The following is a 52,350-nucleotide window of genomic DNA, read 5'->3' as shown; positions in this document are numbered from 1 at the left end:
CCTGACTTATAAATCGCATATATTCATTGAAGAAATACCTAAATGTTATGCGTCAATATGTGGCAACATAGGAGCTCACTTATTTCCCAAGGACCCGATATGCAGAAATCGGTGGGGAGAAGTTTCGCAAATGACAAAGCCCGATTATACATTTATTGGCTGCATTAGAAAGAAGAAAACTATAATTGCAGTGTAAATATACAGGTGAGCAAACTTTCAATGAAGTAGTATCAACATATATAATTTAGGGCATGGCTAAGCCACACATGATTTACTATATCTCTGATATAGAGCAAGCTCCAATGAGATGTTTGTTTGCAAAAATAGCGGACGCAGTTTGACTTCTGATCCTTGTAGTGGGGTTCCTACGCTCCTAGAAACCCGATGTTGCCGGCTTTTCAAGTGGTGCCGTTACCCCCACCAGCCATTTGAATTTCCCCCTTACAATTCTTATATATTCGCTGTCGAAAAAATCCCATCTTTTGCACAAATCGGACTAATTAAAGTGTAGCTCTTAGCCTAACTGAATTACCTAATTAAAATTAGTATAAAATTAAAGAACGTTTATTTACAAGGATCAGAAGTCAAACTGCAGTCTGCTATTTTTGTAAACGGAACTTCACCGAGAGCCCTGTGAGTGCCAACCCTTGCATTTCATTAAAATTTCACCACTGATAACGGGGTTTGTTTGTTACTATGACGTTCTGTGAGCTGTGACGTCACGCCTATGATGTATAAATCCACTTTAATTTAATGTAAGTTTCCGCTAATTTTAAAATCATTGCAAGCATTCGATGACTGCTAGGGTTGTTAACTTGTTACTCTGGCCAATCCACTTCTCTGTGGTTAAGAACTGTGGCAAAAGTTGACAGGTCGTAAGATAGATTTGGAGACTCTAACCCCAAGTTCTAATATTGTTACCAAGTAAATTGATGCATGTGTATAAACTTTATGATCAATGAGTCAACTAAACAATAACTTCAGTTTTGATCGAAGAGCGGTCCAACAGTTCTGCCACCAGAGGGCAGCTCTAGCGCACATCCTAGACCATAGAGTAACTTGTACATACTACGCCTTAAACAGTTTTTTGACAAGTTTTCATATATAATTTGAAGGGTACACGGAAAGAACATGTCTAGTCACTTTAGTAACATTTTGAGTAATCGCGGTTTTAAAATTTGGAACCATGTCAAAATGTATGGTAAATCCGCGACCAGGTCATTTTTAACAAAAAAAAATTGTGCTACATACAGTGGTAGCAAAAGATATAACTAATACAGTTAAACATACTTTGCTATAACTTTACCCTATAATAACTAACCAGTCGTCACACGGTATAGTTCAGTTTTAAGCGATGTTTAGACTAACAAGAACTTGCGTGCCATTTTTATTACATTGCGGTGTCTGATAAACATTTTGAATGCAGTTTACCTTAGTAGTCAGCGATGTAACGTAAATGGCATGCAAGTTCTTGCTTGTCTAAACCTCGCTTAACTGGACTCGACGCACTGCATGACATATTTGCATTGCGCTTGTTGTTACCAAGCGTCTTTGTACTTAAAGGGGCCCACTGACTATCAGTCCACCGGACGATTTCGGCCTGTCAGTTAGAACAAAAATTTGACAGTTCCGAACAACTGACAGGCCGATATCGTCCGGCGCACTGATAGTTAGTGGGCCCCTTAAATCGTTCACCGTTTTTGCATGCTAACCCCTCCTATTTAGATTTAAGCAAAATTATTGTTTTCCCAGTAAGTGATTGATGTAAATCTTTTGAGAAATAAATGCCTTAAACCATAATAGTTTATTAGGAGCTCTACATTTTGAGATGAAAATCTCATTTTCCGAAAAAAGTGACTAGACATGTTCTTTCCGTGTACCCTTCAGTTGTTTACAGGGACTTACCGCGAAACGCAAAAATTTAAAATTCTCTATCGTTCGAATACTATGCAATTAAGAGGCAGATAACGAAATTTCGATTTTCGTATTTCGCAGTAGACCCTCTGAATATGCTAGTGGCTCCCCCTACGAAGAGTTTTGCGTAATATTTCCTATTGAGTGCTGTAATAACGGTTAAAGAGGTTTAATAATTAATTAAGAGGCTTATTAATTAGTGTTGCAGGGGTGAACATAGGGGTGAGAAGCGCTGGTGCCTAGCGGTAAGAGCGTGCGACTTGTAATCCAAAGGTCGCGGGTTCTAACCCCGGCTTGTATCAATGAGTTTTTCGGAACTTATGTACGAAATATCATTTGTTATTTACCAGTCGCTATCCGGTAAAGGAAAACAACGTGAGATTCGTGAGGTAACCGGACTAATCCCAATAAGGTGTAGTTTACCCTCTGGGTAGGAAGGTCAGATGGCAGTCGCTTTCGTAAAAACTAGTGCCTACGCCAATTCTGGGTATTAGTTGCCACGCGGACCCCAGGCTCTGTCTATCTCTCTCTCTCATCTCTCTCAGACTCAATATGATTGACTTTTAACATATTTTATCCACTCCTAATTTTTATGTAAGTTAGTTGCAAGTTTGTATTCATTATAAGTATAGATACCTATGGATTTCTTATTATCTGACTAGGAGGATATAACCAAACGGAGTAGCCATTAACAGGCGTTCCCCTCTGTCGAAAATAGTCTGCCAATGGTCAAACACAATGTATGGACTGACGTTTATCTGACATGTCTATTTTTACGTTACGTATACATTTGACGTTCCCCTCCCCCGCAAAAACCGGCAGACTTTTTTGTACAGAAAATTACAGACGTGGCGTCTCCGTTTGGTTATATCCTCCTAGTTATCTGATTTAAATGAGTTTTATTTTTAATTAAAAAAAAGAGGTTGAAGGGTATTGTTGTTTTACCTAATTACGATAGTGAACGATACCCAGGTAGCATTTATACGTCATTATTACGTCCGTTACGTCATAAAGACGTCATTATGACGTCATTTTGACGTCGCTGACGTCACTTTGCTTTGCTACCTGGGATGAATCAGCCTGTATTTGAATGTTGTGCGCTGTTTCCCCATCAAACACTGATGTTTCCTTTCCACCTATAAAAAAATTCACAAGTGAGCGTCTACTTGTATTTAGTTTACATAACATCACAATAATAAAGATAAGTACAGCTTAAACTATCGTGAGACATATTTCAAAATATTTATCAGTACGGTTTTTACTCACTATTATTTTTAGTCGCTTTTGGCGACATGTTTCGGATTCTTTGGGAATCCATCCTCAGGCACGAGTGTCCGCGGCGGTTGTTCGTCGTGCACTGACCGAAACATGTCGCCAAAAGCGACTAAAAATAATAGTGAGTAAAAACCGTACTGATAAATATAAGTACAGCTAGTTAAATTAACATTTAACAAAGCTGTGACCCCTGAGATCCCGAGGCCCGTGCACCCATATTTCAGTAGTGACCTCGCGGCCTTGAGGCCCCAAGACGTTTGGGACCTTTGTTAGAGGATATTACCAAACGGAGTAGCCATTAACAGGCATTCCTCGTCAAACCTCTGTCGAAAATAGGCGGCCAATGTGTCATACACAATGTATGGACCGACGTTTATCGGACATGGCTATTTGTACGTTACTTATACATTTGACGTGCCCCTCCCCCGCAAAAATCGGTACCTAGATTACGTACGTTGTAGCAGGGGAAATTCACTTAAAAAAGAATGCCATTATACTCGTAAAATTAAATTAAATTATATAATATAATATAGGACATTCTTACACAGATTGACTAAGTCCCACGGTAAGCCCAAGGAGGCTTGTGTTATGGGTACTCAGACAACGATATATGTATATAATATATAAATACTTAAATACATAAAAAACACCCATGACTCAGGAACAAATATCTGTGCTCATCACACGAATAAATGCCCTTACCGGGATTCGAACCCAGGACCATCGGCTTTACAGGCAGGGTCACTGCCCACTAGGCCAGACCGGTCGGTCTAAAATTAAACATTTTGTCATGATTTTGTACTAATTATATCAAAAAGTGCAAGCAAATATGAATTTCACTTGGCAACATTTTTAAAATATCTGAATTTAATATTAGGGTGATGGGTAATGTTTAATGACTTACCTGGCAACACTAAGCGGGAGTTAAAGAGACGGTGGTTCAGACCCGGCCACTTGGATTGGGGAAGTCAAGGAGACAACACCTTGATGGTAATGGGTGAGCAAAGTTAAAGAGGTACCTCCATTTTATAACACGAGCAATCAAAGAGATATGTCTTATAATAAGGTACTTCTACAGCGGGAAATGTTTGTGCGATGAAAGCCTATCTCTAGAAAAGAGGTAACTTAATAATCTTAAGTTTTTTTCTGTATTCTAGATCTCTCTGAACCCAAAGACGTCAGCTGACGCGCTGCTTTAAACCAATATCAACCTTCGTGCGTTCCGATAAGGTTCACTATGACGCGCCGCGCACGATGAGCGGCTGTCAAAGGACCTCTCTCGTCACGTCAGTCCTCAATAACCCGTGACGTAAAACAATAGACACCGAGTATGGCTAGACGGTGTCACACACGAGTCGGACGACAAGTACATAATACAATATGAATATGACTTTACGAGTACTGTAAAATGGGGTGAGTTCGCGGGGAGAGTTGGGTTATGAATGGAGAGAGAAGGGATGAAAGGGGGGTGAGATGGGATTTTAAGGCTACTGTATAAAAATAATGTATTCCAATTTAAAATGGAGCTATAGCAATACCAAAGATAGATATAACTCCGTAATAGATGGATACAGTCTAAGGATAAAACGTGCCTCGAAAATCAAGAAAATTTGATTCTCGTTCAGAGGGCGCTACTAGTTTTGGCCTACAGTCGTATAGATGGCGTTGACGGTTTCGTTTGTTATTTAACAATTTTAACGCATATCAGTGAAAGAACGTGGGTCAAAATCATAAAAATAATTAATGCAAATAAAAAAAATCATTTATCTATATTTAAATACATTCTATCGTATTTTTATAAATCTTTATTTTTAGTTTTAAAGTGTGTCGACAGATGGCAGTGAATTTACTGGGGTTACAAAATTTACTATGACAGTACCGCTCTAGTATAAGTTACTCTAGTATAAGTATTGACTCATAATAATAAAAAAAACGATCCAACAATCTTCCCAAATCACCGTTGTATGAAAACCCATCTCACCCCAATTACGAGGGACTACGGGGTGAGGTGGGATTTCCTTTTTATCGTCAAAGTTATGAAATGAACTACCCAAAATAAAACGAAAACTAAAATACAAACGCCCGGAACACTTATTATATACACCATTCAGTTTGCATATATATGTAAAAATAAAATGTTATCGAGGTTTGAATGTCAGTTTTGCTCCTACTCACCCCATTTTACGGTAGCTTGTGGATCCGCCCACGTAGAGTATTGCTCAATGTTTTTTTTAATCAAGGACAATAAAAAATTAATTCTAATAATAAACAGCCAGCGACAGAAAATACAATGTCCTTAGCCATTGGACAAACGCTGAAATCCCACGTAGGGATACTTCTCAGGAATGCTCTAAGCTTAATATTTTTTTAATTAGAACGAAAGATAAATTTCCTACTCGTATTCCTTTATACACTCGCTCGGTTTTCTCGCTCGTGAATAAAATTCCTCTCGTCGGAAATCATACACTTTCCGCACTTGTTGCATAATAGTTATTTACGATACAAGTGCGGAAAAGGAAAAGCGGAATTACCTATTCGCACGTGTATCTAACAACGTTTTACAGTACATATGGCCCTTTAAACTTTCGACATATGCACGAAAAGTGCTCTTTTAGGCACTAGTGCGAGAAAGTAGCACCATATATACTGTAAATAACTATTGTATACTGGTTCTAAATACCCTAATGCATATGTATATTATCGTTTGGGTTTTAATTTTTTTTTCCTTAATGCCATAATAAATTCCTTAATAACATATTTAATGAAAGAGCTCATTATGAGAATCTCAAATATATATTTTTTATAATTTTAGGATAAACAGTTTAGAAGTTATTCAAGAAAATAGGCAAAAAATGACCATTCCCCCCCCCCCCCCCCTTTATCTCCGAAACTACTGGGTCTACAATTTAAAAAAAAATACACGAAGTAGATTTTTACCTGTAGATCACAGGAAAACCTACTAGAAATGTGCAGTCAAGCGTGAGTCGGACTTAATTACTTAGTTTTTGATCCTTTGGTCATTAAAGACATTTCACTCACGTTGTACATAAAAGATACATTGTTTAAATTGTGTTCTATACGGAACCCTTGGAACGCGAGTCCGACTCGGTTCGGTCCGGTTTTTTTGGTGCTTAAAGGGAACCAGAGAGATTTTTACTTACACAAAATTATATTTCCATTTGCAAATATTATCTGGTTTCCATGTGAATTTAACATAAAAACTACTATTTTACCTTAGCGCGGCTAAGGCGCTCACAAATATCTGAACAAGCCTCTATTGTCAAGGCGTTAGAGTGCGTGTTTAGATATTTTTGAGCACCTCGGCCGCTCTGATAGTTGGAGACTGTACCTAACCAAAGTCATTAATTAATACAGGTGTCCCAAAAATACGTTTACAAAGATCTAATGGGACAGTTTCCTTCATTGTCATTACTAATTCATAGGTTAAACGTATCAATAATGGGACAAATGATAAGTCTAATAATAGGACAGGAAGTAGTTAGTGAATTACGCGGGCAAAGCCGGGTCGCCATAGTTATATTATGCGAGGTAGGCTGACAACGTACCATTTAAAACGCGGTCTTAGTAAAGTTGGCGCGTGCCGTGTGCTGCGTTTGTCGCTTGCCACTTGACTTGTTTGCTACGCATTCCGTTCAAGTAACTTGCAACATTTTCCATTTAAGTATGAGTAAATTGCAACGCACTTGCACCAGACGGTGTTGCAGGTGCCCATTGCTGACGGTAATAGCTTACCATCAGGCGATTCGTTGATGCTCGTTGCCTCCCATATCATTAGAAAAACTTGCCGTGAGATTTTTGAATCTGATGTTTATTGTGAACCTTGCCAGACTAAGGTTAGGTTCACATGACGTTAATTTTTCCCGTATACCGTATACGGGATTTTATCGCATATCGTAGTGACAGCAAACGTTGTATGGCAACTTTTAAAATCGTTTACACTGCTAGACGGCTTTCCCGCATAGACGCCGTGTGAACAATTTTGAACTATGCCATACAAATTTACGCCATGTGAACCTAGCCTTATTAATTTTTACTCAATTACTCGCACTAAAGAAAGGACGCTTAGCACAATTAATGAGTACACTGACCCGCCTGTTCCTATCTCTATCGTACGCGCGTTATTAGATATCGCTGTGCGAGAACCCAAAGGGTAAAAACGGGACCTCATTACTAAGACTCCTCTGTGATACCGTGTGAACCGTGATAGCTAGACAGTAAAAAATTTCACAGTTGATGTATTCCTGTTGCCGCTATAACAACAAATACTAAAACAGAATAAAACTAATATTTAAGTGGGGCTCTCATACGACAAACGTGATTATTTGCCGTTTTTGCGTAATGGTACGGAACCCCTCATGCGCGAGTCCGACTCGCACTAGGCCGGTTTTTTGTCAATTCATATTATCCTCAATTTCAGGATATTTAAAACTCGTTCGTATCCTGACTTTGAGGAAACCATGGAGTAGTGCCGATATTTAAAATTTATGAAGCCCATTAACACAATTGTATTTATAGATTGTTGGTCTTAGCCATAAAAGACAAGCAAACAAACTTAAAGCTTGTCCAACCAATCGGAAATACTAGTTCTAGTTATTTATGTACTACTTGGTACTACTCAACTAAACTACTAAATCACTTTGCCGGCAAGCGCGCTCGCCCGTTTCAAGCGGCTCCGAGCGAGCGGACAGGGGTGCGGGTTCATTGAACCCGGACCCACCCCTGAATCCAGGCCCGTCGGATTGTGATATAAACGTACGTTATATATAAGACGTACGTACAATATTTGTTTAGTCGCGCTCGCTGGGGAATCAAGGACGTTTTCGCGAATATATAGGGACTGAAACAAAACTATGCTAGTTTAATTTCTTGACATTACTTTGGTCTTTATTTCCAATACTGTTCATTAATAGGGTTGTTTCCACATGTTGAATTTTATAACTAAATCTAGTTAAATAAATAGAAAGTGAGCAATTTATGACAATAAAATGGAAACTTAAAAAATAGATGGGAATAACAAATAAATACAAGACTTCAGCTTTAAAAAAAATGTTACTTCCAAATAGGAAAAAAATAAGTAATGGTACCATTCGATTCCTACATAATTCTATAATATACATAAACGCAATATTTCACCGACAAAATCGCAATTTCCTTGTTTTCCACGGCTTCTAAGCTATAGCGACGTTACATGCTGATGTCACGATGTAATGCCAATTTGTTAGAAGCGCTTCGTCAGTAAAGTGCGGGTACCAGACTTTGACCATCATTTGTGACTTTTGCATTGCTTTAAGACACTGGGTCCCATACAGACATTTGATTCTCAAAACAAACCTGATCAACTGATACCATTAATATAAATTTGTGGAATACCCTATTACTACCTTTACTTTCCGGACATTTAATGTGAGACCGTTTTACAATAAATATACTCATGGACAAATTTAGAGGAACGCAAAAAAAGGTTCGATTACTGCATAGCACCTAAAGTGACCTAAAGCAACCTAAAGCTTTTTTTGCTTTCCTCTAAATTTGTCCATGAGTATAACCGATGGCAGAAAATTCGATGCTATCTAGGCATTATACCTCGTAATTATTCAAAATCAAAGATTTTAACGATTTTGAATTGGAGGTCTGCATCAGGCCAGGGAGGTCAGGTCTAAAAATCTAAAAATAGACAGATAGAATCTCTGAAGCCGAGTCGGCTTAGAGCAGGGGTCACCAATAGGGTAATTGACAACTATAGTCAAATCAGTTTCTTATTCGAACTGTCAAAACGATTTGCTACTATGGAATTTATATGAAACACTAGCGTGTGAGGTCACAATCAAATTACCTAGTCTTTATCGTTTTATACGGGTTTTAAAATGGAAATTGTGGCTAAAAGTAACTTCTGTCCACGTTTCTCTATTAATCTTCTGGTGCTTTATTTCATGCATGGTGCGAAATAATTCATTTTAAATACAGTCAATTACCCTATTAGTTTCTTCGGGGTTCCGGTTTTATAAATGAAATGACCATCACGGTCCGTTTCTACTAAACATATTTTATGCTCCTACGTTTAACTTATTTCGATTTTTGATTATTGTAAACATTTGGTGCGGTGCGTAAAACAGATTTCATACAAATTTTAAAATGCTCCTAACTCTTATAATAATTAAAAATTCGAAAAAAAAAAACTAACTTAGGGGCATACCTGTGGCTGATGTACAACAATTTCTGTCAAAATATTTTCAATAATGTTAATATCCAGAAAAGAAAATGAGGACCACGTTTGGGCGGCGATTTTGCACGGGTCCTCCACTTTCGTCTTAAAGCGTTCACTAAATTTTATTTTATTGAAAGTTTTAATGTGTACTGCTAAGTGACGTTGATGAGTACGCTAATCGTGGTTGGTGTACCTAACTTACATATCTATAATGCAGTCAATGCAAAAGATTACCTGTTAAATATCAAAAGTGCGACCTCGGATATTCCGAGATGGAAACACCACCGTATCGCTTTGAATTTAGCTGTTAGCGGGCACAGTCAACCATTTATTAATCTGTGGCACAGTGAAGCTCAAAAGTGGTCACGTTTTTTTATTACTAGTCTGCCTCTTTCGCACTGGCTGGACATCGTGATAGCGGACATGGAAGAGAACAATCTCACACCTGAAGATGCCGAAGATCGGGCAAAGTGGAGAAGATTGAGTAGGAAAGCGGACCCTGGTTGAAGAAGAGTCTGCCTCTTTCGCACTAATCTGTTGTGTAACTGGATCTTTTATTCTCTCAGTCCAGTAGATAGCAGCCTGCTGCTCTAACAGAACTAAGATAGGACTGTGAGTAGGAGCGTGTACTCTCTCTTCCAGAAATCGTTTTTTCCAGATCGCGATTTTCGCAATTTTTACCATTTCAATTTTTCTCAATCCTTCCCATTCCTTTGTTTCCCGAAAGCATTTCTAACCATTCGCATATTTTCCCATTAATTTTATTTTCCAGTAGCTTATTTTCTTGTTACGTTTTCTAAGCATTCGCATATTTTCCCATTTCTTAAGGGGCCCACTGACTATCAGTCCGCTGGACGATATCCGCCTGTTAGTTAAAACAAAGATTTAACAGTTCCGAACAACTGACTAGCGGATATCGTCCGGCGGACTGATAGTTAGTGGGCCCCTTTACTTTACTCGTGAGTAGGGTTTTACAGTAATAAAGTCCAATTTAATTTTTATTATTCCCATTTATTTATTTAATAATGCATTGTTACAGAGACGCGAGTACTACACAGTTGTCTAGACATTTAGATATTAAACAACCACAAATATTGATTATGATTACCTACTCGCGCCTTTAAAAATAAAGTGCACTAAGTCGAAAAATAACTCGTTCCAATAATATTTTTATATCAGTAGCAATTAAATCTTCTTTTATCTTTGGACTTAATTCTCTTTGGTTTTAAAGGGGCGTTCCATATGTGTATGTTACGGCGGGTGTCACACACCTCCGTGTCAAAAATACCAAACGTGTATCGCGATTTTGGCATTTCATCATTATCAATGAGGATAAAATAACCGTCACGTTCAACAAGCGTTAAGCGTGTGATGTGATTAGTGATAATAGAGATATATTTACCCCGATAAACGAAAAAAACCGTATCGAAATCGCCATGTCACTTTCTGTTTTTACGCCTTTTCTGCACCTGGCAACAACATGGTTCTATATTTTTACTCACAGAGATCTGCTTTCCCGTGCTTACCCTCTATTTCACAACAGAATGCACATATATTGCGACATTTATAGAACCTTTAGCAAGCGTGTGTGGCGCCAATACTATAAGCTATTGCGAACTTTGATAAGGATTCCAACCTTTTGAGAAATGGACGCCATTTAGGGAAAATTACATTATAGCAAAAGGCAGTACTTATTTATACCGATCCTGTGCGGCAGACAGTCACGTTTTGTTCAAGTCAAGCTTTTATAGTAAGTACACTGACTGTCATCTATATTAAATATAGCGGATGAAACAAGGCGTCAAAATTATCTGCCACCCTCGATATATTTTTCAAATGAGATATATCTCGACAGTTCGTGTTCTTTTTATCTGCAGCATCTTAATTGTTCTAAATATATACCTATAATCATATCTATTAGCTTTTTGTTATCAGAGAATGGTATATAATTTTGGCGCATAGTCTGATGACCTACTTTTGATGCTGACTGTCCCTAGAAAAATAATTTAAAAAGTACTTGGCTATAGGTGAAAGTTACATAGCTTATAGTTTTGGCGCGGAAGGTTCTGGCACAAGTATGTGTGTCGAAGCATACGACAATTACCTACTTTACTCCCAAAATGTACTTTAAATTTAACCTATTTTTGCTTATTTCGTTTAGTTAACTAAGTAAGGTATCGTTTCTGTGTGTGTATTTCGCATAATTCCAGTATGCTTCAACACAATTTCTATTGTAACATTTATAATTTATTTCTTCTTAATCTATCACATTATTAGGAGTGAATTCAGGACGTGTGGGGATTTAAGTAAGTAGTACATAAGTGACATTCATTTGATAGATTTAATAAATGGATTTATAATTTCCCAAGGTTGTCCTTAAACAGGCAAGCTGCACGGAGTTAGCGCGAGCAAAACTGAAGTTAAGAAGTTCTATTGCACTCAATTAGCTCCTTTCACAACCGTGAAAAATCATAATCCTTTTTAAACTACACATTTTGACATAAAAAAAAAACAAATCCGATAATAACAATACATTTTAAACAATCTGGAATCTATAATATACTCTATACTATACAATAAGACTAGACTAAGTACATTTATAAAATCTACATAATTACAAAACCAAGTTTCAGAGACTTAAGCGTCTAGACTTTTGGAAACTTTTAGAGAGCGATTGGTGGTCGATTTGTTTTTCTTTGGCTTGGGGTGCGGCTCCAAGGTCTCGTTGGCTATGATGGTGGGCGGCGTCGAGCTGAACGAGCTCTTGGAGCTGGGCGCCGAGGTGCCCGGCGACACGCCGCTGTCGGTGGACACGGAGGCCGGGCTGGGGCTGTCGCTCACCGTGCTGCTCACGGCCAACTCCTGCCCGCTAACGGCCACGATCTGGCCCACGGGCTTGCCACGTACCACGTTGATACTCTGCACGGTCTTCTCCGAGTCCTCCTTCTTGTGGTAGCGGGTCAGCGTCCCGGCGGACCCGGCGGAGGAGGCGCGGAACATCGGCACGAACTGCGACTGTGGGTAGTACTGCATCTCCGGCGGGACTACCCCGCCGGCCCACTGCGTGGTCATCACTGGCGGCAGCGGGTTCCAGACCGGAGTGTGCATGTGCCCCACGTCGACGTGCCCCCGGTGGGGCGCGCTCTGCGGCCGCGGACCGGGGTATCCGTATTGAGCCGCTAATTCCTCCCCTTCGTACATCCGAGGAGTGTTCGGTGGGTACTCCCCGCCGGGATACACAGCATGTGGGCTGCGCTGCATGTAGGAACTGAACATTTGCTGCTGGGCTTGCTTCATGGCAACATACTGCTGCAGATGTATGGCGGTCTGCTGCCGCTGCTGCACGATGTCGGGATGAGCTCCCGTCGCGGCCGCATTCCCGTGTATGTAATAGATCTGGGACTGGGAGTTCACTTGAGTCATCGTCATTTGCCTGTCGCCAGTGCTAACGTCCGGGTCTTGGTATTCTTCGGGAGGCGCGATAAATTTTGTGGGCGACGCCGGAGCGGCCAGCGGGTACGAAACGAGCTGAGCTATATACGGCTGGCTCTTTGAGAGAGAAGAGTGAGCCGGGCTGTGGTTTTGGAATGTTGGGTTGTAAGTTATCTGAGAGTCTTTGCTGCAGCCAGCGACAGGTTCATCTTTTCTGTCACCTTTAGGCTTAGGCATGGGGCCGACTTTAGGGGCGCCTCGCCAGCAGGGGCCGGCGCTCTGGGTGCGTTTCATTGGCGACTTGTTAGGGTCCCATTCAGCGGATGTGGAGGGCCGAGGCTCGTGAGCCTGTCCACTGTTGGTGCGGCGGGTGGGGGGCGACTCCTGGCGGTAGCACTCCTGGCTGGTGCTGGGGCCGCACTGCCGCTCGGAGGCGCGGGAGACAGAGCGCGTCATGCGGCGCCGGGCTGCAGGGGTTGGCGGGCTGGGGGTGCATACGGAGGACTGGGCCGATTCCGAGTAGGAGCACCAATGCTCTATGAGTCTACGTTTACGCTCCTCCTCCTCTTGGATTTCCGTTTCGCTCGACGAGTCATAGTCCTTGCCCTGGGGAAGAAATAGACAATTATGACAAGTTCAGTACCTAATTTAGACATGTTTAAAGGCTAGGTTCTTGTTAAAATTTAAATTTTCGGCCGGGACATAGCACCTGTACTGCGCTGCTTAAGGTGACTGAGGACATCAGACGTGGCATGGAGAATCAAATGGTCACTGTACTTATCCTTGTAGATTTTTCAAACGCATTCAACACTGTTGACCATCAGATTCTCCTTGGCCTTCTTGAGCACCTCAATGTGTCGCCTGGTGCGCGAAATTGGTTCTCGGCTTATCTTTGCGGACGTCAGCAAGCGGTACGAGTTGATCGCGCTTTGTCGGAATGGTGTGACCTAGCCACTGGCGTGCCTCAAGGAGGTATCCTTTCACCACTACTGTTCTCCATATTTATTAATTTTATTACTCCTGACCTTCGCTGCTCGTACCATCTTTACGCCGACGACCTGCAACTCTATGACCATTGTAGCGTTACTGACCTAGCTGCTACTGTTGACAAATTAAATCTAGACCTCTTACATATCCAGCGATGGTCTGAGAAGTTCGGTCTGTTTGTCAATCCGTCTAAGTGTCAGGCCATTGTCATAGGTAGCGAACGCCAGCTCGCGAAAATAGATTCTACACCCCCCGTATATTTTATTGGCACTCCGATTCCTTACAGCCAGAGTGTAAAAGACCTAGGCGTCTATTTAGACAGCACCCTGAGTTGGAAGATACAGGTAGCTGAAATTTGCCGAAAAGTCACTGGATCTCTACATGCCCTTAACAGACTTAAACACTTTTTACCCGTTAAAACAAAAATATTATTAGCACAGACATTAATCCTACCTATAATTGACTACGGTGATGTGTGTTATCCAGACTTAAATGAAGAGCTCTTGAACAAGTTAGATCGTTTACTAAATAACTGCATTCGTTTCATTTTCTGTCTTCGTAAATACGACCATGTCTCCTCTTTCCGCTCTAAACTCGGCTGGTTTCCTATACGTGTTCGTCGAAATATTCGCATGCTTTGCACCCTCTTTTCTGTTATTAATGATCCCCAATCTCCCGAATATCTCAAATCTTTCTTCAACTACTATGGTGTTTCTCGTGTCCGTCAACTTCGCTCTACTGGCAACCTTTCTTTGTCCATACCATCTCACCGAACAGGTATCATGTCCTATTCTTTCTCTATTCAGGCAGCTCGCCTTTGGAATAGTCTCCCTGTTAAAATTAGACAGTGTCCGAATAGATTTGCATTTAAAAAATCCTTACGTGAGTACTTTGCTGGCAGAACGATGAATTCTTAGTGTTTCTGTTTTGAAAGTTTCATCTGATATCTTATGTATTTGTATGTATGTATATTGTATGTATTTATATGAATATTATATATACAGATATATGTATGCATGTCTATGCCTGTCCATTATTTAACTATACTTGTATATATATATGTAATCACTATGTTGCACCGCCTACAAATTATCTGCTTTGCCCGAAGGTTGACTGGTAGAGAATGCCTCATAGCATTAAGTCCGCCTTTTGTACGATTGTATTTTCTTTTGTGCAATAAAGATTAAATAAATAAATAAATTCTTTAGATATTATTATTCAAACTGGTTGTATTAACTAACCTGTTCAATCTTTTCATCTAGCATTTTGAAGAAGTTTTGCTGGCTCGCCGACACCTCACTGCAACAAATAATATTAAAGATTATTTTGCCATCAAGTTCGCGCGTCTTCATTTCTCCTTGGAGTTCTGTGAAAAGCGATATTATTGAAAATCTCAAGGACTTATTGCCTCTAAGACGAAGAAAACGGGTTTCATGTTTCGAAACTTTAAAAGCACTTTAATCAGGCCTCTTTAAGTTGACTTCACGTTCTAGGATCGTTTAACGGCATTCGCTTTAAACGGTAAACACAAGTATTTACGAGAAGGACGTGATTTTATTAAGTGAATAAAGTGAAGGAATTCTTTGATCCTAGAGGCATGTTCTGGAATTATTTATTCTTCACATAACAATTTAAGACCTAGGTTGGAACTGTGATGGCGAGATGGGTGGCCTTAGTAGACGCTCGAAGCGGAGCGTTCGGTGGTACGAGTACGTGCAGCGTGGCGTCGGGCTCACAAGTGATTTGAGCAGCACTAAGGCCGCTCCTAAACTCCTATATACCTATAGTCCGAAAAGAAATTGTAGAAAATAAATGAGGGCACTACTTCCTACGTAGCTGTCCCATTTTTGACGTAAAATGCTTAAAAATGCAACAATTTAGTATGGAAGTTTTATAGTTCTATTTTATTTAATTTCTACTATTTTATGTCGCACTATGCATTTGCAATGTCAATGAGAATATAATAAGATAGAGCGTTACTGTCATAGTAAATTTTGTAACCACTGTAAATTCACTGCCATCTATCGACATACTTTAAAACTAAAATTGAAGATTTAAAAAATACGTTAAAATGTATTTAAATATGGATAAATTATTTTTTTATTTGCATTAATTATTTTTATATGATTTTGACCCATGTTCTTTCACTGGTATGCGTTAAAATTATAAATAACAAACGAAACAGTCAACGCCCTCTATACGAGTGTAGGCCAAAACTAGTGGCGCCATCTGATCGAGAGTCAAATTTTCGTGATTTTCGAGGCACGTTTTTTCCTTAGACTGTATCCATCTATTACGGAGTTATATCTATCTTTGGCAATGTTTAACATGCACGCCGCACGCTCCGCCCCACTGCACGCCCAACTCGAGCGTCCACTCAGGCCTTACACTTAGGGTTTCATGTACATATTTATGGTACCTGAGCTTTCTTTTCTCTGATTAGTAGACCTGGATTTACCAGATGGAAATTGAACTGAAGCCCAGTGACGGAAAGTGCAAACTGGGGGCTGGCCGAGATGATCGATGAATCGTAACTTAAATAAAGTATGGAATTAGTCTCTTGACTTTTCGTAGCATATTCATCCTGATACATTTTTAGGGTTTTAGGGTTTCGTTTCGTTCCGTAACCAATGGGGATAGGAAGGAAGCGGGGTAGAGGAAAACCCAGACGCAGCTTTTTAGATCAAGTGAAAGAAAAAGTAGGGGTCGTGTCGTATCAAAAAGTCAAAGAGCTGGCGCGGGATAGGGAAAGCTGGAAGATACTCTACCGACAAGAGAATAACTCTTAAGTTAATGATGATGAACCAATGGGTAAAAACAGGACCCTATTACTAAGACTCCTCTGTCCGTCTATCTGTCCGTCTGTCTGTCTGTCTGTCCCCAGGCTGTATGTAACCGTGATAGCGAGACAGTCGAAATTTTCACAGACATTGTATTCCTGTTGCCGCTATAACAACAAATACTAAAAACAGAATAAAATAAATATTTAAGTGGGGCGGTTTTTCTGTTCATTTGGCATTTGTCGATGTAGGAATGTCATAATGGCCAGGCCCCCTGAGTTGACAATAAGCGTCAGGTATTTTCGAGCTCAGGGAACGTCTTCTGTACTGTCTTCTTTATCGGATAGCAAGTAAAGGTAGATCTTGCAAGAGCTCTGTGGTTGAATTGAGGACGAAGGAAAGGAAGAGGGCTCTGTGAGAGGAAAGGTATCCATTCTAGTGGTCTCTATTTAGGTTTCGTGTCCTTGTGAGCTTTTCGGGATTCGTTCTTGTTCAGATCCCTATTAATACTATTATACATTATTTATTTATCCATACTAATATTATAAATGCGAAAGTGTGTCTATGTCTCTGTCTATCTGTCTGTCTATTACCTCTCCATGCTTAAACCGCTGAACCGATTTAGACGAAATTCGGTATGGCGATAGTTTGAGGTCTGAGGAAGGATATAGGATATTTTTTATCAATCATCATCATGTTCCACGCGGACGAGGTCGCGGGTAGAAGCTAGCGTTAAATAATGTGAACTTACAAAGCGGGCTGGTGTTCCGTGATGGGCAGGACATGCTGCCTAGTATCTGGCTGGTGGTCTTCCGGTTCCGTGTCCTCGGTGGCTTCCGGGCATCCTTCTTCCTCCTCAGACTCGTTTGTCTCGGCAGCACCTCCTGGAATAACGTGATGAAATTAGTTATGTGTCTCCTAGGGTTTTCTTATTCTGTACTAAGCTCTATAGATAACTAATTCTCCTCCATAGAGACTTGTGTGCAGGGTGGTCAGTTTTCTCTGCAGCTTACTGTACGTCGTGGGATCGTATTCCACCTATTATTTTGTCCAATGTGCATGGCGTCTCACTCTCTTATTAGGCAAAATGTGAGACGCATACACATTGGACCAAGAAATTGGACAATTGAAACCACTCGTACATGAAACTTAGTGAGACGTCCTTGTTATGGTGCCATATCAGCGATTCACTGCCAGCGCGAGCTACGAGCTACGTTTGTTTCCTATAATGCGGTTTTTCCGCTTTTTAGCGAAAAGCGCCTACGAACAGAGAACCCGCCTAGGGGCGCTGGCAGTGAATGTGCTAAGTAGGATCACAGTGGATTGTCACGTTAACTGTAATTGCTAGTAGGTAGTTTGTTAGGGTTGTTGAGTTGCTCAAGAGAGTGTGACAGTGTCTACCTACATAATCCCTAATTATAACCTATAAAAATCTAGGTTAAGGTCAGTTTGTTGGCCTAGGTGACCCTAGGTCAGTATGTACCATGCAATAGGGTATTCCACAATTTTCTATTAATGATATCAGTCGATCAGGTTTGTTTTGAGGATCAAATGTCTGCATGGGACCCATTGTCTTAAAGCAATACAAGTCACAAATGATGGTCAGTCTTGCACCCACACTTTACCGACGAAACGCTTCTAACAAATTGACATTACATCGTGACGTCAGCGTGTAACGTCGCTATTGCTTAGAAGCCGTAGAAAACAAGGAAATTGCGATTTTGTGAAATATTGCGTTTATGTATACTGTTGCTCAAAAAATTCCCGCAAATTGCACATTTGCAGGCGTATTATGGATGGCTTTATCTACGTGATAAAATAACTGTCACTTTTTAACACCGCGGGATAGAAAAGTGAAATATTGTGTTTATGTATATTGTTGCTATACAATATATTTTTTAATAAAATGTATAAAATGGAATCGAATGGTAGGTACCATTATTTTTTTTCCTTTTTGGAAGCAAATTTTTTGTTTGAAACTAAAATTTATTATTCGCATATATTTTTTAAGTTTCCAATTTATTGTGATAAATTGCTCATTTTCTATCTATTTAACTAGATTTAGTTATAAAATTCAACCCTATTATCGGTGAGAGAGATATTTTGAGCATGTTTCGAGAAAAGTATTCACCTATTCTAAACTTGTTGCTGGACATTTAAATAGTAAATAGGACAAAGCGTAGCCGGCCAGGGATATATAGGTAAAGAGTTAACGCATTCATTTCTCTCTTCTCTCCTCTCATTGTGCATATGAGCAAATTGTCGGCGCCCGGCGCTGCGCCGTGATTACGGCAGGGTTGTCTCTGATTTATTATGTTTATTGAATGAAAATCTTATTGTACGATGTAAAAATATGCATTAGTAAAAGTTATTATTAAATAATATTCATTCATTCATAAGGCATTATCTAATACAAGTCAATCTTACGTAAGGTGAAGTAGAGAGATTGTGGGATTAAATTCGCATTAGGACCCTTTAGGAACCCTAAATGCTTGAAATATTGCGAATGTAAATAACTAGGTACTATTTTTATTTAAAAGAAAAAACACGACCGAGTTAAAAATTTCACCTGCTGAATGTTAACCCAAGCATATATTAGTACGACATACCGACCAAATACGCGACAATAGAATTTCAACTTTAGTATTCAGATTTCAGGTTAACAACTGCACAGAACTTATCTTCAAATGAATCATCAAAGAAAATCATTTTTTGGGAAAACCTTGTAAATTGGTGAGGCCTGGAAAAGGATTTAGCCTCCAGCAGGCATATTGTGGATGGCTTAATCCATGTGATAAAATACCGATATTTTTTAACACCGATTTATCACGCTCTCATACATGTAGTCAAGAACGACCATCATATACACCATCACCACCGTACAGAGCTAAGATACTTAATTGCATTTCAGCTAGTCTTTAAGATCGCTATATTTATAGCAAACGCGCGAGTCTGCACGCCAAAAACTTGTGCCATAAAAAAAGTTGACGTGAGAAATCTACATATCACTTACAACTATAAATCGGATTAAACTACTCCGGGCGCAGCACGGTTCCATTTTTGTCGTCTATCGTCTATCACCTTCACTTAACGATAAAAATGGACCGTGGAAGTGCTCAGATGACATGATAATCAGTTTGAAGAGTATCACGTGTTTTCTTTTTCGATTTCTTTCAAAGAAAAGTACAAACAGCGATAAAAATTTGTATCAAGAATTACAGTTTTTGACAAATATGTGAGAATATGTTTCATGTTGAGGTTATTCGATTTTTTTTTCGTTTAAAAACCCATGCCGTGTCATCCCTAATCTCATCTGTTCGTAATTTGCTCTGGGATTTTGAGACTTCGCCTATAGGTGATAGAGCCGAGTAAAGGGAGCGTACAAAGTTCAGTAAAACAATTTAGTTTTCAAGTGCAGTCCAGCCTTGATAAGTGCAGGTTAAGCGGGTCGATTTTTGAGGGCTAGAATATTGAACTATTATTACTAAGTATAATAGAACCGGAACATCAGAACCGAAGCGGAGCGTGAATCGCGCGACCTAAACGCGTAAGCGCCATGAATTTTTCGGCGCTTACGACGTTTTGGTCGCGTGATACAGGTTGTGATTTCGACAATATCACTCTTTGGTATGGCTTCTCTATAGTAATAATAACTCAGTGCTCTTACCTTACCTTTACCTTTGTACCTTTTCGTACATCAACCCGCCTGTTGCTATCTCGATTGCCCGTGTATATATTTTTTTACTGTGGTGGCGGCGCGCACAGGTCTTGTGGGCAAGGATCCCGCGAAGGATACGGGCGAGCTTTGCTCATATGCATAATATCTGCCGCCAGTTTTCCCTTAGTCTTATACGACTCCCACGGGACGAGATGGGGGTCAAATTTAACTTGCAAGATTTGACCCGTACAAACATAGTTACATACTACATACCTACATAAATACATTGCAAGTTAATAAAAAGCTTGAAAAAACAAGGCCTATACGAATTACCCCTAGAATATGTGGTCGTATCAAAAATATCAAAATACAGTTGTATAATACGTAATATAGATAGATTGAGATTAATACGTTGGAAATACGCGCGTTGGAATAGTGCGTGAGAAGTATAAGTACTATGTATAGATCGCGCCGGTGCGTCGATCTCGGTACGATTTCCAGTAATTCCATCAAATTCTGAGTGTCAGGGCGCAAGCGCAGTGCTTACGGCGGGCAGAGACAAGTTTCTGAACAATGGTTGACAATTCGAAAATATTGGTATAAAGTGTTGTTGTAGTAGTCCACCATATCCCTACTAGTAACCGGGCGATGGGGACAAAAATGCACTAGTATATATATATACCAGTATATATATATTGATTAACAGTTTTAAAGCTTTACGTCATAAACAAAAACGTCATTCACACACCAAGGTCACGGGCGCTAGCGAGCTAATGTAAACCTTACTTGAAAGCGTAAAGGTTACTTTGACAGCGTTTACATTTTCAAACTGGAACAAAATTTTCCAAGTGGGAACGGGCAATCGTCCCTTTCTAGCTCTATCCGTTTTTCGGACTAGCGTTGTCACATAGCAGGGTCATTTTTTAGTATGGTATGAATTTTCTCAAATGATTTTTACGCCTCACATCCTAATCTGTTAAACAAAAGCCTTTCTTTTGTTCAGCGGTTAGCAATGCTACCGCTACTGACTGAACGGGAACAAACGCATTTAAAAAGACATTTGACCGTCCTATTTATATGGTTCAAATTGATGTAGCAGCTCTGTAATTCTGAGACCACACACAGGTAACCGATCGTCTTTCATTACCCAAACTCGTTATCACAGAATGAGCTGTTACATTTTGAGCCTTAATACTATCACGATAGTTGCTTTTTAATGACATGGTTGCTTTAAAGCAACAATTGGCACGCGCTCGGCACGCGACTAACGTATTAGGGTCTTGGGCCTAAAAATCGTTGGAGAAAATTCATACTATATGAGGGTTTTGCGTTTTTCCTGTAGACATCATAAAATAAATGGCCTTTAAAGCCTAATTTTCACACTATCCTTATAGGTATGTTAAAACAATTGACTTCTTAAAAGTTGTATGATGTTAGTCTTACAAATATGTGGGCGTTTTCACTTAACTGTATGCCATTAACGATCGGTTAATGGCATACAGTTAAGTGTCAAGCTCAATGTCATGGCTCCTCTAAACGATGGGCCATCATACCATAGTCCGCTAAGATGGGCCAGCGTGTAGAGAGGGTAGTTGTGTCGGATGGCTTATGGCGCGGCGGGATGGCGATGGGATGGCCACGGTGTCGGTTTTTCGTGTGCACATCAAAGGTAGTGGGCCAGCGATGTTGCGTACGCATCTACTCATCTACATTTGTCGGGAACGTGTCAGTTTAAAGTACAAGTTGAATTGAAACTGCCCACGTATCCAAATCGTTAAAATTGCTAACTTCTTTAACAACTATCTTTGACTCCACTTTGATGTGGCATTGTCGAGTCGAGGTGTATTATTAATGTCACCTGCAACTTATAAAATATGCAACAAGAGATCAAGCAGGTAGTACTTATAATAGAGTTGGTCGACTGTCGACGGATCGATACAACGCTTTGATCTTTATGATGTGTTGACAATGGCTTTTATACGTATTTTTTTACCTTCCCGTGATAATGTAAGTCAATTTTTAGTGTTTAAATAGTAGATTGTTAACCAAGGGACGAAAGGCACTCATTTCTGCCGAGGTATTTTGGCGCTCGAATGCAGTGAGAGCGCCAATAGTCCGAGGCAGAAATGATGCCTTTCACCCGAGTTAAACACTCTACTTTTCATTTCGAATACGAGGAAAGTAAAATGCATGTATTTTTTTTAAAACATGACTAAGTATACATTTTTATAGTATTTCTTGAGGGTACTTTCAATTAACAATTCAGACAAAAGTATCGTTATTTATGGAATGGAGAGTCAAATATCAAAATGAAAAATTTATTACAAATCCATTTAAACTCAAATTTCAATTGCGTATCGTAAAAAAATTAAAAAAGTCGTACTTCGAACGTAAAATGCTCTAGTGCAGACACGTATCATTTTCTGCGCACCTTTTAGAACAACAATGACCCTCTTTCAGAGCATGAGAAATGAAAAAATACTTTTACTGTACGTATGGTGCTACTTTCTCGCACTAGTGCGTCAAATAGCATGTGGTCAAGTAGCGTGCATATGGTGAAAGTTTAAAGGGCCATATGTACTGTAAAACGTTGTACGATACACGTGCGAATAGGTAATTCGCAACTCGTGTCGATTTAAAACACTCCCTGCGGTCGTGTTTTAATTTATCGCCACTCGTTTCGAATTTCCTCTTTTCCGCACTTGTATCGTAAATAACTAATTTCTAACACTTATCATAAAACCTCTATGATGCGTTCAAAAATCGCAAATTGCGGCCAGCACTAAAGATAAATTGATTTGCACACACTTTATACAATATATCTCTGATAACCAAGAATCCACAATACATTTATTAAAATACAGTCATTAGTGTCATAAAATCCAAGTACAATTTAAACTTATGCTAAAAAACAAAACCTGAAACCTGATGCTCTCTGAAAATATTATTATTGAGTTATAATGACATTCAAATATCAAATATCATTGAAAAAGAAAGGAATTTAACTCGGCTTCATTTCTAATATAAATCGTGTTTTATTTGAAATGAAATGTCATAAGGGGCCCACTGATTACCAGTCCGCCGGACGATATCGGCCTGTCAGTTCGGAACTGTAAAATTTTTGTTCTAACTGACAGGCTGATATCTTCCGGCGGACTGATAATCAGTGGGCCCCTCAAACAGTGCGATCAAATGCAGCAATAACACGCAATTTCTGAACACATCATATAAATTATAATGCGTTCCATTATGTAGCAGTCACATTATTTTATGCGCTCCGTGGCCCTCAGGATAACACGTAGTCGTCTCATCAGTTAGGACGAATCGGCATGGACAAGACTTATTTGTTATTTTTGTCTTGGTTTCCATTTCCAATACTTATTTGTTATTTTTGTCTTGGTTTCCAATACTTATTTGTTATTTTTGTCTTGGTTTCCAATACTTATTTGTTATTTTTGTCTTGGTTTCCGATACTTATTTGTTATTTTTGTCTTGGTTTCCAATACTTATTTGTTATTTTTGTCTTGGTTTCCAATACTTATTTGTTATTTTTGTCTTGGTTTCCAATACTTATTTGTTATTTTTGTATTGGTTTTCGATACTTATTTGTTATTTTTGTCTTGGTTTCCAATACTTATTTGTTATTTTTGTCTTGGTTTCCAATACTTATTTGTTGTTTTTGTCTTGGTTTCCAATACTTATTTGTTATTTTTGTCTTGGTTTCCAATACTTATTTGTTATTTTTGTCTTGGTTTCCAATACTTATTTGTTATTTTTGTCTTGGTTTCCGATACTTATTTGTTATTTTTGTCTTGGTTTCCAATACTTATTTGTTATTTTTGTCTTGGTTTCCGATACTTATTTGTTATTTTTGTCTTCCAATACTGATAGTAAAAACAGACGCTCAAAGCCTTCCGTTTGACTGAAACAGTTTTAGTTGAGCTTTTTTCACAGATTATGTTGAAATAGATCCCGCATCATGATTATCGTTAAATAATTTAAGAAGAAGAAAAAAAACAGTAAGATAAAGCACACATTGCAGAATATAGATTTGGTTATTTGGTAAACTTCATGCGCTAAGCGCTAAGTAAATAATATATTATTCTCTATATTTATTATTTTTCTTACGTTAGGTTTTTTATAATATGTATATGAAAGTAAAATATAAAAACACAAAACAATACAAAATATATATAAACACATTATAAAAAATCTAACCTAGGGTGCCGCCAGCAGCGGGGCAGGGCCCAAGCTGCCGGTGGTCAGGGCCGCAGAGCGAGGAACCGGCGGACTATCCGCGCCGTGTCCAAGATCACCGCGTTCTGCGTCTGACCCTTGATCCAACCACCTAGCGAGAGTCGCTCAAGGTGTTGGTCGAGACTCTTCGCTATGAGACTATATATAACTATATATATAACTTTCTATTGCATAATTTTTTTTTAGCTACTAGCGACCCGCCCCGGCTTCGCACGGGTTACATAAAACCTTAACAAATTTTACACCTAAACCTTCGTCAAGAATCACTCTATTGATAGGTGAAAACTGAAAACCGCATGATAATTCGTTCAGTAAATAGTTTACGAGTTTATCGCGAACATACATTACACACAAACAGACAGACGCCGCAGTCTTTGTTTTATAAGGTGTAGTGATTATTTATTTGACTAAATAATACTGTATCTAAACTGTATTATAACTAACGAACTGTAGTATAACTGTATTAGTGGCGCAAAGTCTTCGTTTCCGCGGCGGAAATAGTTGCTATTTTTCTTTCTACTTTTGCAATTTGCAGCATTCTGTAGCATTCTGAGTTGAATGGATTGAACGAGGCCGGTATTGGTATTGAATAAAACCGTTTAAAAAGAACGAATGAATGGTTTACTTTGTGGCAAAGATAGATATAACTCCGTAATAGATGGATACAGTCTAAGGAAAAACGTGCCTCGAAAATCCACGAAAATTTGATTCTCGATCAGATGGCGCCACTAGTTTTGGCCTACTCTCGTATAGAGGGCGCTGACGGTTTCTTTTGTTATTTATAATTTTAACGCATATCAGTGAAAGAACATGGGTCAATATCATATAAAAATAATTAATGCAAATAAAAAAAACATTTATCTATATTTAAATACATTTTAACGTATTTTTATAAATCTTCATTTTTAGTTTTAAAGTATGTCGATAGATGGCAGTGAATTTACAGTGGTTACAAAATTTACTATGACAGTACCGCTCTATCTTTGTGGTATACAGTGATCGATTTATTAAAGCTGTGGATATAATAACTTCCATGAGAGTACCTATTAACTATGGGGATTATCTTTAATAAACAGCTATCTGTGACACAAGAAGTAAGTACCTAATTAGAGTTTTGAATGATTCACGGTTATAGACTTACTAGCTTTTGCCCGCGACTTCGTCTGCGCGGACTTAGTAACAGCAGCTAAAGTAAGTATAGCGCCTGGAAAAATTCTCATAGCAATCTAAATTTGAGCATATTATGCACACAAATTAGCAGGCACTTCGTTAATTATCTCAATTCCACCCCGCTTTTTACTTTCTTAAGGGATGATTTTCGGGATAAAAACTAGCCTATGTCCTTCTCAGGGACTCAACCTATCTCTATGCCAAATTTCATCTAAATCGGTTCAGCGGTTTAAGCGTGAAGAGGGAACACACAGACAGACAGACAGACTTTCGCATTTATAATATTATAGGTAGTATGGATATTGACCGGGATATAGACCGTGATTACCTTTTGTAAGTACCTAATTATATTTTCTTTCACTCGTGTTTTAGAGCGTTTTAAAACTGTCCGATCCGATATCGGATATCTGATCCACAAAGAAGTGAAATGAAAAATCCCTTTTTACATAAATTAAATAAGTATTTATTGTAAAAATGATACGATGGTATAGGGCACTTTCTAGTAGCTGCCTCTCTCCAAAAGTCATCCGATATCAGATCGAACAATGTGAAATGAGTTTGAATTTACCTTTTCGCGCGCAGTGTTGGCCGAAAGTTAATTGCAATTAAGCATTAACCAGTACAAATTGAACCGTAAACCGTAACGGACGGTTACAGTTTACGGTTCAATTTGTACTGGTTAATGGTTAATTGCATTAACGTTTCGGCCAACACTGTTCGCGCGCATATCTATTTTTTTAGCGTGACGGGGGCGTTGTGGCGCCATCAGATATGTCAGAGCGGCCAAATATGCATGTTTAGATATTTTTGACCACTACGGACGCTCCAATATATATATCTGACGGTGACTGTACCAGTTTGTATTGTACAAATACACCTACGGGACACATCTACATTCCCTCACGTCTGCCAAAACTTTTCGTTTTGACAATTTCGACGGCCACTCAACACAAATTACTTGAACTCGGTCGTCCGTCCTGTCAAAACGCTACGTCCTCTGTTTTGCGACGTCGGCGTGGACTTGACACGTATATAATATGCACTTTAACACATTAGAGTTAGGGTACAAAATTAAACGAGTTGTTGTGAAGCATTAAAGCGGCAGTTTCGTCCATCGTATGTGCTATTGACAAGGAGTTGTAATATGCACTTTACAGCACAACAATTAAGGTGCAATTGGAATGAGTTGTTGTGAAGTAGTAAAGCGGCCATTTCACGACCGGACAGATTGATAGCGTCTGTTCTCTGTGCGCGTGGGCAGGATTGTTTGAAGGGACTGTTTGGATTTGTAGGGTTGCTAATAGCTAGGAAAAGAAATAATATTGTGTTATAATTATACTAATTTCGGATATTATATATCGGTGTAATTTCTTCCAGTATTTAGGGAGCTGTGTCCAGAGCGTCTACCGTGAAAATCAAAATTTCGTTATCTGCCTCTCTAATGCTTGAATTTGTTTGTGGTGTGAGTTGATAGAGAGGCAGATAACGAAATTTCGATATTCCGTTTTCGGGGTAGGCCCTCCGGGCAATAAAATTTGTTGTAGGTACATATTTTTCGATTTTTGCGGTGAAACGTTGAGTATATTATAAAGTAAGAGCGTTTTCACATTGTCCAATCCAATATATCCTGCTACGGTATGCGGCGTAACGATGTACAACTAAGAATAATTAGAATAATGTTATGTTACTAAAATATATGATATGAAGGGTACACGGAAATAACATGTCTAGTCACTTTTTTTGGAAAATGAGATTTTCATTTCAAAATGTAGAGCTCTTAATGAACTATTGGTTATATCTTTTGCTACCACTGTATAATATATGTAACACATTTGTTTTTAGTTAAGAAAGACCAATTACCATACATTTTGACATGGTTCCAAATTTTAAAACCTCGATTACTCATAATGTTACTAAAGTGACTAGACATGTTCTTTCCGTGTACCCTTGTTTTCGTATTTTTATTCTATCGAGCCAACTTTAACCTTTTACGGTTTTGGTTGGAGTCTGTTCTTGCTAATATAGTGTAGTTTATGTGTAAATATTTTAGTTTATTTTTATTAACTTTAACTCTAACTCCCCTTCTCTTTGATCGCGGGTTAAATACTACAATTTTCCGTTTGCTCCTCTTTTATTTTAATTAGCCTATGTGTGTGTCCCACTGCTGAGCAAAGGCCTCCCCTCTCCCTTTTCCAATCCTCCCTGTGCTGAGCAGGATCCCGCCAATCCCGCTGGAACGCATCCTAATCGGCGGTTGGCTCTTTTTAATTCTCTTAGGGCCGTTCCCTGAGCCAGAAGGCGAAAAATCTTATATGATCATATTTTTCTAAGAGACGTTGATATTCTTAGACGTGAAAAAATATATGTAGTTCTTGATTATATTATCTTTAATAACACAGCTTCCGATACACGAATTATGACACTTCGCTCGATACAATTAATTCCCAAAGTAACCTCTAACTCGGACTTTTGATCAAACTTTATTCGGTTATTTATTATGTGACATAATAGACAAAAAAAATTAAGAAAAAACAATAATTTAAATATAGTAATTTAACAGCTTTCGAATTTCGATATTGTAAGGCAACGTTTTTAAAATAAATAAAAATCAACAATCGTCTTTCCCGTTCTTTCTTGCGAAATGTGTCAGTGATAGTGGCAAACCGATGGGACGGCCTTAAATGGTGCTGGCAAGTGCCAACCCTGCCCGAGGCGTTTCACGGAGCGGTGGCCCGCACCTATTTCTATTAAACTTTCTTATTACTTTCGATTAAAGCGAATTTTACACAAAATAGCTTAAAGAAACAATTAACCACTTTGATACTGCACTCTATTAACTAAGAACGAGGGTTGAAAACAGTTTGTCCCTTTTGATGCAGCCTTCTGATCCATTTAATAATTAATTGATAAGTTCTTGTGCTTTTATTTAAGTGACAAATTTATACAGCAGCTTGAAATAAAACGCCCGAGTTCAAAAGGGCATTTAGTTTATTCAAGGGGTGGAAACGTACCTAGGTTTAACCAGAAATGATATCCACTGATTCTTGGATCTTTTTAAATCGAGAGTGAATAGACATCTTTTAGGTAAGCATGATCCATCCTAGACTGCATCGGCACTTACCATCAGGTGAGATTGCGGTCAAATGCTTGCCTTTTTGTAATAAAAAAAAATACATACGAGTAGGTAATATAAAAAAAACAATCATCACACAACTACAAACACATCTACGTTTTCGAATCTACTTGTATAAATGTATTTAAGCAATATAAGAAAAACAATCAAGAAGATTAGATATATTATTTTAGATAATCAGTAGGTTAGATTTTAATTTGATTTCTCTCTGCCGGCACATAGGTATCCTTTACTTAGGCCTTCCACCATTCCACTAACCCGTGGTAACTGGTTAAACCTGGAATTACCAAGGTTACCAGTACAATTTGACACTGGGTTTATGGGATGGGAAGTGGGCCTTATAAGCATGTCTTTTCCATCACAGAACAATGGTGTTCTGGACATTTGGGAGGCGTGCGCGGAGGCAAAGGCAACACGAAGATGCTCTTTTTGCACTTTAATGAAATGTAAGGGGTAGATACACCGAGCGTTATGGGACCACGTTATATTTTAGACCGTGGTATATGTTACCTACAGTTGATATATTCATTCTAAAAATGTCAACCGGTAAAACCCTATTCGAATGGAAAGTTGCTATTATTCATATTCATATTCATTTAATCCATTGTTATCATGCTCATCAGTACATTAAGGTCTTACAGTTTAGTCTTAGTCTTAGTAGGTACATGATACCCTGCTAGGGCATACAATATAGGGCATGTTAAGGTACATTAACAACTAAACTTAATATCTCAATAAAAATTACAATTAAGTACAATAATAATCATGCCACACTATAGGTAGATAATTTGATAGATGTTTTATAATTATATAAGTCGTGCATTTCAATTTGTTTTAAATTAGAATTATTTTTTATAAATTCATTCTAATTCAGTATATTATGTCATGTTCGCTAAATATTGATCACCTCAAAAAATTCGTCAAGTAATAACATTTCTCAATAAGTATCTTCAAAGAGGATATAATAAAATAGAGCGGTACTGTCATAGTAAATTTTGTAACCACTGTAAATTCACTGCCATCTATCGAAATACTTTAAAACTAAAAATGAAGATTTATAAAAATACGTTAAAATGTATTTAAATATGGAAAAATGACTTTTTTACTTTCATTAATTATTTTTATATGATTGTGACTTTCACTGATATGCGTTAAAATTATAAATAACAAACGAAACCGTCAACGCCCTCTATACGAGAGCAGGCTAAAACTAGTGGCGCCATCTGATCGAGAATCAAATTTTATTTATTACGGAGTTATATCTATCATTGGTATCTTCCTTAATTTATTAATGTATGCCGTGTTGTACTTAACTATGAATGTGTGAGTTTGGCGACACATATGAATATGAATATGAATAAGGACTATTTATTGGGAGTTGATGGCATCTAAAAATGAACTAGATTATTAGGTGAAAGCGATGGATTAAATACTGGGCTATGGGATATAAAACCGGACGCCTTTTGAAGAATCTTTAATGGCGATCGCGAACCAGAGCAGCAGGAAACAATATAGTCTGGATGGATGTCTGTCCCTATGTATGCTTATAGGTAGATCTTTAAAACTACGTAACGGATTTTGATGCGGTTTTTTAAACAGATAGAATAATTGAAGCGGAAGGTTAATATGTATAATACATCTGCATTGCACCCGTGCGAAGCCGGGGCGGATCGCTAGTAGGTAATAAAAAAGCTTTTATGGCTAGGGGTAAAATAACCCAGGATAAAGCTTATTAAGACCGAGTGAACTTAAGCGTGTATTTTACATAAGTACCTATATGTATTCTAGGGATAAAAAGCAACATTTATCGAGACATACATTAACACAAATAATGCGCATCAAATAGAAGGAACACGCAGTAATATGGTGTATGTATCTCTTGCCGTCGAATGACCCACGATATTGCATGTCATATGAAAATCTTCAGGCCCTTTTTCATCACCTATTTATTTCTTTTTTAGGGTTCCGTACCCAAAGGGTAAAAACGGGACCCTATTACTAAGACTCCGCTGTTCGTCTGTCCGTCCGTCTGTCACCAGGATGTATCTCATGAACCGTGATAGCTAGACAGTTGAAATTTTCACAGATGATGTATTTCTGTTGCCGCTATAACAACAAATATTAAAAAGTACGGGACCCTCGGTGCGCGAGTCCGACTCGCACTTGGCCGGTTTTTTTAAATAGAGGAACAAAGGAGGTTCTCAATCCAACGATATTTTTAATATAAGCATGTTTCCCGATGCCTTGAAGTCAGCCACTTAGGATAATTGAACAGCGCGAGCAAATTGATTCCGTTACAATTCCGTTACGTTACTATAGTTAGTTATTTACAGTAGGTACATATGGTGATACATTACCGTACTAGTGCGATAATTAGCACATTACGTAACTATTTCGAAAATTTAAATTGCCATATGTACTGTAAAATGTTGTACCGATACATGTGCGAAAAGGTAATTCGCAACTTTATCACCCATCTTTGTCTCCGAATTAGCAGATTATGGGTTTACTAAGAAAATTTCAACTTATTATAACCGCTATTATTATTACTTGAGCCTGTCCATAACTTATTAACGGTAACGCTATAATTATGTAAGAATTATAGGTACCGTAAAATAGAGTAGGAGCAAAACTGACATTCAAACCTCGATTAATAGTTATTTGTTATACAAGGGTGCAAAGTTGTATTTTACCCGCGAGTGTGGAATTGAAACACGAGCAAGCGAAAGGATTCTATAGTTGAACCACGAGCGAAGCGAGTGGTTCTAAAATATAATCCTGAGCGTAGCAAGTGTTTCAACACACGAGAAGTAAATAGTTATTTGTTATACAAGGGTGCAAAGTTGTATTTTACCCGCGAGTGTGGAATTGAAACACGAGCAAGCGAAAGTATTCTATAGTTGAACCACGAGCGAAGCGAGTGGTTCTAAAATAGAATCCTGAGCGTAGCGAGTGTTTTAACACACGAGAAGTAAAATACAATTTTGCACCCGTGTGTAACCCAAAATTTTGCCCCTCACTATAGCGAGGAAAGTGCAACATCCAGAGGCGTTAGATCATCTTCATCACTGGAATCACTCATTTTTTTACGATACTATAACAAAAACCTCTGGAAATTCTGTACTTTTACGTGAGAAGTTATTAAGTAAAATTTTTGTTGACAATGTTGACATTTCTGACGTATGAAATGTCAATGATGCGTTTTGAAATTGCATCGACTTAACTTGTGCGTTCAGAATTATATTTAACATAATTATTTAAAAACAAACGTTTATTATGGAATTTTAAGGTTTATGACTTAAAATCATTAAATAAAGCTAAATCTGGTATTTTTTATTAGATTCTCAAACCATTTATTTAATGATAATAAATATCGAACGAACCATTATTATAAGCGTTTTACGTTTTGTTATCTGTCAAGCTACTTAAACACGCTCCATCCAAGGTCAAATTACTTTCCCCACTAGTGGATAAAATGCGTTTTTCCCCGCTTGTTTTAAAGGATAAAAGACGGCTTTCCGAGCTAGTGAGGGGAAAATACATTTGCACCCGTGTGTAACACAAAACTTTTCCTCTCACTATAGCGAGGAAAGTGCAACATCCACAGGCGTTAGATCATCTTCATCACTGGAATCACTTATTTTGTACGATATTATAACAGAAAACACTGGAAATTCTGATTTTTACGTGAGTCGGTGAAAATTGTTTTTAAGTAAAAAATTTGTTGACAATGTTGACATTTCTGTTCTGACCTGACGTATGAAATGTCAACTTGTGCGTTCAGAATTATATTTAACATCATTATAAAAAATCTAACGTTTCTTATGGAATTTTAAAGTTTATGACTTAAAATTATTAAATAAAGCTAAATTTGGTATTTTTTATTAGATTCTCAAACCATTTATTTAGTGATAATTAATATCGAACGAACCATTATTATGAGCGTTTTACGTTTTGTTATCTGTCAAGCTACTTAAACACGCTTCATTCAAGGTCAAATTACTTTCCCCACTAGTGGATAAAATGCGTTTTTCCCCGCTTGTTTTAAAGGATAAAACACGGCTTTCCGAGCTAGTGAGGGGAAAATTTTATTTTATGCAAACTGAATGGTGTATTTATAATAAGTGTTCCGGACGTTTGTATTTTAGTTTTTATTTTATTTTGGGTAGTTCCATTTCATAACTTTGACGATAAACAGGAAACTCCACCTCACTCCGTAGTCCTTCGTAGTTGGGGTGAGATGGGTTTTCATACAAAGGTGATTTTGGAAGATTGTTGGATAGTTTTTTCTTATTATGAGTATTACTATAGCTCCATTTTATTTGGAATACATTATTTTTGTAGCAGTAGCCTTAAAAACCCATCTCACCCCCCTTTCAATCCTTCTCTCCCCATTCATAACCCATCTCGCCCCGCGAACCTTACTCACCCCATTTTACGGCATTTGTACGACACTGTTTTACCCACTGTGTCACCTTGTTTACAAATTAATAAGATTGCATTTCTCATCGTCGTAGAATATTTAAGAAAATATTTTTCAGCTCGCACTCGATTGATTTCAATCCGAGAAGCTCATATTAAATTTGTAGGCGGGACGTGGGCGGATCAAATCTACCTCCAGCATTGGAAAACAGCTACTAGCTAGATATAACTCCGTAATAGATGGATACAGTCTAAAGAAAAAACGTGTCTCGAAAATCACGAAAATTTGATTCTCGATTAGATGGCGCCACTAGTTTTGGCCTACTCTCGTATAGAGGGCGTTGACAGTTTCGTTTGTTATTTATAATTTTAAGGCATATCAGTGAAAGAACATTGGTCAAAATCATATAAAAATAATTAATGCAAATAAAAAAATCATTTATCCATATTTAAATACATTTAAACGTATTTTTATTAATCTAAATTTTTAGTTTTAAAGTATGTCGATAGATGGCAGTGAATTTACAGTGGTTACAAAATTACAGTATACTATGACAGTACCGCTCTATCTTATTATATCCTCTTTGATATTGCACAGCGTAGAGCAAAGAAAAGTCGATGCGATGGAAAACGGACGTATATGTGTCAAAAACTTTTTTAGAATAGGTTATTGGACAGTGGACATTTTAAAATAAATTAAGTATAAAGCCTGTTTTCTTACCGGACCCTTTTAGAGCGTTTCTTTTTTTTTACCACGACGGTGGCAAACAAGCATACGGCCTGCCTGATGGTAAACAGTCACCGTAGCCTATGGACGCCTGCAACACCAGAGATATTACATGCGCGTTGCCGACCCTTTAAAAACCTGTACACTCCTTTTTTGAAGAACCCCATACTGTCACATTTTGCTATCCGATTTCGGATGTCATATGATATTATGACCTTTGGAGAAAAACCGCCTCTAGAAAATTCCCTATGGCATCAGTTTTATTTTTATTTTTGCATTAACGCTTTCTTTTGTACAACAAATAATAATTGAATATATAAAAACTTTTTTATTTTTGTTTGTGGTCGTATCCGATATCGGATCGGACAATGTGAAAACGCTCTTAGTGGCAAGCAACATATGATGAAAGCATAGAAAAAATGTACCCGAATAGTTAACTATATTGCTCACAATATAGGCACGTCCCATCACACATAATGATACGTTAATTTGCATCTTCATCGCAATGAAATCGTAGCTACTTTTCGTGGAATCAGTGTTGGCCGAACGTTAATTGCAATTAACCATTAACCAGTACAAATTGAACCGTAAACCGTAAAGGACGTTTACAGTTTACGGTTCAATTTGTACCTGTTAATGGTTAATTGCATTAACGTTTCGGCCAACACTGCGTGGAATTACCCTCGTACGTGGCCACAACTCCGGCTACTAACTGGAGCCATAACTGGCCACGCCTCACTAAACAAACACTTACTAACCATGCGTGTTACAGATAGCCCCCTTTGCAGGGCATGCATGGAGGCAGAAGAGACAGCCGCCCACGTCATCCTCGAATGTCCAGGGGTGGCAGAATACCGGGCACAATACCTCGGTTCGCCGGGGTCTCTCCCAGAAGTCGTCGGCAACATCAAGGGTCTGCTAGGCTTCTTGGAGGAGTTGGGTTGGCAGGAGTAGTGCCGGCAACCCATCACGCAAAATAGGCGCATCGTAAGACGTCGAGTTGCGGAAACCTAGCCCGCGAACACCTATAACCTATAACCTACCCTCGTACGTTTTACGCAAATGTTCGGCCGCCAATGTAGTATTTCCGTAACACAAATGTTGACTTCCATTTTTTATACAAACGACCTTTGAGTTGGGCTCGGGACACTGTTACGCATTTAGATTTTTCACATGTGTATTATAAAAGGCTTTGGACAAAAAGGATGAGTACAAACAGCAACACTCATAACTGTTCATCGGTGGACCTTATGTCTTGTGTAATAAGGATTACTTTAGCAATGGACAGTTAAGTGTGGGCGATGGTACGCATGGATATGGTGGTCGTTCTTGTCTACGTGACAGCGTGATAAAACGATATCCGTCACTTTCTAACCCACGGTGTTAAAAAGTGACAGTTATTTTATCACGTAAATGAAGCCATATATAATACGCCTGTAAATGTGCAATTTGCGGGAAATTTTTGTGCAACAATATACATAAACGCAATATTTCACCGACAAAATCGCAATTTCCTTGTTTTCCACGGCTTCTAAGCAATAGCGACGTTACATGCTGAAGTCACGACGTAATGCCAATTTGTTAGAAGCGTTTCGTCAGTAAAGTGCGGGTGCCAGACTTTGACCATCATTTGTGACTTTTGCATTGCTTTAAGACAATGGGTCCCATACAGACATTTGATCCTCAAAACAAATCAGGCCGCGTAGCCAACATGCCAATCGCTTACGCTCCGTAGCGATCGAAACGCAACTGTTACTGTCGCACTAATATGGAAGAGTGATGGAGAGACACAAAGCGTTTCGTTATCGAAGCGATACGGATTGTCACCTTGGCTAGGCCGGCTGATCGACTGATACCATTAATAAAAAATTGTGGAACATCCTATTGTTTTGGACATCCGTCTGATCTATTTTCGGATTACAGTCCGAAATAGAAATGCAATTTCAATTACAAATCTGGGAATCGAACGGGGCCCGGAATACCAAAACGGCGTGAAAATTTAATGAACATAGAAATAGAACGCATTATGGTTGACTAATTTGTGTAGTGAAATTTAGACACCCGGAATTCGTGTGTTATGAAATTTACGGAAGATAATTGCGAACTGAAGTACGAAGTATGGTTTTAATTTTTGATATTTTTTGCCTCATGTGTCTAACCAAATGTGTGTGTGTGTGTGTGTTTCTCAAATTAATCAACGGAGCGGCTGCTGATGTTAACGAGGCTTCATGACACATTTTCTTTCCAATTTACAAATAATTGCCCATAAGAAACTTGGTCATAAAAATCTAGTTTTTGTGAAACATGGTTCATACGATGAGGTTTTGATGGGACCCACTTAGAGTTCGTTCAGAGACGTGTCAAGAAGGCAATGTTTGGGAACACAGATAGCAACAGAGATATTTAAATAAATAGACCCAAATCTAAAAGACAGTCAAGATACCTACTCTAAAATATTTTTAAAAGAAGTGTCCTTAGAAGTATAGCCTGTCCGTCCGTATAGTAAATCTATGGCGAACTTGATCTTTGAAATCGGACAGACTATAACCGGACGGGACGTATCTGAGGGCGTACGTTCGACGTGTTGCCTCTCTGTCGCTCTTGTAAAATTCGTACTGTTCGTACATAAGTGTGACAGGGAAACGACACGTCGAACGTGGTGCGCGGTAGGTGCCCTGATGTAGACGTTAATCGAGATGTGATTGAAAACGAACGTACGACGAAAACTCGCACGAGCATGAGAGCTGATTCTGATTTAATACTTTCATCTCATTTTTATTTCATCTCATTTTGATAACACCTTGATCGTATTATCAAGAATCCGACGGGCATCAATAAGTGCGAGCGAAATGCCTTATATGAGACGATTTTATTTTGTGCATGTGAGCCGCCAACGCTAATCGGCACTCACGGTCAAGCCATGTCAAAATAAGATTTTTCTCCTTTAGTCATTTCCTCGTGCTGAGGGTCGTGACATCATGTACTTCTATAGAAGACCTTGGTGCTAAGGTGACAATCGCTTGCGCTACGACAACGCAACGCTTTGTGGCTCTCTATCACTATAAAGATAAAAGATATTTATTCATGACGATCACAACACATGTACAGACAACAACAGCAAGAAAAAAAAGTCATTAAGTGTGCATCACGAAATGTACCCAACTCAGCACAATGCTGGCTATAAAGCCAGCGCTGGTAGTGCGACAGTGGCAGTTGAGTTTCGTTCGCTACAGAGCGTAAATTGGCATGTTGGCTACGTGCCCAAGTTCCTCCATAGGCTTCTGTTCCTCACCAAGCGTGTAGCTTTAGTTGCATTATGTGCAGTTCAGTACACCATAGCCGAAGGAGTCCCTGAGGTCTCGTGCCGTCAATACCAACTCACACCACAATAACCAACGTGTCAACACATTTCAAACGCGATGATACGCATGATCAGATTTGCTCGATTAGTCCATGTCTCAGAACTAAGTATAAAGAAAGATTGGAATCACTAGCAAAAAAAAATTTCATCAAAACCACATGTTCATATTATATATTTATATTTCTTTTCGCCATATTTTGTTTCTATCTTTTTGCATGTTACCTTCCGTGATTATATCTCACTTGATGGTCTCATCGGAAGATCAGCGCTGGGAGTCGCCAGCAACTTGCTGAGATGGGGCCATTTCGTGCCACTTCTATTGTCTGTGTGTTTGCGAATAAAAACTATTTATTTATTTATTTATTTATTTATTTATTTATTTATTTAATCTTTATTGCACGAAAGAAAACCTTACAGTACAAAAGGCGGACTTAATGCCATAAGGCATTCTCTACCGTCAACCTTAAGGCTAAGCAGAGAAATTGTGGGCGGTGCTACAAATACAACAGCAAAAATAAAATAAAAATAACATATAATCACATATATACAAATATAATATACATATATACTATATATAATATATATATAAATAACGACGAGATTCATTATGAAACTAATAAAAATACACTAAGAAACTTTATACTTAACTATTCTATATCAAATTGCTTAACAGATTCGTCCTCCCGATCGATATATTCTACGGTGTCATCAACTTCCTTTCGAGTCGACACTCATTCAATTAGCCTCATGCATGAAGTTTATATTTGAACCAAATATTTTTTATTTGGATATTTGTTACCGTTATATCATGTTACAAATGCATTTCCGTTATTAAATTATCATAAAATAATAAATCAAAAGTCCAAAAATTTGGGCATGGATTCCGTAAAATGTCTACAGAGACAAACTCAACAACAATATGGAGTGTATAAGACAAAAATAAATTTGAATTTTATAACGATCTATGCTGACTGTATCTGAAGGGAAACGCCTAAAAGTCCGTGTTAAGGGTCTCCGGCAAGCTCGGTTCTCCATACAAACGTAGTTCCGCTCTCATTTTAAAAAGACTAGCTACATAGATTGCTCTGTAACTTTGTACTTTCAATAGGATATATCTATGTCTGTAATTAGTTTAAATACGTAGCGTCAGATATAGTGGAGTGTGCTCAGCCGGCCTAGCCAAGGTGACAATCGGTATCGCTTCGATAACGAAACGCTTTGTGCCTCTCTATCACTCTTCCATATTAGTGCGACAGTGACAGTTGCGTTTCGATCGCTACGGAGCGTAAGCGATTGGCATGTTGGCTATGCGGCCAGGCCATAAAAAGGTCAAATACGGCGGTCTCTGAACAAAATATTTCCTTTGGCAGAATTAATGTATTCTCCTAAAATGTATTTAAGAAGTGGAGCCACCCAGATCTTCGATGCAGATGACGGGTTTTAAGCGTAGGCGACGTTTAAGGTTAATAATTGCTTAAGTTTAGGTTAGGTTAACTAAAAACACATTATGTTGTACATTTTACTATATCGGATCAGTCAATGTGAAAACGCTCTAAGGACCCGCGGCTTCCGACACCTTGTTTTCTATGACGGGTGATCACTTGATGCTTTCCATAGAAAACGAAGTGTTCTGCGCCTCGGCCCAGACCCGGACCGTTCGTTCTATCGTAAGTCGTCTTTAAAATTATGGTTATTGAAATAACCATTCTGTATATAATCACGTGCCCCACATGTCATTATCACATTGTTAGTTCAAACACAAATTAGTTTACACAAAATATACACGCTAATAATACACCAAGTTTACTCAAAGTTGGATATTTGAAAAGGTACTTCATTCTATTATACAATGATTGTTGATTAAAGTTGACACACCAGACACATGGAAGCATTAATACGTTTATTTCGGTAGATATCGATTTTTGTTAAAATAGGCTTTAGAGGCCAAATGTCAATGTCAACGCTCTTTTCAGTGTCAATATTTGAGTTTTTCGTTGAGAACTTCCGTTATGCTACTTTGGAAGTTGTAGGTATTGAAAAATATAATGTGATGCTGATGTTATCAGAAAATACGATATTTTCAACTTTAGAATACGGGTAGCTTAGTCGTTATAATCCATTCAGTAGGTTGGATAATTGGAAGGAAAGAATATCACATTACCTACCAGACAGATACGTCTCAAAAACATGAATCTGTCTAATTCAAAATACCTCTCTACCTACCTCAAACAGTTTTTTCTGGTTGAACCTTACCGATTACCGATTGAAATTCAAATTATAAAATATGTTTGACGCCAATGTCTGTCTGTCTGTTGCATCGTAGCTCTCCAACGGATAGACCGATTTCGATGCGTTTTTTTTTACGTGAAAGCGAGTTTCCTTGCGGTGGTTCTTATTTATGTTTGATAGAAATCGATCCAACAGTTGGAGAGCATTTTGGCATAAAATGGACGTGGAAGTGTGCAGTTAATGAAGAATTAACTGCACACTGCGGCGGCTGTACTCCGTGCACTGCCCGCGCCTCACTCGAGCCTGAGGAAGGACTATTACGAATCCGAAACATATCGCCAAAAGCGACTAAAAATACTAGTGAGGTAACCGTAGTGATCAAATATTTTTAAATATGTCTCACTCTCACGATAGTTTAATTTCGACGAATACACATTAAAACTTATTACCTAGCACTAATTTAAACACTAGCATCCTGGCAAATGGATGCTATTTCCATGTATCACTTTGATTACCTACAAATGTAGCAACGGAACTATATTTGGAAAAGCAGTGTTTGCATGAATAGGTATTCACTGAGGTTTAAGAGGGGGCGTAAAGCGAAATTCCTGAATATATAGCGCGCGGGTTTTTACATTTAATAAAAATTAGGTACCAACTTTAAAAATATACTGCTGTTCAACATTTTGCTTGTCAGGGCCCCCGGATATATTTATGACTTACTATTTTATACAAAAATTATACTACAGGTACTATGGTTTATTATTTATTTATTTAAACTTTATTGCACAATACATGAAGGTACAAAAGGCAGACATAATGCCTTAAGGCATTCTCTACCAGTCAACCAATGGGTTAAACCAGAAATATTAAGTAGGTGCTGTGACTTTTAAAGTAAATGAATTTGTAACCAAGACTAAATGAATATAAACTATATTGATAAACTTACACATATACTTAATACAAATAAACATACATAGATAGATACTGTACATATTTATATACCTAGTGTGAATCACTAAGTTGACGAAGAAGAAAGTCTGTCAAGGAAATACTTGCGCAACATGCGCTTGAATGTGAATTTGGTTTGCGCTTGTCTGATAAAGAGTGGGAGATCGTTCCAAAGTCTGATAGCCTGGACAGTGAAAGAATTGGACATGAAACCCGTTCGATGTTGGGGGACAATGAGCTTAAGGCTACGGGAAGAGCGAAGATCAGTGCCTGGACGAGGGGTAACAAATTTAAATTTCGAGCGGAGATAATGAGGGGTGGACGGGTCAAACAAGATTGAGTAGAGAGTACGCAAAATACGAAGGGACCTACGTTGTCGTATAGGGAGCCAATTAAGTTTTCTATGGAAAGAGGAGATATGGTCATACTTACGAAGTCCGAACACGAACCGAACGACACGAACCGGTTTATACAGTTTATACAGGATTAAGGATTTGCCTGAAGTCTGTACCTCTAGTGTTAATTTCATTTGATAGCGTGACGTGACGTACGCGTTCGTATTAAGTGTCATTTTGTATGGGATTTTGAGTTTCCAAAACGTCCCGCTTGGCGCGCTGTTCAAAATCCCATACAAAAATAGACCTAACGCAAACGCGAACGGTCGTCACGCTATCGAATGAAATTTACACTAGGGTTTCTGTCTTTGCAAATATAGTTTTGTTTCCGTATAAATTTTTCCTTTCATTATAACGTCTAAAAAGTCATTATAAATGCTACAATTTTGCGTAGTCATAGTCATAGTAATAGTCATAGTCATAGTCATAGCCATAGTCATAGTCATAGTCATAGTCATAACCATAGTCATAGACATAGTCATAACCATAGTCATAGTCATAGTTTATTCATAAACAATTTTCATTGTGTTTGAAATTCATTTACATAACAAATCTTATAAAACATTAAACTCTTTTATCTAATACACGCATTCTAATTGAAATTAAATTTCATTAAAAGGAAAAAAATACTTGTTTCATAAGAACCCTGCTGCGAGTCTGTGCACAATGATCTTAAAAAATATTGCAATATAATCCAGAACAATTGCTTCAAGTGGCAAAGGTCTTATCAAAGACAAACCAACACAATACAGTTCTTATTATAAACCTTTATCCTCCGGATACGACCTACTTGGAGACAAATTCAGACATTTAAAGTATGATAACGACTTGATACTTGATATTAATCTCGTAGCACCTTCATCGCAGTTATTATTAGGCCGCGAAGGAAAAATAGGGGAAATAATTCGTGTATGAGCGAATTTTGGCATAGTTGTAGGGAATGGTGTATTAAACAACATATTAAAAGTACCGATGGGTGGGGTTGAAGCTAACGGGTAGGAGGGGGTTTAATGGTATATTTATAGTTTTTCTTAAATAACTCGTAAACGGTGGCCCGTAGCAAAAAATGTTCTTTTACGTACATAATCTACCTACATAAAATTGTCTACAAAAATGATGTACACTTACTAGGGCCAATATTTAAAAATATTTTAAAGCGGGAAAGTTACTTATAATCAATCCTAAGGTCGTTATTTATGTTTTCGTAAATAACTCGTAAACGGTAACCCATAGCAAAAAATAGTCTGTTTCTAAAATAATCTGTATAAAATTTCCTAAAAAAATATATATACAGGGTGTCCAAAAAATACCACGTCAAACGGACACTGCAGGTAGGACACCCTAAGAGGATTCAAACCAGCTTAACATTACCTCAGTAAAAGTTGCACGGTTTTGTGACTGTTATGTCAGTAGTTAGGGGTCATCCATTAATTACATCTCACGTTTAGGGGGGGGGGAGAAGGGAGGGAAGTTAAAGTGACGTCACAAACTTTGACACTAACTTCCCCCCCTTCCCCCCCCCCCCTTTAACTTATTTAAATTATTTGATTCGCTGTACGGTTAAATAACAAGTTTTTTCAGCGATAATCGTTTTTATTCGTTTAATTTTCTTTCCTTATCAGTTTTGGGTTATAAAATTACTAATATTTTATAAAATATTAATAATACCTATATTTGATTTGCCGATTTCGTTAAAAAAAATGTGACGTCACACCAGGGGAGGGGTTTGCCAAATGTGACCAAATGTGACCAAGTGTGACAAGGAGAGGGAGGGGTCAAAAAACTAAGAAATTCGTGTGACGTAATTAATGGATGAACCCTTACCGGTACCGACAGAAACGAATATCGTTTCGATATATTATTTATAAATTGTTTTGCTCGTAGTAGCATCTCGAGCTAATCCAGACATCCTGTAGGATGTTTGCTTCCCTAGATTTTGTGAGACGATCCACAGACATATGTAAAATAGGCCCCGCGAGCGCTTTTGGACGGCGGCGGCAGATGCTTTGCACTTTAAAAACCCACACCCACCCTTTAAAAACACTGTACCTATTCATAATTTCCTTAATTTGGAGCAACGGAAGATTATTTGTGGTATTTTCAATAAAAAGGGACCTTATTGTCGATGGCGCTTACGCCATTATAAACGATGCTCCGATATAAATACAATGCCGCGCCACCCTGTGCGGCGTAAACGCCATCGACAATAAGGTCCCTTTTCATAGAAAATGCCCCATTTATGGCATAAATTGTAACTAAAAGTTGTTTAATGTCATTACCGGGTCTAAAGCGATTAAATTTCATTATTTTTACCTTGTTTCCGACGCGTTAGATCCGGTAATGACATCAATTATGTGTACAAAACGCGAGAGTTTAAAGTGCTATAAAAAATGTTTTATGATTTTTCGGTCAAATGGACCAAATTTATCATTATCATCGCTTACAAAACTGTTTTTATATTTCAAATACTAATACCTTTACCGAGTTGCTCACACATTGATACCTACTCTCGTTTTTCATTAAAATTACGATACATGAGACTTTTAAATATATGTCTGTGACTGTCTGTGGCAGTGGGTCGAGATCTTACATCAAAGTAATAAACAGGTTAATATACTTATTAGAAAATATTCCTTTGTTAGACGAATGAGACAATGTGTCATGAAAGTTTTCATCTAGAAAGTTTCCGTTCGGATTAGGGATTATTACTAGTTCTTAACTGTTGACGACTGTTTCATTTTTAGGGTTCCGTACCCAAAGGGTAAAAACGGGACCCTATTACTAAGACTCCGCTGTCCGTCTGTCCGTCCGTCTGTCCGTCTGTCCGTCTGTCTGTCTGTCACCAGGCTGTATCTCATGAACCGTGATAGCTAGACAGTTGAAATTCACAGATGATGTATTACTGTTGCCGCTATAACAACAAATACTAAAAACAGAAAAATATAAAAATTTAAATGAGGCTCCCATACAACAAACGTGATTTTTTTGCTGTTTTTTTCCGTGATGGTACGGAACCCTTCGTGCGCGAGTCCGACTCGCACTTGGCCGGTTTTTAACATTTATTTACGTCACTAATAGGGTATTTGACTACTAGTCAAATCAGTTTTTGTTTTTTCGAACTGTCAAAACGATTTTGCTACTTTTACAGCACCTGTATAGTCTAAAATAAGTTTATAACAGATGCTGTAAGCGATTTAAGCTTTAAATATAAATTAAAAAAATGGCTAATGGTAAATGTTTCTACAGTTATAAAGAATTTATTCAACACAAAGAAATAAAATTGAAGTAAGTAAGTATTAAGTAAGTAAGTAAGTATAATAAGTATTATTGTAAAACTATCTGTATTAGTTAAGTTAAATTAGGTATTTAAGTTTTTTGTGCGCTCTAAACAAAATCTTATATACTGTTCTGTATTTATCTCGTCAAGTGAAATGTACAATTCTTATAAGAATAAATGACCTCTGAATAATCACTTAATTATAATAATTGAATAATAAATATGGAATAATTGCAAGTTTCTCTTTTGGAAATTGTGTACTCAATGAACAAATAAGTTGTATGTAAATAATATGTAATTTATAATAATTAAGTATATAAGTCCTAATATGAAAGACTGTCTATATAGGTCTATTATAGATCTTATATGAAACACTGGCGTGTGACGTTACAATTAAATTACCTACTCTTTATAGTTACGGGTTATAAATTGAAATTGTGTCTAAAAATAACTGCTGTCTACGTTTCTCTATTAATTTCATGCATGGTGTAAAATAATTTATTGGCGTCCATTTTAAGTGTCATGGCATAGAAATCGATACTAACTGTAGGAAGGATAAACGTGCAGAAAAAAGTACCGCTGACATTTCATGGGAACTTTGTTTTAGGACACATTGCTAGTCCAACGTCATTCTATTCGAATATACCTGTAACTTAGCCCGTATAACGCTCAGCGCCCACAATATAGAGTTTTCACCTTCCCGCTCAAATATTCATGCGCACGGCTCGCGACAGCCTAACAGCACCTTGCTTATACATTATGAGCATTTATTTATAAGGCCCCACGTCAGTACCTTGGGGTACGCCTTCTATTTATAGGCATTCACAATGCATTATCAATCAAAGGCTTCTTCAAACTCTATTTTTTAAAATTACTAGTACGGTAAAACTACCCAATACCTAAGTTGTAATTATACTACAAGTATGGTTTACTTCACTTGTTTAGTCTGTAATTAAGTATTGACACTGATCTTCTATTTGGTGTTGTCTGTTTTTTCTTCCAATTATGAAAATATTTTGCCATAATACTGCTATAATTCTAATAAAAGACGAACAGGCGTACGACTTGTGCAACCAGTTCAGGGCAGTCCGAGTTTCCTCGCAGAATATTACAGGCAGAGGTCAAGAGCCCGTAGTTGCGTCTTACTTCTAAGGAAAAAACCTAACCCCTGTTCACCCTATCTGCCCTTTTGACATATGATTCTGACATTATCGAGACTCAACCATTATTTTTGTAATGAGTAATTATTTGGGTACAAACATAAATAAAAGGCAGAAATGATATTACTTACAGCTATCAATTCTATCAACAAAAACTGCGCGTCATGAATGTCAGTCCTCGGACGACATGCCACACAATCGAGATAGCAAATAAGCACGTCTCAATGTCACCCTGTATGTCAGTTAGCTTATCGCCGTCTGGAATCCGATTCAGATTGAATATATTGCTATCGTTTTGATCTTCGCTCACGTTGATTTGAAACGAAGTAAGACGTAGGTACGCCATTCACCAAGACGATCGCCAAGGTCGTATCTAAATCAGTTCATAACCGTACCAAGTTGTTAAATTTGAATTGGGCTCCCGTATTTAGATCCCAAGCCTAAGAGCTTACTGAAGGATTAGTTAGATGCACTAGACTGGTCAAGTATGAACTAAGCTTAGGGCAAAGACACTATTCAAGTATGAGATCTCTTACTACATATTTAGGTGGTATTAATTTGGACCCTATACTAAGCACCCACGAGATGGTCTGATGGTGTGAAGAGGGTGATTGGCGGCAACATGCAGTGCGTGACTCATGTGGCTTATGACCGCACACTATGGAGACGGAGCATACATGGTCGCGATCCTCAGCAATGAGGGACCGAGGAAGAAGAAGAATTTGGACCCTAAACAAAAGCTACGAATATAACTATCGAATTAAAACTGTCGTTATTAATACCAACTAAGTTCAAAATATTTATCAGTACGGTTTTTACTCACTATTATTTTTAGTCGCTTTTGGCGACATGTTTCGGATTCTTTGGGAATCCATCCTCAGGCACGAGTGTCCGCGGCGGAATCCGAAACATGTCGCCAAAAGCGACTAAAAATAATAGTGAGTAAAAACCGTACTGATAAATATTTTGAAATATGTCTCACGATAGTTTAAGAGCGACCAACTAAGTTATTTCTAAACTTTAATTTCCCAATTTAGTCAATCGCGTCTCATGTTTTGGAGAGCCTAATTTATAGTAGCCTTAAGCCCGCTCCAGACTACGCAGCGCGAAGCCGCGAACGCGAGTGTGGAGTCGGTTTCGCTGATTAGCGAACTAGATTCCACACTCGCGTTCGCGGCTTCGCGCCGTGATTCGCGCATGAGTGTGGAGGGCCATATACCACGACTGCCTAAAGGGGCCAACTGACTATCAGTCCGCCGGACGATATCGGCCTGTCAGTTAGAACAAAAATTTTACAGTTCCGAACACCTGACAGGTCGATATCGTCCGGCAGATTGATAGTCAGTGGGCCCCTTTAGGCAGTCAAACGGACATATTCACTAACGTCTGCGTAACTTACATTCTATACATCTCGCTCGCACTAAATATGAGATTACGAGCGAGATATAAGTAAGTTACGCACTCGCTAGCGTATATGCCAGTGTCAAGCTGGTGGTAGCCGCAGATTCAAACCAAGCTAAGTTCACAGCGATTTTGATAGTACAGACTGCGCAAGTGTTAAGTAAACGTCATAATTGCATAGAAGTTTGACGTTTAAAATAACACTTGCACAGTATATGCCATCAAAATCGCTGCCAACTTAGCTTGGTCTCTATGTGTCCATTTTCAAGCACTAAACAGTGTATTATGAGCAGCTTTGAGCAGGGTGGGGTGACATCGGGGTGTCTAAAAATAAATGAGTTAACCGTAAAATTAACCTAAACATAGTACAGGTAAGTAGATATTTGTAAATATACATACAGCTACATTGTACAACATGTAAGGTATTTAGAAATATAAGGTATGAAAGATTTATAGCCTATTGAAGTCTGCTGCAATTACCTTAAAGCAGCTGTACACCTCTTAAGAGTACGGGCGAAATGCACGATAACTGAAGTTAGATGTCATTCAGAACTCCTAGTGTAAATTTTATTCGATAGTGTGACGAGCGTTCGCGTTTGCGTTATGTCTAATTTTGTATGGGATTTTGAACAGCGCGCCAAGCGGGACGTGTTGGAAACTCAAAATCCCATACAAAATGACACTTAACGCCGCGTACGTCACGTCACGCTATCAAATGAAATGAACACTAGAGGTACTAAAGTACTAAGTCCGAATTGGCTTGAGAATTTCAAGTCTTAGAAACCGAAGCAGAAGCCCAAGCGTACCCCAATTTAATATTAGAAGAGCGTTTCTTTTTTTTTGCCAGTTTTTTATGTGACCTTTATGCTACTTTTGTATTATTTCTAGTCAGGATCACGTGCTCTTTCGATCCTAATGGGATAAAAAAAGTCCCAAGGTTTTTTTTCCTATTTTGTTACCATTTCCCCATTTCCATTTTACTGTTTATGGCGGTAACAAAAAGGAAAGTTTGAAAGATGTATGGAACTTTTGGGACACTTTTTTTCTCCTTTAAGGATGAAAAGGGCTCGTGATCCTGACCAGAAATAACACAAAAGTGGCAAAAAAGGTCACAAAAAATGGCAAAAAAAAGGAAACCCTCAGAAGAGGGTTAAGAATAAAGCATAATTAAAAATACTTATATGAATACGTATATATTTATTGATAAAAAGAATATTAGATATAAGAAACAGGTAGTAGAAAGTGCAGTAAATATTTAATTCAGCGTTCTCACCTGTTTTCTTTGCACTCTTGCTACTATTCTTGCTTCGCCGCGGATATAAGTTGATTTTGCTCTGGCCGCACCCCATTTTGTTCGTTCAATTTACTAATACACACTAATTTATTCACTGTTCAATTCAGTGTAGGCATTTATCTTAGATTTTAAACACTTCTTTGTTCATGTTCATTTCAAGTTCTTTTAATATTTACACACACTTACATCGGTTAAATTCTTGTATTTTTATAAAAGAACACTATATTTTCCACGTCCACATTTCCGCCTTCATTACATTTTCACTTTTTTAATAAATGTTCGATAAATGTTTGTGAATTGTGATGATAGTCTTATGTTGTCTGTCGTTTCATGTCGTGTCGTCCATTTCAAACGTAGATGGCGGATTATTCTGTAAACAAAAAATAAATATTACCTACACAACTATACGTGTTTTCAAGTTTTATGTCAATATTAACGTCTGTAGAAGTTAAAACACAATATAAATGAGAAAACTTGAATGTCTGTAAGTTTTTAATGGGCCTGTCTTAGGCTAGATCAGATCAGTCGACGTAAAACAAATTAAAATTATAATAAAGGTCTTTATTCCCTAAAATATTCAGCTTTATTTAAATGCACTATAGTAGGTAGTTAATCAATTAATCATACAAGGAAAAAGGCGATAAAATATTTGTGGGGCCAAAATAATTGATTTCACATACATCCACAATCGCGGGACTCATCAACGTCACTCAGCAAAGAACTATTATATATATATACTAATATAATAACTAACCGTATAGTCAAATTTAGCGAACGTTTTAGCGGTGACAGGCGGCTGGAAACTGTTTACCTTAAAACTAGGGTAAGCTGGTCTAAGAGCACGCATCCGATAAGAGTGCGCTGCATCAAAATCCACAAAGCTGTTTACGCGCTTATATCGTAAATATTTTGAAGTGAACGAAGGTTAGAAGTGCTGTGCGGAAAATAATGGAAATTTAAATGAAAATACCAAAGTTACGTAAATTTAAAGATTATTTTCTTACAATATTAATTATTTTTGAATTATTTTTGAGACAAAACTGTAATTATTTTTAAAAATGAAGTGTATATAGTTAAATATCCAAGGACGTTGCCTACTGCGTTACACGAGAGCAGTTCCGGTCAGAGTTATTAGATGATGTTGCCATCCGCACGTTTACCATATGGCCACTTGTGTGCATGAGTCCGCAGTAATGTATCGTGTAAGAGTACCCGCGTACTCTTACACGCCAGCGGCTGACTTATCACAGAATCTAGCGTTGTTAGAAGAATCTCGAGAATAACAAATACCTCAAACAACTGATAATGCCGTACAAAATGTGCTTTTGGTTAGTTTCCGATGAGATACAAATTTCCTAATCATCTAATGATGACCGACCACAAAATTTACCTATGGAAAGATCTCACGAAGAACAAATTGCACAAACAGCTGGCAATCTACAGTACAGTAATGAGGCACATATTTTCCAGGCAGCTGCTGACTTAGTACAAAATGTAGACGGTGAGAACGACGCAATTTGGCAATACTTCGCAGCCCTTATATTTAATATCTAATCAGTTGCTGGTGTTGACAGACAGAGCGCCTTTAGAATTTGGAGACAAGCAGGTTATATACACCTGCTTGTCTCCAAATTCCAAACGTTGAATCACCTTTTGTACCGCTCGGAGATATTGTCCCTCTACCGTGCGCTGGATTTATTTTGCATGCTACGCGCCAGAGAGCAAAGTCAGATATTTTGAGTAGGTCTCCATACAAGCATGCTGTCAACGGGTCTTTTACCTAAAATAAAGTTCTGAAGAAAGTGCCAAAAATAGTCTCCAGAGCTCCTCTTCAAAGGACTTAATTAAGGCTTCTTTTAACAAGCCTTAATAACAGCTTTAGCTGTGAGGGTCGAAGAAAATTATTTTGTTATCTCTGCAAGTAATGTAGTGCATGACCCGCGTAATCTTATCGGCGTTAACGCGTACTCTTATACAATAAATAGGCTTGTAAGAGTACGCAATTTCCATTGATAATTGTTATTTTGATTAAAAAACTATCTTCGTTTGGCTACTTTTTATGTCATTTTATGGAAGATGATTACATTTTACATGGAATAATGGCAAATTTGATTGCCTATCTTTTTTTTTAATCTTTTGATCTTTAAGGGCGTACTCCTAGACCAGCTTACTCTAAAGTCCAGCAGCTCCCAACTATTGTCCAAAGCTAACACGGATATCTTCGTTCAGGTATGATTATTATGTGCATGTCGCATTTTGAAGGCATGCTTCTTGGAAGAATAAGCTCAGACAACATCAAAAAGAATGGTATTGATATTTAATTACGTAATAATGATCTTACCTGGTCCAACAAATATCCTTAGCCATTCAGCCACGCAGCTGGCATATTTGGAAAATTTGGGCCAGGTAGGGAACAGTTCGGGACTTAAAAGGTAAATTTTGACGGGACTAGTTTGTTATTATTAAGTTTTTATATACTATTACCTAATGAACTTGAACCATTTGTAATACCTCGCAGACGCTCTTTTGCCTTAATCAGGTACTAAGCACAATGTCCTAATGCCACAAATTACCTCCAATTATATTTGAATCATTATTAAATAGAACGGAGTTGCTTTTGCTTAGTTACGTTTTATTTTAAAACAAAGCAAAATGAACTCTACCTATATTTTCTCATAATAGTATTTTATACAATCGTGATATAATAGAGAGCTTTTCAGTCGAGTACCGTGTTTAAGCAACGAAGCTTGCTGAGTTGCTTAAGGTAAGGTACGAGATTGAAAAGCTTGATTATATCACTATTGTATACAATACTTTTTCTACGAGACAAAAAAATAACACTTTCAACTAGTAGAATCATATAGGTAAACAAACCAAAAGTATACAGGATACGCGAGCTGCCGCAGCCCGCGATACCTTCTTACTCGTACGCGCCTCGGCCGCGGCCGCCGCGGGCCCGGCGCCCCCGGCGGGTTAGTCAAGTGTCAACGACACCTCCTCGTAACTCATGAGGCCCTGGTACCTGCTCCTTTCTAAATTAAATTTTAAGACAGTTTTTTTCTCGATTTTGACCACCGTAGCCTATGGAGACTAACAAGCAACGCTAAGCGGTTTTCGTAGGATATGGATGTTGCTGTATGAAGGGTGTCACATGCGCGTTTATGACTTATGAAGAAATTTTTGGCCAACCAATCACAAAGCAGATGCGACGTGTTTAAGTAGGCTAATTTGCATTAAATCGAGTCTCCTTAAACAAGAAATATTCTACTGAAATGTATGAAGTTCTATTTTCAAATTTTTTATAATTGACTAAACTGTATCGATAAAATTCTTATGCTTAAGTCGGAAGTGCCATAGACTATCCAACGTTGAAAAGAGTAAGGTTGTAGTGTTGCATATGAAGTCGTAATACACAGATTATACTCGACGAGTAGAAAAATACCATTAATTCAGCCTGACAATTTTACTTGTAAAGAGAGTACAGCATTGCAAAGGGATTGTAAAATTGTAAATACATATTGATACAGTCACCATCAGATATATCGGAGCGGCCGAGGTGTTCACAATATCTGAACACGCACTCTAACGCCTTGACAATAGAGGCGTGTTCAGATATTCGTGAGAGCCTCGGCCGCTCAGATATATCTGATGGCGACTGTACATTGGTCAGTCCGTATAGAAAACACTTCGAACGTGCTCGCTAGATGATCAGGCGGATTCTCGTCGGCGCTCTACAATATCTAATATCTATTCATTATACCTAATCCTATAATACGGCATTTAAATGGATATTTAATGTTATTAATCTGTTTTAATAATGTTATAATAGTGGTAACGAAGAAGACGACGCGACGGGCTATCATGACCCGAAGTAACGCACGCAGCCTATGTCTTTTAAAAGTTCAAATTCAAATCGAATTTTTAACTACATATAATGGAATGAGATGATGATGATGAGATGGATGGATGGATGGATAATGAGTAAAAATCGTGAAAGTTTAAATCAGTGTTTCCGGAACTGTTAAAGGTCTCAAAAATTAAACCTGTCTTGAAGCTGGGCGGTAAAGACAACGATCCAAGCCAATATAGACCTATTCCACTTTTACCGACCTTCTCCAAACTATTTGAAAAAGCCATGACCAAACGAATTTATAATTTTTTTGAAAAATATCAGATCTTTGACAAAAATCAATTCGGCTTCAGGAAGCGACATTCGACAACTCTTGCAATCTATAATTACATCCAGGAGATACTTGATTACCTAAACTCTAAGAAATATGCTGTAGGGCTACTCCTAGATA

The 52,350-nt window shown here is 38.1% G+C and overlaps 1 protein-coding gene across 1 annotated transcript; it reads right to left on the bottom strand.

Annotated features, from left to right (window-relative positions):
- Positions 1–12,040: 12,040 nt before the first annotated feature.
- LOC134755169 (uncharacterized) lies at positions 12,041–48,104 on the bottom strand. The gene is made up of 4 exons (XM_063691673.1): positions 48,029–48,104; positions 17,366–17,498; positions 15,076–15,133; positions 12,041–13,453 (listed from the first exon to the last, which is right to left on the bottom strand). Exons 1-4 carry the CDS (start codon positions 48,102–48,104, stop codon positions 12,053–12,055), a joined length of 1,668 nt encoding a protein of 555 aa, XP_063547743.1. The 3' UTR covers positions 12,041–12,052.
- Positions 48,105–52,350: the final 4,246 nt, after the last annotated feature.

This window comes from Cydia strobilella, chromosome Z, assembly GCF_947568885.1.
Source record: "Cydia strobilella chromosome Z, ilCydStro3.1, whole genome shotgun sequence".
Classification (NCBI taxonomy): domain Eukaryota; kingdom Metazoa; phylum Arthropoda; class Insecta; order Lepidoptera; family Tortricidae; genus Cydia; species Cydia strobilella.
This window is presented reverse-complemented; position numbering and strand designations above follow the sequence as displayed.

Excerpts from the sequence above, each read along its gene's own strand:
- LOC134755169 (XM_063691673.1), bottom strand. The coding sequence starts at position 48,104 with ATGGGGTGCGGCCAGAGCAAAATCAACTTATATCCGCGGCGAAGCAAG. Across the intron at positions 17,499-48,028 it reads CAAGAGTGCAAAGAAAACAG|GAGGTGCTGCCGAGACAAAC; the intron begins GTGAGAACGCTG and ends ACGTTATTCCAG. Across the intron at positions 15,134-17,365 it reads ACGGAACACCAGCCCGCTTT|TGAGGTGTCGGCGAGCCAGC; the intron begins GTAAGTTCACAT and ends TATTTGTTGCAG.